The sequence below is a fragment of the Phyllobates terribilis genome, unplaced genomic scaffold (genome assembly GCF_046119375.1).
Source record: "Phyllobates terribilis strain yellow unplaced genomic scaffold, ASM4611937v1 Scaffold_11__3_contigs__length_659146591, whole genome shotgun sequence".
Lineage (NCBI taxonomy): Eukaryota > Metazoa > Chordata > Amphibia > Anura > Dendrobatidae > Phyllobates > Phyllobates terribilis.
In genome coordinates, this window is record NW_027362771.1 from 600,396,050 (window position 1) to 600,467,404 (window position 71,355).

General features: G+C 43.3%; 1 protein-coding gene and 2 non-coding genes across 7 annotated transcripts; 1 reads left to right on the plus strand and 2 right to left on the minus strand.

Moving 5' to 3' along the window:
- Positions 1 to 3,419: 3,419 nt before the first annotated feature.
- CTC1 (CST telomere replication complex component 1) lies at positions 3,420 to 33,432 on the minus strand. Of its 5 annotated transcripts, none has more exons than XM_073654460.1 (24): positions 33,301 to 33,432; positions 33,110 to 33,231; positions 28,309 to 28,567; positions 27,997 to 28,196; positions 25,863 to 25,998; positions 22,446 to 22,733; positions 22,148 to 22,276; positions 21,844 to 22,070; positions 21,592 to 21,766; positions 21,366 to 21,518; positions 21,060 to 21,168; positions 20,304 to 20,385; positions 19,946 to 20,228; positions 19,777 to 19,866; positions 19,601 to 19,702; positions 19,458 to 19,519; positions 19,289 to 19,380; positions 19,058 to 19,220; positions 10,426 to 10,497; positions 9,968 to 10,076; positions 9,834 to 9,895; positions 9,586 to 9,748; positions 9,386 to 9,512; positions 3,420 to 3,620 (listed from the first exon to the last, which is right to left on the minus strand). In XM_073654460.1, the coding sequence occupies exons 1-24, from the start codon at positions 33,319 to 33,321 to the stop codon at positions 3,466 to 3,468; spliced, it is 3,381 nt and encodes a 1,126-aa protein (XP_073510561.1). In that variant the 5' UTR covers positions 33,322 to 33,432; the 3' UTR covers positions 3,420 to 3,465. The 5 variants fall into 5 exon arrangements, with proteins under 5 accessions (XP_073510561.1, XP_073510560.1, XP_073510562.1 ...); XM_073654459.1 differs by having other exon boundaries at positions 9,968 to 10,112; XM_073654461.1 differs by lacking the exons at positions 27,997 to 28,196; positions 28,309 to 28,567 and having other exon boundaries at positions 9,968 to 10,112.
- A 596-nt stretch (positions 33,433 to 34,028) lies between these two features.
- TRNAL-AAG (transfer RNA leucine (anticodon AAG)) lies at positions 34,029 to 34,110 on the plus strand. Its single transcript has one exon. It is a non-coding gene; the product is annotated as a tRNA-Leu (tRNA).
- Positions 34,111 to 34,371: 261 nt separating this feature from the next.
- On the minus strand, positions 34,372 to 34,443 carry TRNAP-UGG (transfer RNA proline (anticodon UGG)). The gene has a single exon. It is a non-coding gene; the product is annotated as a tRNA-Pro (tRNA).
- Positions 34,444 to 71,355: the final 36,912 nt, after the last annotated feature.

Below are 71,355 nucleotides of genomic sequence, written 5' to 3' on the forward strand. Positions count from 1 at the left end.
CGGCCTTTAAACGACCGCTGGTCTGGTACATGAAGCTGATCAGCGGTTTATTAGGGTATAGACCGGTTCACCGCATTTTCATGTGCACAGAACGATCGGTAACATTGTCCTGTGCGCTTGCGATCAGGGACCTCGCTCCTAATGTAACTAGTTAAACTGTCTTACCTTGTATTGAATTTATTGTCTGTACATGTCCCCGCTTAATTGTAAAGTGATGCGGAATATGTTGGTGCTATATAAATAAAAATGATAGAAATGTTCTCAGCAGCACATGTGTACAGAGGACGATGAGCTGCCGAGAATGATATTTAAACGAGCTTTAAAAAAAAAAAAAAAAATCATTTCACCCGACTAACAAATGTTTTCTGCAGGTGATTGACAGCCAGTTTAGATGGTTCCGGTTATCAGCTGCAGTGTAAATACACCTAACCTTTTCTTAGGCCTAATTTTTGGGAGATATCATTTTTTTAGACCCATTACTTCTGAGAAGATCCGTGTGAGATCCGCACCAACTGGTCAAAAGAACTGTTAGATGCGCAAAGCTCAGGCGACAGGACTATGACTTAATACTGCAAAAGAAGAAGGTCCGGATTGGAAAGGACCAATCTTAATATGTAAGCATGGTGTCATTTTTCAATACTGTATATGGGACTGAGCTGACCTAATTAGTTGCTGTACTAAGCTTGATGCTGTATTCACATACTGATGATGGTTTAGGTGATGTATTCTTGTACTAATGATGGTTCTGGTGATATACTTGTACTGATGGAGGTTCTGTTGATTTATTTATATATTGATGGTAGTTCTGGTGATGTATTCATATACAGTTGTGCTCAAAAGTTTACATACCCCGGCAGAATTTTTCCTTCCTTGGTCTTGTTTCAAAGAATATGAATGATAAAACAACTTTTTCTCCACTCATAGTTATTGGTTGGGTGAAGCCATTTCTTGTCAAACTACTGTGTTTTCTCTTTTTAAATCTTAATGACAACCAAAAACATCCAAATGACCCTGATCAAAAGTTCACATACCCCAGTTCTTAATACCGTGTATTGCCCCCTCTAACATCAATGACAGCTTGAAGTCTTTTGTGGTAGTTGTGGATGAGGTTCTTTATTTTCTCAGATGGTAAAGCCGCCCATTCTTCTTGGCAAAATGCCTCCAGTTCCTGTAAATTCCTGGGCTGTCTAGCATGAACTGCGCGCTTGAGATCTCCCCAGAGTGGCTCAATGATATTGAGGTCAGGAGACTGAGATGGCCACTCCAGACCCTTCACTTTGTTCTGCTGTAGCCAATGACTGGTCGACTTGGCCTTGTATTTTGGATCGTTGTCATGTTGGAACGTCCAAGTATGTCGCATGCGCAGCTTCCGTGCTGATGAGTGCAAATTTGCCTCCAGTATTTGCTGATAACGTGCTGCATTCATCTTTCCTTCAACTTTTACCAAGTTTCCTGTGCCTTTGTAGCTCACACATCCCCAAAACATCAGCGATCCACCTCCGTGCTTTACTGTAGGAATGGTGTTCCTTTCATCATAGGCCTTGTTGACCTCTCTCCAAATGTAACGTTTATGGTTGTGGCCAAAAAGTTCAATTTTGGTCTCATCACTCCAAATTACCTTGTTCCAGAAGTTTTCAGGCTTGTCTCTGTGCTGTTTTGCACACTGTAGGCAAGATACTTCGTGGCATTTGCGCAGTAATGGCTTTCTTCTGGCGACTCAACCATGCAGCCCATTTTTCTTCAAGTCCCTCCTTATTGTGCATCTTGAAACAGCCACACCGCTAGTTTTCAGAGAGTCCTGAATTTCAGCTGATGTTATTTGTGGGCTTCTCTTTGTATCCCGAACAATTTTCCTGGCAATTGTGGCTGAAATTTTTGTTGGTCTACATGACCATGGTTTGGTTTTTACAGAGCCCCTGATTTTCCATTTGTTAATGCCAGGCAGCAGCGTTCAAACTGTGATTATCAATTCCTTGAATATTGTTTTCTATCCCTTTCCTGTGTTATACAGTTCAACTACCTTTTCCTGTAGATCCGTTGACAATTCTTTTGCTTTCCCCATGACTCACAATCCAGAAACGTCAGTGGCTGGATGAAAGATGCAAGAGTCTGTCTGGATCCCAGAAACTTACTCAGCTTTTATGCACACACACACACACTGATTACAAGCAAACAGGTCACAGGTGAGGATGTTACCTTTAGTAGCCATTCAAACTCATTTGTGTCAAATTCTGTGCAAGTTATCAGGCCAAAATCACCAGGGTATGTGAACTTTTGATCAGGGTCATTTAGATGTTTTTTGGTTGTTATTAAGATTTAAAAAGTGAAAACACAGTAGTTTGACAATAAATGGCTTCACCCAACCAATAGCCATGAGTGGAGAAAAAGTTCTTTTTTTTTTATCATTCATATTCTCTGAAACAAGACCAAGAAAGGAAAAATTCTGCCGGGGTATATAAACTTTTGAGCAGAACTGTAGATGTAATAATCTTTAAAGGGAAGACAGAATGACTTCAAGCCAAGTACAGGCGCTCGGTGCACCGTGGTCAGACGTTTAAGTGCACCTTCCCACCTGCTTGTGTTTCATCCATCTCTGTCCTTGTCTGCCTTTATGAAGCCAGAGTTGTCAAAAGCAGAGGGGGGGGGGATGTAGATAGAGGGAAAACAAGCAGATGACAAAGCGCACTTATATGTCCCTTTAATTTATTAGACGGTGATACTAGATCATAGTAGGGTCAGTGTGCTGGACTGAAAATACACCACATATCCCAGCTGAACAACATCCAATATAGACAGCTCTCCACTCATTCACCCGCCTCTCCCATACTCCAGGGAGCTCACTCTGCTGATGGCGCCTGCGTGCCCCGTGAAAAAGCCGCTGCCAGACATCTCTGGCGGTGGCTTATCACATAGAGAACAAAAGGATTCACAGTCCGAAATCGGACAATCCTGATCCTTATCTCCTCCGACAATCATCAGTCAGAGGCCCCATACACATTAGACTGTCAGCTGAATCTGTCGATATCAATGGGCAGATGTGTCTTACACGCCAGTGCACACACGTTTACGCGTTTTTTTGAGATCAGAAAGTGGTCAACCCCTTCAAAAATTAAATGATCAGATACGATGACATGAATTTCTTCTTCCAAAACCGCTCCCGACCACCATGATGCTTTTTCAACCGCTGAGACCCGAATCTGTCTCTGTAGCATGTCAGATAGACGTGGGTGGCAGCGGCGGGAAGGAGAGTGGTACGCGGCGGGCGTTGGCTGTCAGAAGTGGAGGTGGCCATGCTCTCTCTTTCTATGGGAGCTCTAAGAACTGGTGATCGAGCCTACGCGGGAATTTTTGGTGCCCTCATAGAAATTGTGAGAGCTGCGGATTTGCTGGAGTTCCCCTTTAATGACCACAAGGAAATGTTAGATATAAAAGGATTTAATTAGAAATAATTTGTTACAACTTAATTTACCTAACTGCTGATTGGCTGCGGTCTCTGATCATGTGACACAAGGTCCGAGGCTCCACCTCCTGGAGGTGAACACAGGTGACCATAGGGGTGGCCGGGACACGGGTGATGTATTCTCTCTCCATCCGTGTGAAGCGCGTCAGCTGCGATGATGCTGGGGATCAGTAGTAACAACATGAGTGCGGGACAAGAAGCTTTACATACAGAATAAGGCCGGCGCCGGTCACTTACCCCATGTACAGGGCATTGCAGCAGCTTATGTATCCATAGTTACGACCACTAACTATCACTACATAAGTGGTTGTAACCATGGATACCTAAGAACCTGCAATGCCCTGCATATGGGGTAAGTGACATAGCTAATCAGAAGAACTATACTACATTTCTAGTTGGGAGGTATTTGCTAATAATGTTAATATTACACCTAATATTGGGATAGGATCTTGGAGATGGAAATACCCCTTAAAAGCTTAGGATCATTTTCCACAGTTATTACCTGCACTAACACATTGTAACAAATTACAGCCACGGGTTCACCGATACATTTGGATTTTCTATTTTATTATTTTTACAGGTGGACACTGCGGCAACAGATACTACTACCCTCATCATTGTCCCTGCTGGTGCTGATCGCAGCGCCGGAAAGGAACCATGATGAGGGCAGCGTTCAGCACCCGGCGTTTGGGAACAGCGCTAACTGTACTGCTGATTCCCAAGTGACGGTATGTGTGATCCTGATGCGGGCACACATGCACGGATATTTCCGGTACCGGAAATATACGGACATGTGAAACCGGCCTAAAAGTATCAGAGGGGGTTGAATTTCTGTCACTTGATTATCTCCACTGGTAACATCAGTTGGGGACCTTCCAGATGGGTCGCCTGCGCTAGGGGAACATGTGACGCCCGTGCAGCGCTGATTCTAGAGCCCCATAATACGAGCACAGCCCTCCAATATAAGGCTCCTTTATAGCACTCATCACAGGTCATTAAGGGGTAAAATCTCTGAATGGAGAGGGGTGGGGGGGTGGGTTTCCTTTTAACCACTTTCTAATTTTCCATGGTTTTTCCTTCTCTTCTTCGCAGAGACATAACTGTTTTCATTTTTCCGCTGACCGGGCCTGTTTTTATGTAATGGACTGTCGTTTTTTTTTTTTTTTTTTTTTTTTTGCTGTTTTGTTCATTTTTTATTGCAGCGACCGAAGGACATTTCTTGAGTTCCGGTTATTTTTCTTCTCTACAGCATTTAATCGCTGGGGATAAATCGTTTTTTTTTTTTTTTTTTTTTATGAACAACAATCCACATTTATTCTTGACCAAAAAAAAAATCAACATTTATTAAAATATAATCATGTCAGCACATGCACACTGCACATACATACATGTGTAAACACACACACACTGCACATACATACACATGTATATACACATACACGGAGTGCTGACTCTCCCTCTCATTGGCCAATCACCACATTTAAGTGACTGCGCCTCCTGCCCTGACGCACTCCTTGATGAAGCTGGGCGAAACGAAACGCGCGTCGGGGCAGAGGGTCACGTAAAGCACCACGTTTTCTTCCCGGAAAATATGGCCAGGTATAAATCCTGTTTAAAATATTTGCAGCATTATGTTTTTAAATGTATGAGATTTTCATTTTGACCTTGAATAGTCAATCGTTTAACACAAACCTCAGCAATCAACTCCAACATCACACTATGATCAAATACTACTGACTAGGGTTTCTGTGTTTACATGGCAGTGTGCACGTTATAATGCAACTGATAGAAATAAATTATAATTTTGTATACATTTATTATAACTTTATTGTGATATGTCTGCATGTGCAATATAATAATATCTTATTGAGGTTTCATACTTCATAATAACGTCAAGGGCAGAGAGCATGTATTGCTTTGAATTTTATCAATTATTTATATTTAAGAATTATATTGAACAACAATCGAGTGGTCACAACTTTATAAGCAAATGCAGCCAATCACAATGCTTCAATAATCAGATTTCATTTAAATTAAATAGAAATAATTTATAACACTATAAAGACAATCTGCTATTTGAATCTTCAGTTTATTACCTATTCCTGTTATTAGTATACGCCAGCCTGGATCCCACAATTTCTTCACCACTTTTTTTTTCTGATTATATATATACACACATATACATATGTGTGTGTGTGTGTGTGTGTGTGTGTATATATATATATATATATATATATATATATATAGTACAGACCAAAAGTTTGGACACACCTTCTCATTTAAAGATTTTTCTGTATTTTCATGACTATGAAAATTGTACATTCACACTGAAGGCATCAAAACTATGAATTACCACATGTGGAATTATATACTTAACAACAAAGTGTGAAACAACTGAAATATGTCTTATATTCTAGGTTCTTCAAAGTAGCCACCTTTTGCTTTGATGACTGCTTTGCGCACTCTTCGCATTCTCTTGATGAGCTTCAAGAGGTAGTCACCGGAAATGGTCTTCCAACAATCTTGAAGGAGTTCCCAGAGATGCTTAGCACTTGTTGGCCCTTTTGCCTTCACTCTGCGGTCCAGCTCACCCCAAACCATCTCGATTGGGTTCAGGTCTGGTGACTGTGGAGGCCAGGTCATCTGGCGTAGCCCCCCATCACTCTCCCTCTTGGTCAAATAGCCCTTACACAGCCTGGAGGGGTGTTTGGGGTCATTGTCCTGTTGAAAAATAAATGATGGTCCAACTAAATGCAAACCGGATGGAATAGCATGCCGCTGCAAGATGCTGTGGTAGCCATGCTGGTTCAGTATGCCTTCAATTTTGAATAAATCCCCAACAGTGTCACCAGCAAAGCACCCCCACACCATCACACCTCCTCCTCCATGCTTCACGGTGGGAACCAGACATGTAGAGTCCATCCTTTCATCTTTTCTGCATTGCACAAAGACACGGTGGTTGGAACCAAAGATCTCAAATTTGGACTCATCAGACCAAAGCACAGATTTCCACTGGTCTAATGTCCATTCCTTGTGTTCTTTAGCCCAAACAAGTCTCTTCTGCTTGTTGCCTGTCCTTAGCAGTGGTTTCCTAGCAGCTATTTTACCATGAAGGCCTTCTGCACAAAGTCTCCTCTTAACAGTTGTTGTAGAGATGTGTCTGCTGCTAGAACTCTGTGTGGCATTGACCTGGTCTCTAATCTGAGCTGCTGTTAACCTGCGATTTCTGAGGCTGGTGACTCGGATAAACTTATCCTCAGAAGCAGAGGTGACTCTTGGTCTTCCTTTCCTGGGGCGGTCCTCATGTGAGCCAGTTTCATTGTAGCGCTTAATGGTTTTTGCAACTGCACTTGGGGACACTTTCAACATTTTCCCAATTTTTCGCACTGACTGACCTTCATTTCTTAAAGTAATGATGGCCACTCGTTTTTCTTTAGTTAGCTGCTTTTTTCTTGCCATAATACAAATTCTAACAGTCTATTCAGTAGGACTATCAGCTGTGTATCCACCAGACTTCTGCACAACACAACTGATGGTCCCAACCCCATTTATAAGGCAAGAAATCCCACTTATTAAACCTGACAGGGCACACCTGTGAAGTGAGAACCATTTCCGGTGACTACCTCTTGAAGCTCATCAAGAGAATGCCAAGAGTGTGCAAAGCAGTCATCAAAGCAAAAGGTGGCTACTTTGAAGAACCTAGAATATAAGACATATTTTCAGTTGTTTCACACTTTTTTGTTAAGTATATAATTCCACATGTGGTAATTCATAGTTTTGATGCCTTCAGTGTGAATGTACAATTTTCATAGTCATGAAAATACAGAAAAATCTTTAAATGAGAAGGTGTGTCCAAACTTTTGGTCTGTACTGTATATATACACACACACATATACAGTTAGGTCCATATATATATTTGGACAGAGACAACATTTTTCTAATTTTGGTTCTAGACATTACCACAATGAATTTTAAACAAAACAAAAAAAGCAGGGTGGCACATGGAGCTGAAACTCCTAAACCCTTCATCCAGTTTTAATGTGGATACCCACAAATGAAAGCTGAAAGTCTGAACTTCAACTGCATCTGAATTGTTTTGTTTAAAATTCATTGTGGTAATGTCTAGAACCAAAATTAGAAAAATGTTGTCTCTGTCCAAATATATATGGACCTAACTGTAACTACTGATATACATCATATGTGGTTTGGGGGAATACAGCGAGCCCTAACATGCGCTGCTGAGAGGAGATATTCAGACAATTCTGGGCTTTTTAAATGATTTTAATTGGGTGATTTTTTCATTGCTCAAATTAAACTTTGTATATAATAATTATAATAAATATTTGGTGATCCTGATCTACATTGTACACTACTTCTTCTTAAAACACTGTAGATAATGCTTAAGAGTGTAATCAGTGATCCCACACACTCATTGGCAGTGCCCGCCGTTTTGTCTTTGACACAAACATGTATACACACACACACACACACACACACGTATAGGCACACACACACACACACAATGTATAGGCACACACATGTATAAACACTGTGCACACACACGCACATGTATACACAGTGCACACACACACACACACACAGTGCACACACACACACACACCGTGCACACACACACACACACAGTGCACACACACACACACACAGTGCACACACACACACACACGCACATGTATACACAGTGCACACACACACACACACACATGTATACACAGTGCACACACACATGGGTACACACATGTATACACAGTGCACACACACACACATGTATACACAGTGCACACACACACACACATGTATACACAGTGCACACACACACACACACACATGTATACACAGTGCACACACACACACACACATGTATACACAGTGCACACACACACACACACACATGTATACACAGTGCACACACACACATGTATACACAGTGCACACACACACACACACACATGTATACACAGTGCACACACACACATGTATACACAGTGCACACACACACACACACATGTATACACAGTGCACACACACACACACACACACATGTATACACAGTGCACACACACACACGTTTAGACACAGTGCACACACGCACATATTCATCAGCTGATGAACTGGTGTGACCTCTCACCGCAATACACTGACAGGAACGCCATCAATCCCGCAGTGTATCGCCGGTTGCGGTCACATCTCCGGATGTGGCTCTTCTATCAATGATCTGATCGCCGTGGGACAGTCGGGATTACAGGGGATAGGTGAGGATTATGGTGGTTTGTTATTTCTTCTTTATTACAGGTGAGTATATGGTGTTTTTATTTTCACAGGGTAAAGGGCATTAGGTGTCGGTGATATAATGTGGTTTTATTTGTATTTAAATATTTATTCATTTAAACAGTTTTTTTGGTTTACTTTCAGCACAGGCGCCAGGATGAAGAGAGACTACTCCTCTCATCAGCGGCGCCTGTGATCAGCAGTAAGCTTTTCACCGCAGGTCACTGTCACAGCTGCGAGATCACACGGTGCTGTGATCCGGAAGTAACACCTATTTCCCGCGCTGTCACGCAGATGAGTGTGGAAAACTACTGATGTTCGGGGGCCCTGTACGGGTTTGTGTTCGGGCTCGGGCGCCCAAACACGATCCTTTTTTTTTTGATGTTCGGGTTCAGTCGACGAACCCCAAAAAATCAAAACGTTTGCTCATCTCTACCCGCAAGCGCTTGTCACAGCTAATGGTTGCAGAACCTAACCCATACACCACACAAAAATATACATCGCAAGTCATTAAGAGATTAATTACAGCCAGCAGAGACCCTATACTTCAGGATGGTGGCCCCCACCCTAAAAAAATAAGGGAATAGGAAGAGACTAGAACAAGTGACATGGAGGGCACCATTAGTGCCGGGGTCTCACCTGGGGTCATGGCTCCTACAGATTCCACACGTTGCCTGAAGGTGAGAATCAAAGGCCGGGAGATGGCCGGCCGGGTCATCAGGAAGGTCAGGTGGTCTACCAGAGGGTCTCTGCTGTCCTCCTCACCCTGCAGGAGAGGATGGCTGTAAGTCCTCTGGTCACCATCTACAATCGCGCACTACGTGGGTCTCTACACGCACCGGCATCTCGCTCCTTCCCCGGCTCTTCACCGTCACTTTCCCTCTTGATAAGACTCGACCCTGCAGAGCCTCCCAGAGCTGACGAGAGACCCCCAGCATTACCGAGACCGCCTTGTCCTGCAGGAAGAGCTGCGCCTCTCCAGATCCGTCCTCCGCTTTCACCCTGAGAAGGACAACAACAAGGTGACCATAGCTGTGCTCTTCCTCTATGTAAGAGGAGATCGGGGGGGGGGTCGCAGTCTGCTCACCAGGCTTTAGCTCTGAAGACCCCGGACTGGGAGGTGCAGGAGGGCGAGCGCTCACAGGCTCCCTGCAGTGTAAGGAGTGTAGGGTGAGTGACGTCAGGGGCCACGAGTACCAGGAGGGTGCACAGGGCAATTACCTGCACGAATGTGCCACCACACAGCGAGCAGTCCCAGTGCAGCGTCACGCTGAGGACACAGGTCAGGGAGCACAGCGCACGCTCAGGGGTGGAGGTCCCCGTCAGAGGCCTGAACAGGACAAGAGGGGGCGCAGCCACATCATCACTGGAAGCAGAGGACGGGATCCCTCAGCACCGCTGTAATCTCTTCACACTTTTTACAATATCTGATTGCTGTCAGTGATTCATTGAAATAATATCTTAAAAGTTTTTTTTTCTTTTTTTTTTTTTTTTTACAGCTGAGGGGCTGTTACAATGCATCAGTGCAGGCAAAAAGTAACATCTGAGTGAACAACAACAACAACAACAACAACAACATTCCCATTCACCGACAACAAGTAGAGATCTGGGAAGAGAAAGCAGAAGAGGACACAAAAGAGGGAAACCGCAGAAACTACTGTCACAGCTATAGGACTCACACATTCTCCGATGGTGGGCTCACGATGCTCACATGGGTGGTGGGCACGCTGCGGAGGTAGACCCTGCCGGACCTAGAGAGAAGCAAACGTCAGCATCTGCAGCCACCCATCATATACAGGTTATACTCACAGTGGCCACCTCTGGATGAGGAAACTAACCTGAGGAGCGCAGCTCTGGAGTATAATACAGGATATATCTCAGGATCAGTAATGTAATGTATGTACACAGTGACTGCACCAGCAGAATAGTGAGTGCAGCTCTGGAGTATAATACAGGATGTAACTCAGGATCAGTAATGTATGTACACAGTGACTGCACCAGCAGAATAGTGAGTGCAGCTCTGGAGTATAATACAGGATGTAACTCAGGATCAGTAATGTAATGTATGTACACAGTGACTGCACCAGCAGAATAGTGAGTGCAGCTCTGGAGTATAATACAGGATGTAACTCAGGATCAGTAATGTAATGTATGTACACAGTGACTGCACCAGCAGAATAGTGAGTGCAGCTCTGGAGTATAATACAGGATATATCTCAGGATCAGTAATGTAATGTATGTACACAGTGACTGCACCAGCAGAATAGTGAGTGCAGCTCTGGAGTATAATACAGGATGTAACTCAGGATCAGTAATGTAATGTGTGTACACAGTGACTCCACCAGCAGAATAGTGAGTGCAGCTCTGGAGTATAATACAGGATGTAACTCAGGATCAGTAATGTAATGTATGTATACAGTGACTCCACCAGCAGAATAGTGAGTGCAGCTCTGGAGGATAATACAGGATGTAACTCAGGATCAGTAATGTAATGTATGTACACAGTGACTCCACCAGCAGAATAGTGAGTGCAGCTCTGGAGTATAATACAGGAGGTAACTCAGGATCAGTAATGTAATGTATGTACACAGTGACTGCACCAGCAGAATAGTGAGTGCAGCTCTGGGGTATAATACAAGAGGTAACTCAGGATCAGTAATGTAATGTATGTACACAGTGACTGCACCAGCAGAATAGTGAGTGCAGCTCTGGGGTATAATACAAGAGGTAACTCAGGATCAGTAATGTAATGTATGTACACAGTGACTGCACCAGCAGAATAGTGAGTGCAGCTCTGGAGTATAATACAGGAGGTAACTCAGGATCAGTAATGTAATGTATGTACACAGTGACTGCACAAGCAGAATAGTGAGTGCAGCTCTGGAGTATAATACAGGATGTAACTCAGGATCAGTAATGTAATGTATGTACACAGTGACTCCACCAGCCGAATAGTGAGTGCAGCTCTGGAGTATAATACAGGAGGTAACTCAGGATCAGTAATGTAATGTATGTACACAGTGACTGCACCAGCAGAATAGAGAGTGCAGCTGTGGAGTATAATACAGGATGTAACTCAGGATCAGTAATGTAATGTATGTACACAGTGACTGCACCAGCAGAATAGTGAGTGCAGCTCTGGAGTATAATACAGGATGTAACTCAGGATCAGTAATGTAATGTAATGTACACAGTGACTGCACCAGCAGAATAGTGAGTGCAGCTCTGGAGTATAATACAGGATGTAACTCAGGATCAGTAATGTAATGTATGTACACAGTGACTGCACCAGCAGAATAGTGAGTGCAGCTCTGGAGTATAATACAGGATGTAACTCAGGATCAGTAATGTAATGTATGTACACAGTGACTGCACCAGCAGAATAGTGAGCGCAGCTCTGGAGAATAATACAGGATATAACTCAGGATCAGTAATGTAATGTACAGTGGGTACGGAAAGTATTCAGACCCCTTTACATTTTTCACTCTTTGTTTCATTGCAGCCATTTGGTAAATTCTAAAAAGTTCATTTTTTTTCTCATTAAAGTAGACTCTCCACCCCATCTTGACTGAAAAAAAAACAGAAATGTAGAAATTTTTGCAAATTTATTAAAAAAGAAAAACTGAAATATCACACGGGCATAAGTATTCAGCCCCTTTGCTCAGACACTCATATTTAAGTCACATGCTGTCCATTTCCTTGTGATCCTCCTTGAGATGGTTCTACTCCTTCATTGGAGTCCAACTGTGTTAATTAAACTGATAGGACTTGATTTGGAAAGGCACACACCTGTCTATACAGTGGTGGCCAAAAGTATTGGCACCCCTGCAGTTCTGTCGGATAATACTCAGTTTCTTCCTGAAAATGATTGCAATCACAAATTCTTTGGTCTTATTATCTTCATTTAATTTGCTTGCAAGGAAAAAACACAAAAGAGAATGAAGCAAAAATCAAATCATTGATCATTTCACACAAAACTCCAAAAATGGGCCAGACAAAAGTATTGGCACCCTCAGCCTAATACTTGGTTGCACAACCTTTAGCCAAAATAACTGCGAACAACCGCTTCCGGTAACCATCAATGAGTTTCTTACAATGCTCTGCTGGAATTGTAGACCATTCTTCTTTGGTAAACTGCTCCAGGTCCCTGATATTTGAAGGGTGCCTTCTCCAAACTCCCATTTTGAGATCTCTCCACAGGTGTTCTATGGGATTCAGGTCTGGACTCATTGCTGGCCACCTTAGAAGTCTCCAGTGCTTTCTCTCAAACCATTTTATAGTGCTTTTGGAAGTGTGTTTTGGGTCATTGTCCTGCTGGAAGACCCATGACCTCTGAGGGAGACCCAGCTTTCTCACACTGGGCCCTACATTATGCTGCAAAATTTGTTAGTAGTCTTCAGACTTCATAATGCCATGCACACGGTCAAGCGGTCCAGTGCCAGAGGCAGCAAAGCAACCCCAAAACATCAGGGAACCTCCGCCATGTTTGACTGTAGGGACTGTGTTCTTTTCTTTGAATGCCTCTTTTTTTTTCCTGTACACTCTATGTTGATGCTTTTTCCCAAAAAGCTCTACTTTTGTCTCATCTGACCAGAGAACATTCTTCCAAAACGTTTTAGGCTTTCTCAGGGAAGTTTTGGCAAACTTCAGCCTGGCTTTTTTATGTCTCGGGGTAAGAAGTGGGGTCTTCCTGGGTATCCTACCATACAGTCCCTTTTCATTCAGACGTCGACGGATAGTACGGGTTGACACTGTTGTACCCTCGGACTGCAGGGCAGCTTGAACTTGTTTGGATGTTAGTCGAGGTTCTTTATCCACCCTCCGCACAATCTTGCGTTGAAATCTCTCGTCAATTTTTCTTTTCCGTCCACATCTAGGGAGGTTAGCCACAGTGCCATGGGCTTTACACTTCTTGATGACACTGCGCACGGAAGACACAGGAACATTCAGGTCTTTGGAGATGGACTTGTAGCTTTGAGATTGCTCATGCTTCCTCACAATTTGGTTTCTCAAGTCCTCAGACAGTTCTTTGGTCTTCTTTCTTTTCTCCATGCTCAATGTGGTACACACAAGGACACAGGACAGAGGTTGAGGCAACTTTAATCCATGTTAACTGGCTGCAAGTGTGATTTAGTTAAAGCCAACACCTGTTAGGTGCCACAGGTAAGTTACAGGTGCTGTTAATTACACCAATTAGAGAAGCATCACATGATTTTTCAAACAGTGCCAATACTTTTGTCCACCCCCTTTTTTAGGTTTGGTGTGGAATTATATCCAATTTGGCTTTAGGACAATTCTTTTTGTGTTTTTTCATTGAAGACAAATTAAATGAAGATAATAATACCAAAGAATTTGTGATTGCAATCATTTTCAGGAAGAAACTGAGTATTATCTGACTGAATTGCAGGGGTGCCAATACTTTTGGCCAGCACTGTATAAGACCTCACAGCTCACAGTGCATGTCAGACCAAATGAGAATCATGAACTCAAAGGAACTTCCCAAGGAGCTCAGAGACAGAATTGTGGCAAGGCACAGATCTGGCCAAGGTTACAAAAGAATTTCTGCATTACTCAAGGTTCCTAAGAGCACAGTGGCCTCCATAATCCTTAAATGGAAGAAGTTTGAGACCACCAGAAGTCTTCTTAGACCTGGCTGTCCAGATAAACTGAGCAATCGTGGGAGAAGAGAGGTAAAGAAGAACCCCAAGATCACTGTGGCTGAGCTCCAGAGATGCAGTAGGGAGATGGGATAAAGTTCCACAAAGTCAACTATCACTGCAGTCCTCCACCGGTCGGGCCTTTATGATAGAGTGGCACGAAGAAGCCTCTCCTCAGTGCAAGACACATGAAAGCCCGCATAGAGTTTGCTCAAAAACACATAAAGGACTCCCAGACTATGAGAAATAAGATTCTCTAGTCTGAAGAGACGAAGATAGAACTTTTTGGTGATAATTCTAAGCGGTATGTGTGGAGAAAACCAGGCACTGCTCATCACCTGCCCAACACAATCCCAACAGTGAAACATGGTGGTGGCAGCATCATGCTATGGGGGTGTTTTTCAGCTGCAGGGACAGGACGACTGGTTGCAATTGAATCAAACATGAATGCGGCCAAGTACAGAGATATACAATGCTTTGTGAAAGTATTTGGCCCCCTTGAACTTTTCTACCTTTTGCCACATTTCTGGCTTCAAACATAAAGATATAAAATTCTAATTTTTGGGGGAAGAATCAACAACAAGTGGGACACAATCGTGAAGTGGAACAAAATTAATTGGATATTTTAAACTTTTTTAACAAATTAAAAACTGAAAAGTGGGGCGTGCAATATTATTCGGCCCCTTTACTTTCAGTGCAGAAGTTCAGTGCGGATCTCTGAATGAACCAATGTTGTCCTACATGACTGGTAATAATAAGTAGAATCCACCTGTGTGTAATCAGGTCTCGGTATAAATGCACCTGCTCTGTGATAGTCTCAGGGTTCTGTTTCAAGAGCAGAGAACATCATGAAGACCAAGGAACACACCAGGCAGATCCGAGATACTGTTGTGGCGAATTTTAATGCCGGATTTGGATACAAAAAGATTTCCCAAGTTTTAAACATCTCAAGGAGCATTGTGCAAGCGATCATATTGAAATGGAAGGAGTATCAGACCACTGCAAATCTACCAAGACCCGGCCGTCCCTCTAAACTTTCACCTCGAACAAGGAGAAGATTGATCAGAGATGCAGCCAAAAAGCCCATGATCACTCTGGATGAACTGCAGAGATCTACAGCTGAGGTGGGAGAGTCTGTCCATAGGACAATAATCAGTCGTACACTGCACAAATCTGGCCTTTATGGAAGAGTGGCAAGAAGAAAGCCATTTGTCAAAGATATCCATAAAAAGTCTCGTTTAAAGTTTGCCACAAGCCAACAGAGAGACACAAACATGTGGAATAAGGTGCTCTGATCAGATGAAATCAAAATCGAACTTTTTGGCCACAATGCAAAACGATATGTTTGGCGTAAAAGCAACACAGCTCATCACCCTCAAAACACCATCCCCACTGTCAAACATGGTGGTGGCAGCATCATGGTTTGGGCCTGCTTTTCTTCAGCAGGGACAGGGAAGATGGTTAAAATTGTTGGGAAGATGGACGGAGCCAAACACAGGACCATTCTGGAAGAAAACCTGTTGGACTCTGCAAAAGACCTGAGACTGGGACGGAGATTTATCTTCCAACAAGACAATGATCCCAAACATAAAGCAAAATCTACAATGGAATGGTTATAAAATAAATGTATCCAGGTGCTAGAATGGCCAAGTCAAAGTCCAGACCTGAATCCAATCGAGAATCTGTGGAAAGAGCTGAAAACTGCTGTTCACAAACGCCCTCCATCCAACCTCAATGAGCTCGAGCTGTTTTGCAAGAAAGAATGGGCAAGAATTTCAGCATCTCGATGTGCAAAACTGATAGAGACATACCCCAAGAGACTTACAGCTGTAATCGCAGCAAAAGGTGGCGCTACAAAGTATTAACTCAAGGGGGCCGAATAATATTGCACGCCCCACTTTTCAGTTTTTAATTTGTTAAAAAAGTTTAAAATATCCAATAAATTTCGTTCCACTTCACGATTGTGTCCCACTTGTTGTTGATTCTTCCCAAAAAAATTACAATTTTATATCTTTATGTTTGAAGCCAGAAATGTGGCAAAAGGTAGAAAAGTTCAAGGGGGGCCAAATACTTTCACAATGCACTGTACTGGATGAAAACCTCTTGGACTGCTCTGGACCTCAGACTTGGCTGAAGGTTCACCTTCCAACAAGACAATGACCCTAAGCACACAGCTAAAATAACAAAGGAGTGGCTTCAGAACAACTCTGTGACCATTCTTGACTGGCCCAGCCAGAGCCCTGACCTAAACCCAATTGAGCATCTCTGGAGAGACCTGAAAATGGCTGTCCAGCAACATTCACCATCCAACCTGACGGAACTGGAGAGGATCTGCAAGGAAGAATGGCAGAGGATCCCCAAATCCAGGGGTGAAAAACTTGTTGCATCATTCCCAAGAAGACTCATGGCTGTACTAGCTCAAAAGGGGGCTTCTACTCAATACTGAGCAAAGGGTCTGAATACTTATCACCATGTGATATTTCAGCTTTTTTTAATAAATTTGCAAAAATTTCTACATTTCTGTTTTTCTTCAGTCAAGATGGGGTGCAGAGTGGACTGTAAGGAGAAAAAAATGAACTTTTAAGAATTTACCGAATGGCTGCAATGAAACAAAGAGTGAAAAATTTAAAGGGGTCTGAATACTTTCCGTACTTACTGTAAATACACAGTGACTGCACCAGCAGAATAGCGAGTGCAGCTCTGGAGTATAATACAGGATGTAACTGAGGATCAGTACAGGATCAGTAATGTAATGTATATACAGTACAGACCAAAAGTTTGGACACATCTTCTCATTTAAAGATTTTTCTGTATTTTCATGACTATGAAAATTGTACATTCACACTGAAGGCATCAAAACTATGAATTAACACATGTGGAATTATATACTTAACAAAAAAGTGTGAAACATCTGAAAATATGTCTTATATTCTAGGTTCTTCACAGTAGCCACCTTTTGCTTTGATGACTGCTTTGCACACTCTTGGCATTCTCTTGATGAGCTTCAAGAGGTAGTCACCGGAAATGGTCTTCCAACAATCTTGAAGGAGTTCCCAGAGATTCTTAGCACTTGTTGGCCCTTTTGCCTTCACTCTGCGGTCCAGCTCACCCCAAACCATCTCGATTGGGTTCAGGTCTGGTGACTGTGGAGGCCAGGTCATCTGGCATAGCACCCCATCACTCTCCCTCTTGGTCAAATAGCCCTTACACAGCCTGGAGGTGTGTTTGGGGTCATTGTCCTGTTGAAAAATAAATGATGGTCCAACTAAACGCAAACCGGATGGAATAGCATGCCGCTGCAAGATGCTGTGGTAGCCATGCTGGTTCAGTATGCCTTCAATTTTGAATAAATCCCCAACAGAGTCACCAGCAAAGCACCCCCACACCATCACACCTCCTCCTCCATGCTTCACGGTGGGAACCAGGCATGTAGAGTCCATCCGTTCACCTTTTCTGGGTCGCACAAAGACACGGTGGTTGGAACCAAAGATCTCAAATTTGGACTCATCAGACCAAAGCACAGATTTCCACTGGTCTAATGTCCATTCCTTGTGTTCTTTAGCCCAAACAAGTCTCTTCTGCTTGTTGCCTGTCCTTAGCAGTGGTTTCCTAGCAGCTATTTTACCATGAAGGCCTGCTGCACAAAGTCTCCTCTTAACAGTTGTTGAAGAGATGTGTCTGCTGCTAGAACTCTGTGTAGCATTGACCTGGTCTCTAATCTGAGCTGCTATTAACCTGCGATTTCTGAGGCTGGTGACTCGGATAAACTTATCCTCAGAAGCAGAGGTGACTCTTGGTCTTCCTTTCCTGGGGCGGTCCTCATGTGAGCCAGTTTCTTTGTAGCGCTTGATGGTTTTTGCAACTGCACTTGGGGACACTTTCAAAGTTTGCCCAATTTTTCGCACTGACTGACCTTCATTTCTTAAAGTAATGATGGCCACTCGTTTTTCTTTACTTTGTATTATGGCAAGAAAAAAGCAGCAAATTCTAACAGTCTATTCAGTAGGACTATCAGCTGTGTATCCACCAGACTTCTGCACAACACAACTGATAGTCCCAACCCCATTTATAAGGCAAGAAATCCCACTTATCAAACCTGACAGGGCACACCTGTGAAGTGAAAACCATTTCCGGTGACTACCTCTTGAAGCTCATCAAGAGAATGCCAAGAGTGTGCAAAGCAGTCATCAAAGCAAAAGGTGGCTACTGTGAAGAACCTAGAATATAAGACATATTTTCAGTTGTTTCACACTTTTTTGTTAAGTATATAATTCCACATGTGTTAATTCATAGTTTTGATGCCTTCAGTGTGAATGTACAATTTTCATAGTCTTGAAAATACAGAAAAATCTTTAAATGAGAAGGTGTGTCCAAACTTTTGGTCTGTACTGTACACAGTGACTGCAGCAGCAGAATAGTGAGTGCAGCTCTGGAGTATAATACAAGATGTAACTCATGATCAGTACAGGATCAGTAATGTAATGTACAGTATGTACACAGTGACTGCACCAGCAGAATAGTGAGTGCAGCTCTGGAGTATAATACAAGATATTACTCAGTATTTATCATATATACTGTATAGTCCTAGATATTGTGTTGAATAATAGGATCCTCACTTTACAATGTTAAACAGTAAGAGGAGATTGGACAATACCTGGACAGTTTCCTCTCCAGTCCTTGTATCATAACCGTGGCCCCCGGGAGAAGCCCCAGAGGGTAGGGGCCACCTGAGACATCCAGATACACAGCGGCAGATGAATGGCTCGGGGGTTGCGTTAGGATCACTTTGATGGAGGTTCCAGGATGCAGGAAGCCGTCTGTGGTGGAGGACAGGAGGTCAGCACCATACGGCACCATGTGGCAGTAGTTGGGCCGCCATGCTTACCATGGTTAGGCGGCACTGCCCTCATCATCTGTGTATCGCACATGGCTCGGCTGGACACCACGCCAGTCAGTGTCAGCAGAGAACCGCTGGAGCTGGAAGAGACAGCACAAATGTATGAGGATCAAACATGGCGGCTCAAACACAAGGCCATGTCTGAGGAGCAACTTACTGGTCCCTCAGCACTTGTTCTATAGACAGCCCGTCAGCTGGACCTGGTGAGACTGCGGTGCCCTAAATACACAGACAGGACATATGAGCGGGTGTACGTGGAGAAGACCCAGCACAAAGAGGAAAAACCAGCGCATAAGTCACCTCTACATCTTCTAGTGTCCAGTCCGCGGGGACCTGGAGACATCGAGGAGCACGGACGATAGTCCCCGGAGGAGCAGAGACACCGTCAAATATCCCCGAGTCCTAAGTAAATGAGCAGAAAGTGAGATGTGATCATCGCTAGGGAGGAAAGTACAGGAAAAGATGGCGGCGCTCACCATTACTCCTATTGCAGTCAGAAGATACAAGCGGTTGGGTCGGAGGAAATGGAACCAGCGGACTGACGAGGAGGAGAAGAGGAGCGTCACCTGCACATGTAGAATCAGTTACTCCAGGTCACTGACAGATAACAGAGAATCACAGCACAGCAGCGCCCCCTACTCTTACCTTGGAGTCACCTTTATCCGATCTTCTCGCCGCTTTCTCCAGAGACATCTCTGTGATGTCCACCCATGACACTGTAGCCCGGAACTGAAGCCCCTTATCATGGCCGTGTCTCATGTGTCTCCCCTCCAGGCTATCCACCACCAGGTAGCGCTGAGGCCAGGAGGTCTCCAGTCTCGGTATTTTACCCGGAGGTCGACCTCCGGACCCCAGAACTGGGCAGGAAGATGAGGAATGGGAGGTGTGCAGGACCGTCACGTCTTTTGCGAGGAACACGGCGTAAGTCCTGAGAGAGAAGACCGGGAGGTGAGAAGAAGGACCTTCACGCGTACGTGGCATGTAGACGTGGGGAGACTCTTACTTGCTCCATGGATCCTCGTCATCGTCTTTAACCCTTAAGTTTTCGGTCACTAATTGATAGTGACGAACCGCGAGGACACAACCTAGAAAAGCCCACAACTATGATGGCAACCTATACCTAACTGTGCAGGGAGCTTAAAGGGGATCTATCACTCGCCATAAATATGTAATTATTTTACTGGGTGTAAATGCCGCTGTTCTCCTGAATCCGGCGATGTCTTTCTTTTGTTCCTGCTCCTCTCCTTTCCTGAGATATGGCCGTCTATTTGCGGGATGTAAATCTAGTTGTGTAACTAAGTGGGTGTGACCTTAAGAAAGCACCCACAAAGAGTTTAGAACTCCGCCCAGTTGGATATCAACACTAGATTTATATCCAGGGAAGATGGGGCAATATCTCAGGAATGGAGAGGCACAGGAAGAAAAGAAAGACATCACTGGATTCAGGAGAACAGCGGCATTTACACCAGATAAACATAATTACATATTTATGCCAAGTTACAAGTCTTCTTTAAAGTGGGGATCGAGTAAAAGTGATCGTCTGTTATGTGACTCCAACAGGTGGAATCTGTGATCTTGGATCACCGCCAATTTCTAAAAGGAAAGGGGGGAGTATTAAGACATAAACCCTTTTAGCACTGCACAGAGATTTCTCTTCTGGTCTCAACACCGTGTCCAAGGGGTTTATTTCCCCATGCATAACTTTCGTTCCAGACCGATGGAGAGGGAATAACTCAGTGAACGCCGGGAGAAGACGTACCGATCCAGGCGATCGGAGGAGCCGGCAGAACCAGGCAGGTAAGAGAAGACGACTGATCCTTTAATAGCAGAGATCCTGAGGAAGGAGCCTGAAGAACACCAAGGAGAACCTGAAGAGACAGACGAGAGGGAGGTGAGAGGCCTGGCAGGGCACAGATGTGCAGCCGTCACCCCTTAAAGGGAAAGTCGCCTGAATTCTCCAAAAGTGTTTGATTAGGTAGATGCCCGGTCTCACATCACCCCCCCCTACTAAAAGGGACACTCCGCTAACTTGTATATTCCTTCAGGTAAACACTCTCATGCTCACGTGAGGTGGGGACAGATCTCCGGATCGCAGCGAGTACCAGGACCAGTGAAGATGCCGATTAGACTCCTCTTCTCGCAGGTTCTGAGCAGAGCAGATGAAAGAGGGGACGAGAGAGAGAGGCGGGAGGCACCACGGTGGCGGCAGCGGAGAGTACTGAAGGGAAGGAGGACATGAGACCCTCAGATCAGGGCTGCTCACCGTGATACCCTGATTAACCCTTCCCTACCTGCCGCAGTGGACAGTCGTGTGGATCTGCCACCATCTCTTCCTGTAAATCCCTCTCTCGCAGGCCGCCGCGCCACGCAGACATGGTGGGGAACAGAAGCTTTTCTACCGGACCTTGTGCCCCGTCACTGATGGGTCGGGTAACGCAGTTCTGTCTGACCAATCGCGGACACAATCTGAAAGCCAAAAAAAAACCCATGGCGTTACTCCTACCCGATCCCCCGAGGTCGCCAGGCCCCGCTCCCCTGCTCACTTCTCCTGCAGCTTGTCGATGACATCACACGTCCACAGGAACTCCGGCAGCCGCAGGCGATAGCGGAACAGCAAGTGGAGGTACAGGTTCCCGGATCCGGAGAGCGGGGTGCACGGGGCTTCAAGACGGGAGAAGTCACAGATTCGGACCCGGCTCCTGAGACAGCAGGAGAGGACAAGCGAGGGGAAGAGAGGGCTGGGCGACTGCTGCAGGTGGGCGTCACAGACCTAAACACCGGGGCAGAAGCAATGAGCGGGGGCAGCAGGACGGCCACTTACATTCCCCCTCCGTGCCGTCACCTCACCTCCACCCTGGCGCCAACTCTCAGCCCTCGCCCTCCGTTCTGCAGCTGGGTGTACGCCGTGCAGAGGAGCAGCGCCCTGTCCAGCTCATACAAGCCCGCGGGGGCATTCAGCACCCGTGTGACAACCCCCTGAGAGAGAGAACAGGAGTCACCACGGAGGAGGAGCAGCTGCCGGGTACCGCTAATCTGTGCAATACGACTGGAGAGCTCATCAGCGCTCACTAGAGACCGAAGACATGTACTACATCAAGTGCGCCATGGACAACAACTCCCAGCAAGTCCCACCCTCGCTCCTCACCTTGTAGGTTAACGTCTTGGATTCTTTACTTCGCTTTCCCGTCCCTCGTTCATGGGGGCCACGATCAGGCGCTTTTGTCTCACTTGGTTCTGTCAGTTCTTCTGAATTCTCCATAACGGGAGTAGAGGAACAAGATGGAGAAAGTGGGGGGCGCGGGGTGACAAGGGAAGAGGAGGTCACAGAGAACACCCGCCGAGGTGACCCGCGGAGCGACGACAAGGAAAGCGAGGTGACTTCATACGTCTCGCCGACCTCCAATACCTGAAACCAAAAGAGCTTGGCGGGAACCTGCAAAACAGAGACATAAGGAAATGGAGGTGACAGGAGACTCCGCCTCCTGCAGGGTGATACAGACAGGAGGAGCTATGAGTCTCCTCCCCCTGTAGGGTGATACAGACAGGAGGAGCTATGAGTCTCCTCCCCCTGTAGGGTGATACAGACAGGAGGAGCTATGAGTCTCCTCCCCCTGTAGGGTGATACAGACAGGAGGAGCTATGAGTCTCCTCCCCCTGCAGGGTGATACAGACAGGAGGAGCTATGAGTCTCCTCCCTCTGCAGGGTGATACAGACAGCAGGAGCTATGAGTCTCCTCCCCCTGCAGGGTGATACAGACAGGAGGAGCTATGAGTCTCCTCCCCCTGCAGGGTGGTACAGACAGGAGGAGCTATGAGTCTCCGCCCCCTGCAGGGTGGTACAGACAGGAGGAGCTATGAGTCTCCTCCCCCTGCAGGGTGGTACAGACAGGAGGAGCTATGAGTCTCCTCCCCCTGCAGGGTGGTACAGACAGGAGGAGCTATGAGTCTCCTCCCCCTGTAGGGTGATACAGACAGGAGGAGCTATGAGTCTCCTCCCCCTGCAGGGTGGTACAGACAGGAGGAGCTATGAGTCTCCTCCCCCTGCAGGGTGATACAGACAGGAGGAGCTATGAGTCTCCTCCCTCTGCAGGGTGATACAGACAGCAGGAGCTATGAGTCTCCTCCCCCTGCAGGGTGATACAGACAGGAGGAGCTATGAGTCTCCTCCCCCTGCAGGGTGGTACAGACAGGAGGAGCTATGAGTCTCCGCCCCCTGCAGGGTGGTACAGACAGGAGGAGCTATGAGTCTCCTCCCCCTGCAGGGTGGTACAGACAGGAGGAGCTATGAGTCTCCTCCCCCTGCAGGGTGGTACAGACAGGAGGAGCTATGAGTCTCCTCCCCCTGTAGGGTGATACAGACAGGAGGAGCTATGAGTCTCCTCCCCCTGCAGGGTGGTACAGACAGGAGGAGCTATGAGTCTCCTCCCCCTGCAGGGTGATACAGACAGGAGGAGTTATGAGTCTCCTCCCCCTGCAGGGTGATACAGACAGGAGGAGCTATGAGTCTCCTCCCCCTGCAGGGTGATACAGACAGGAGGAGCTATGAGTCTCCTCCCCCTGCAGGGTGGTACAGACAGGAGGAGCTATGAGTCTCCTCCCCCTGCAGGGTGGTACAGACAGGAGGAGCTATGAGTCTCCTCCCCCTGTAGGGTGATACAGACAGGAGGAGCTATGAGTCTCCTCACCCTGTAGGGTGATACAGACAGGAGGAGCTATGAGTCTCCTCCCCCTGTAGGGTGATACAGACAGGAGGAGCTATGAGTCTCCTCCCCCTGCAGGGTGATACAGACAGGAGGAGCTATGAGTCTCCTCCCTCTGCAGGGTGATACAGACAGCAGGAACTATGAGTCTCCTCCCCCTGCAGGGTGATACAGACAGGAGGAGCTATGAGTCTCCTCCCCCTGCAGGGTGGTACAGACAGGAGGAGCTATGAGTCTCCGCCCCCTGCAGGGTGGTACAGACAGGAGGAGCTATGAGTCTCCTCCCCCTGCAGGGTGATACAGACAGGAGGAGCTATGAGTCTCCTCCCCCTGCAGGGTGGTACAGACAGGAGGAGCTATGAGTCTCCTCCCCCTGCAGGGTGGTACAGACAGGAGGAGCTATGAGTCTCCTCCCCCTGTAGGGTGATACAGACAGGAGGAGCTATGAGTCTCCTCCCCCTGCAGGGTGGTACAGACAGGAGGAGCTATGAGTCTCCTCCCCCTGCAGGGTGATACAGACAGGAGGAGTTATGAGTCTCCTCCCCCTGCAGGGTGATACAGACAGGAGGAGCTATGAGTCTCCTCCCCCTGTAGGGTGATACAGACAGGAGGAGCTATGAGTCTCCTCCCCCTGTAGGGTGATACAGACAGGAGGAGCTATGAGTCTCCTCCCCCTGTAGGGTGATACAGACAGGAGGAGCTATGAGTCTCTGCCCCCTGCAGGGTGATACAGATAGGAGGGGCTATGAGTCTCCGCCCCCTGCAGGGTGATACAGATAGGAGGGGCTATGAGTCTCCTCCCCCTGCAGGGTGGTACAGACAGGAGGAGCTATGAGTCTCCTCCCCCTGTAGGGTGGTACAGACAGGAGGAGCTATGAGTCTCCTCCCCCTGCAGGGTGGTACAGACAGGAGGAGCTATGAGTCTCCTCCCCCTGCAGGGTGATACAGACAGGAGGAGCTAGGAGTCTCCTTCCCCTGCAGGGTGATACAGATAGGAGGAGCTGTGAGTCTCCTCCCCCTGCAGGGTGATACAGACAGGAGGAGCTATGAGTCTCCTCCCCCTGTAGGGTGATACAGATAGGAGGAGTTATGAGTCTCCTCCCTCTGCAGGGTGGTACAGATAGGAGGAGCTATGAGTCTCTGCCCCCTGCAGGGTGATACAGATAGGAGGGGCTATGAGTCTCCTCCCCCTGCAGGGTGATACAGACAGGAGGAGCTATGAGTCTCCTCCCCCTGCAGGGTGGTACAGATAGGAGGAGCTATGAGTTTCCTCCCCCTGTAGGGTGATACAGATAGGAGGAGCTATGAGTCTCCTCCCTCTGCAGGGTGGTACAGATAGGAGGAGCTATGAGTCTCTGCCCCCTGCAGGGTGATACAGATAGGAGGGGCTATGAGTCTCCTCCCCCTGCAGGGTGGTACAGATAGGAGGAGCTATGAGTCTCCTCCCCCTGCAGGGTGATACAGACAGGAGGAGCTATGAGTCTCCTCCCCCTGCAGGGTGATACAGACAGGAGGAGCTATGAGTCTCCTCAGCCTGTAGGGTGATACAGATAGGAGGAGCTATGAGTCTCCTCCCTCTGCAGGGTGATACAGACAGGAGGAGCTATGAGTCTCCGCCCCCTGCAGGGTGGTACAGATAGGAGGGGCTATGAGTCTCCTCCCCCTGCAGGGTGGTACAGATAGGAGGAGCTATGAGTCTCCTCCCTCTGCAGGGTGATACAGACAGGAGGAGCTATGAGTCTCCTCCCCCTGCAGGGTGATACAGACAGGAGGAGCTATGAGTCTCCTCCCCCTGCAGGGTGATACAGACAGGAGGAGCTATGAGTCTCCTCCCCCTGCAGGGTGGTACAGCTATCACTCACATGTACGATCACAGGTATGGACTGTTTTGAATCTTGAAGGAAGAAGAAGAAAAAGGTTTTGCTCCGGATGGTGACCAGTGATGTGACCGACGACAGGTGACCGGTTACTGACACTCGGGCTCCACGATTATGATGGCTGCAGAAGAAGAGAGAAGTCATATGAGCCATGGGGATACGGAGGATGGATACAGGAAATATAATGGGGAGAGAAGCTGCAGGAGGGCAGGAGGAGAAGAGGAGACAAGCTGCAGGAGGAGAAGAGGAGACAAGCTGCAGGAGGAGAAGAGGAGACAAGCTGCAGGAGGAGAAGAGGAGACAAGCTGCAGGAGGAGAAGAGGAGACAAGCTGCAGGAGGAGAAGAAGAGGAGACAAGCTGCAGGAGGAGGAGAAGAGGAGACAAGCTGCAGGAGGAGGAGAAGAGGAGACAAGCTGCAGGAGGAGGAGAAGAGGAGACAAGCTGCAGGAGGAGAAGAGGAGACAAGCTGCAGGAGGAGAAGAGGAGACAAGCTGCAGGAGGAGAAGAGGAGACAAGCTGCAGGAGGAGAAGAGGAGACAAGCTGCAGGAGGAGAAGAGGAGACAAGCTGCAGGAGGAGAAGAGGAGACAAGCTGCAGGAGGAGAAGAAGAGGAGACAAGCTGCAGGAGGAGAAGAAGAGGAGACAAGCTGCAGGAGGAGAAGAGACAAGCTGCAGGAGGAGAAGAGGAGAAAAGCTGCAGGAGGAGAAGAGGAGACAAGCTGCAGGAGGAGAAGAGGAGACAAGCTGCAGGAGGAGAAGAGGAGACAAGCTGCAGGAGGAGAAGAGGAGACAAGCTGCAGGAGGAGAAGAGGAGACAAGCTGCAGGAGGAGAAGAGGAGACAAGCTGCAGGAGGAGAAGAGGAGACAAGCTGCAGGAGGAGAAGAGGAGACAAGCTGCAGGAGGAGAAGAGGAGACAAGCTGCAGGAGGAGAAGAGGAGACAAGCTGCAGGAGGAGAAGAGGAGACAAGCTGCAGGAGGAGAAGAGGAGACAAGCTGCAGGAGGAGAAGAGGAGACAAACTGCAGGAGAAGAAGAGGAGACAAACTGCAGGAGAAGAAGAGGAGACAAGCTGCAGGAGGAGAAGAGGAGACAAGCTGCAGGAGGAGAAGAGGAGACAAGCTGCAGGAGGAGAAGAGGAGACAAGCTGCAGGAGGAGAAGAGGAGACAAGCTGAAGGAGAAGAGGAGACAAGCTGCAGGAGGAGAAGAGGAGACAAGCTGCAGGAGGAGAAGAGGAGAGAAGCTGCAGGAGGAGAAGAGGAGACAAGCTGCAGGAGGAGAAGAGGAGAGAAGCTGCAGGAGGAGAAGAGGAGAGAAGCTGCAGGAGGAGAAGAGGAGACAAGCTGCAGGAGGAGAAGAGGAGACAAGCTGCAGGAGGAGAAGAGGAGAAAAGCTGCAGGAGGAGAAAAGCTGCAGGAGGAGAAGAGGAGAAAAGCTGCAGGAGGAGAAGAGGAGAAAAGCTGCAGGAGGAGAAGAGGAGAGAAGCTGCAGGAGGAGAAGAGGAGAGAAGCTGCAGGAGGAGAAGAGGAGACAAGCTGCAGGAGGAGAAGAGGAGACAAGCTGCAGGAGGAGAAGAGGAGACAAGCTGCAGGAGGAGAAGAGGAGACAAGCTGCAGGAGGAGAAGAGGAGACAAGCTGCAGGAGGAGAAGAGGAGACAAGCTGCAGGAGGAGAAAAGCTGCAGGAGGAGAAGAGGAGAAAAGCTGCAGGAGGAGAAGAGGAGAGAAGCTGCAGGAGGAGAAGAGGAGAGAAGCTGCAGGAGGAGAAGAGGAGAGAAGCTGCAGGAGGAGAAGAGGAGACAAGCTGCAGGAGGAGAAGAGCTGCAGGAGGAGAAGAGGAGAGAAGCTGCAGGAGGAGAAGAGGAGAGAAGCTGCAGGAGGAGAAGAGGAGAGAAGCTGCAGGAGAAGAGGAGAGAAGCTGCAGGAGGAGAAGAGGAGACAAGCTGCAGGAGGAGAAGAGCTGCAGGAGGAGAAGAGGAGAGAAGCTGCAGGAGGAGAAGAGGAGAGAAGCTGCAGGAGGAGAAGAGGAGAGAAGCTGCAAGAGGAGAAGAGGAGAGAAGCTGCAGGATGTGAGGAGAAGAGGAAAGAGGTGGCAGGACTGTCAGAAGAAGAGGTTCATTACCCGTCACCTAGAAGCAGAAATGCAGACTCAGGAGTGATAGATGAGGAATCTACTGGGACTTCTGTTGGGACCTTGGGCCGGATAACAGGGATCGGGGGGGACAGGACCTCCACATAGCCTCCTGTCTGATGAGTTGGGATAAAAGTCCAGCAGGGGAAGAAGTGCAGTGAGCCCAGACAGGAGCAATCAAACCGAGATATCTGTAGAGAAACAATGATTGCAAATGTATCACTGCTGAGGAGCGGCGCCCTCTCATGGTATTCTCAGATACCGCAGGGTTATGGGTCGTCAGTGACGTCTGTGGCATTTCACCTCACATGGCACACAGCCGCCGGCATCTCGGATGTAAAGGTTCCCATCGTGCTCCCTGCTCCCATCAGTGGACTGGTCTGTGATGTACCCAACCAGGAGGAGACGTGCCCGAGGAAGTATGGTGGGGGGCGCACCACCCGATCCTGTCCCGTGCCTCAACCCCTCGCGGCTCCACTGCTGGAACTGCTCAGTGTCCCAACCCAGGAGGGAGACGCAGGGGGAGTGCTGAAGGGCGAGAAGCTGCGAGATAGGGGTGAAACTGCAAGAAAAGAGAAAGTCACACAGGCAAAACACAATCACTACACACTGTCCCCTACAGGACAGACAGAGCACTGCAACACAAAAAGCACCCCCGGGGACCGTTGCTGGGAACTTCGCCACCCCCGGCGTGGCAGCAGTCGGGGGCTCCGCGCCTCTAGGGCCATACCTCCGGCTGAGCGGCAGTCGGGGGCTCCGCGCCTCTAGGGCCGTACGTCCAGCTGAGCGCCAGTCGGGGGCTCCGCGCCTCTAGGGCCGTACGTCCAGCTGAGCGCCAGTCGGGGGCTCCGCGCCTCTAGGGCCGTACGTCCAGCTGAGCGCCAGTCGGGGGCTCCGCGCCTCTAGGGCCATACCTCCGGCTGAGCGGCAGTCGGGGGCTCCGCGCCTCTAGGGACGTACCTCAGGCTGAGCGGCAGTCAATGGCTCCGCGCCTCTAGGGACGTACCTCCGGCTGAGCGGCAGTCAAGGACTCCGCGCCTCTAGGGAAGTACCTCCGGCTGAGCGGCAGTCGGGGGCTCCGCACCTCTAGGCTCGTACCTGTACCTGAGCGGCAGTCGGGGGCTCCGCGTCTCTAGGGTCGTACCTGTACCTGAGCGGCAGTCGGGGGCTCCGCGTCTCTAGGGTCGTACCTGTAGCTGAGCGGCAGTCGGGGGCTCCGCGCCTCTAGGGTCGTACCTGTAGCTGTGCGGCAGTCGGAGGCTCCGCGCCTCTAGGCCCGTACCTGTAGCTGAGCAGCAGTCGGGGGCTCCGCGCCTCTAGCCCCGTACCTGTACCTGAGTGGCAGTCGGGGGCTCCGCGCCTCTAGGCCCGTACCTGTAGCTGAGTGGCAGTCGGGGGCTCCACGCCTCTAGGGTCGTACCTGTACCTGAGTGGCAGTCGGGGGCTCCGCTCCTCTAGGCCCGTACCTGTACCTGAGTGGCAGTCGGGGGCTCCGCTCCTCTAGGGCCGTACCTGTAGCTGAGTGGCAGTCGGGGGCTCCGCTCCTCTAGGCCCGTACCTGTACCTGAGTAGCAGTCAGGGGCTCCGCTCCTCTAGGGCCGTACCTGTAGCTAAGTGGCACTAAGGGGGCTCTGCGCCTCTAGGGCCGTACCTGTAGCTGAGTGGCAGTCGGGGGCTCCGCGCCTCTGGGGCCGTACCTGTAGCTGAGTGGCAGTCGGGGGCTCCGCGCCTCTAGGGCCGTACCTGTAGCTGAGTGGCAGTCGGGGGCTCCGCTCCTCTAGGGCCGTACCTGTAGCTGAGCGGCAGTCAGGGGCTCCGCGCCTCTAGGTCCATACCTGTAGCTGAGCGGCAGTCGGGGGCTCCGCGCCTCTAGGGCCGTACCTGTAGCTGAGTGGCAGTCGGGGGCTCCGCGCCTCTAGGGCCGTACCTGTAGCTGAGCGGCAGTCGGGGGCTCCGCGCCTCTAGGGCCGTACCTGTAGCTGAGCGGCAGTCGGGGGCTCCGCGCCTCTAGGGCCGTACCTGTAGCTGAGCGGCAGTCGGGGGCTCCGCGCCTCTAGGGCCGTACCTGTAGCTGAGCGGCAGTCGGGGGCTCTGCTCCTCTAGGGCCGTACCTGTAGCTGAGTGGCAGTCGGGGGCTCCGCACCTCTAGGGCTGTACCTGTAGCTGAGTGGCAGTAAGGGGGCTCTGCGCCTCTAGGGTCGTACCTGTAGCTGTGCGGCAGTTGGAGGCTCCGCGCCTCTAGGCCCGTACCTGTAGCTGAGCAGCAGTCGGGGGCTCCGCGCCTCTAGCCCCGTACCTGTACCTGAGTGGCAGTCGGGGGCTCCGCGCCTCTAGGCCCGTACCTGTAGCTGAGCGGCAGTCGGGGGCTCCGCGCCTCTAGGCCCGTACCTGTAGCTGAGCGGCAGTCGGGGGCTCCGCGCCTCTAGGGCCGTACCTGTAGCTGAGCGGCAGTCGGGGGCTCCGCGCCTCTAGGGCCGTACCTGTAGCTGAGCGGCAGTCGGGGGCTCTGCTCCTCTAGGGCCGTACCTGTAGCTGAGTGGCAGTCGGGGGCTCCGCACCTCTAGGGCCGTACCTGTAGCTGAGTGGCAGTAAGGGGGCTCTGCGCCTCTAGGGTCGTACCTGTAGCTGTGCGGCAGTTGGAGGCTCCGCGCCTCTAGGCCCGTACCTGTAGCTGAGCAGCAGTCGGGGGCTCCGCGCCTCTAGCCCCGTACCTGTACCTGAGTGGCAGTCGGGGGCTCCGCGCCTCTAGGGCCGTACCTGTAGCTGAGCGGCAGTCGGGGGCTCCGCGCCTCTAGGGCCGTACCTGTAGCTGAGCGGCAGTCGGGGGCTCTGCTCCTCTAGGGCCGTACCTGTAGCTGAGTGGCAGTCGGGGGCTCCGCACCTCTAGGGCCGTACCTGTAGCTGAGTGGCAGTAAGGGGGCTCTGCGCCTCTAGGGTCGTACCTGTAGCTGTGCGGCAGTTGGAGGCTCCGCGCCTCTAGGCCCGTACCTGTAGCTGAGTGGCAGTAAGGGGGCTCTGCTCCTCTAGGGCCGTACCTGTAGCTGAGTGGCAGTAAGGGGGCTCTGCTCCTCTAGGGCCGTACCTGTAGCTGATTGGCAGTCGGGGGCTCCGCGCCTCTAAGGCCGTACCTGTAGCTGAGTGGCAGTCGGAGGCTCTGCTCCTCTAGGGCCGTACCTGTAGCTGAGTGGCAGTCGGGGGCTCTGCTCCTCTAGGGTAGTACCTGTAGCTGAGTGGCAGTAAGGGGGCTCTGCGCCTCTAGGGCCGTACCTGTAGCTGAGTGGCAGTCGGGGCTCCGCGCCTCTAGGGCCGTACCTGTAGCTGAGTGGCAGTCGGAGGCTCTGCTCCTCTAGGGCCGTACCTGTAGCTGAGTGGCAGTAAGGGGGCTCTGCTCCTCTAGGGTAGTACCTGTAGCTGAGTGGCAGTAAGGGGGCTCTGCGCCTCTAGGGCCGTACCTGTAGCTGAGTGGCAGTCGGGGGCTCCGCTCCTCTAGGGCTGTACCTGTAGCTGAGTGGCAGTCGGGGGCTCCGCTCCTCTAGGGCCGTACCTGTAGCTGAGTGGCAGTCGGGGGCTCCGCTCCTCTAGGGCCGTACCTGTAGCTGAGTGGCAGTCGGGGGCTCCGCTCCTCTAGGGCCGTACCTGTAGCTGAGTGGCAGTCGGGGGCTCCGCTCCTCTAGGGCCGTACCTGTAGCTGAGTGGCAGTCGGGGGCTCCGCTCCTCTAGGGCCGTACCTGTAGCTGAGTGGCAGTCGGGGGCTCCGCTCCTCTAGGGCCGTACCTGTAGCTGAGTGGCAGTCGGGGGCTCCGCTCCTCTAGGGCCGTACCTGTAGCTGAGTGGCAGTCGTGGGCTCCGCTCCTCTAGGGCCGTACCTGTAGCTGAGTGGCAGTCGTGGGCTCCGCTCCTCTAGGGCCGTACCTGTAGCTGAGTGGCAGTCGGGGGCTCCGCTCCTCTAGGGCCGTACCTGTAGCTGAGTGGCAGTCGGGGGCTCCGCTCCTCTAGGGCCGTACCTGTAGCTGAGTGGCAGTCGGGGGCTCCGCTCCTCTAGGGCCGTACCTGTAGCTGAGTGGCAGTCGGGGGCTCCGCTCCTCTAGGGCCGTACCTGTAGCTGAGTGGCAGTCGTGGGCTCCGCTCCTCTAGGGCCGTACCTGTAGCTGAGTGGCAGTCGTGGGCTCCGCTCCTCTAGGGCCGTACCTGTAGCTGAGTGGCAGTCGGGGGCTCCGCTCCTCTAGGGCCGTACCTGTAGCTGAGTGGCAGTCGGGGGCTCCGCTCTCTAGGGCCGTACCTGTAGCTGAGTGGCAGTCGGGGGCTCTGCTCCTCTAGGGCCGTACCTGTAGCTGAGTGGCAGTCGGGGGCTCCGCTCCTCTAGGGCCGTACCTGTAGCTGAGTGGCAGTCGGGGGCTCCGCTCTCTAGGGCCGTACCTGTAGCTGAGTGGCAGTCGGGGGCTCTGCTCCTCTAGGGCCGTACCTGTAGCTGAGTGGCAGTCGGGGGCTCCGCTCCTCTAGGGCCGTACCTGTAGCTGAGTGGCAGTCGGGGGCTCCGCTCCTCTAGGGCCGTACCTGTAGCTGAGTGGCAGTCGGGGGCTCTGCTCCTCTAGGGCCGTACCTGTAGCTGAGTGGCAGTCGGGGGCTCCGCTCCTCTAGGGCCGTACCTGTAGCTGAGTGGCAGTCGGGGGCTCCGCTCTCTAGGGCCGTACCTGTAGCTGAGTGGCAGTCGGGGGCTCTGCTCCTCTAGGGCCGTACCTGTAGCTGAGTGGCAGTCGGGGGCTCCGCTCCTCTAGGGCCGTACCTGTAGCTGAGTGGCAGTCGGGGGCTCCGCTCTCTAGGGCCGTACCTGTAGCTGAGTGGCAGTCGGGGGCTCTGCTCCTCTAGGGCCGTACCTGTAGCTGAGTGGCAGTCGGGGGCTCCGCTCCTCTAGGGCCGTACCTGTAGCTGAGTGGCAGTCGGGGGCTCCGCTCCTCTAGGGCCGTACCTGTAGCTGAGTGGCAGTCGGGGGCTCTGCTCCTCTAGGGCTGTACCTGTAGCTGAGTGGCAGTCGGGGGCTCCGCTCCTCTAGGGCCGTACCTGTAGCTGAGTGGCAGTCGGGGGCTCCGCTCCTCTAGGGCCGTACCTGTAGCTGAGTGGCAGTCGGGGGCTCCGTGTCCGCACACAGGGGATCAGCTCCTTCGCTTCGTCCCCTGCTCTCAGCTGCTCCTCGATATGTTTTTCCGCCGCCTGCAGCCAGGAGGTTTCCTGCAACCAGAAAAAGAGTCAGGATCTGCTGACAACCAGCATCTCCTCCCATCACAGCCTGAAGCCCACCTGAGACCCCTGAATCTCCATGGCAACCAGGCACTTCACTGCCCCAACTTCACTCCATGCTTTACAAATCTCAGGAAGTCCTGGCAACAAACCCCGGAAATGACGACTTCATCAGGCATCATTTACTGGCGGAAGTGCTCTTCTGTAGTAACGTCGCCATCAAGCGGTAGAAAATATGAACTGCATTCTCTGCTGCGTCAGTAGAGCAGTAACTTGGGAACGCTCGCCACCTGGTGTCCGGATATATAAACTACAACTATTTTACTGTGCCCTGAAAAAGAGGAAATGCTCGCCACCTTGTGTTCATAGGTATGAATTACAGTTATCTCACAATTACAATGAAACCTAATCGCCACCTGGTGTTAAAACTATGCAATTACACCCACGAAGACATCTACTCTACTGCCACCTGGTGACCAAGATATGAAGTGCATCCAGTTCACAGTACCTCGAAAACATTAAAGAGCAGGAGAAATGGTGCTGAGAATAGGCAAAGAATGAAATTTTGGGGAATTACAGCAGCTCAGACCCAGCAGATCTGCTTCCTATCACCTTCATGGTGCGACTGCACGGGTTCACATGGTACAACCCGAGATAAACCGAGAACCTGCGGCTCCTTCTGCGTTTATTATAAGGTAGAATAAAATAATAACAATAAAATCCCCCAGAACTGTCATCACTGTCTGCCTCCCACCATGACACCGGTCTGAGTCTCCTCTGAACACCAGGGTAGCGTGGCCGAGCGGTCTAAGGCGCTGGATTAAGGCTCCAGTCTCTTCGGGGGCGTGGGTTCGAATCCCACCGCTGCCAGGACATTTTTTTTTTTTGTTCTTTTATTCTCCTAAATTTCCTTTTTATTATGTATTTCCTCTGTGCACAGTCACATTCAGACTCTGCAACATCCGCGCCATTTATAATGTTTTTGCATTCATTTTTATTACATTTTTATAAATAAGAAAATGCTTAAGTTTCTCCCTAAAAATTGATGTTATACTATCACGGAGTAATTACTATTTAATTATTTTAACTATCACTTTATAGAGAAGAAAAAAAAAAAATAAAAAATATATAGGGCTCGTCCGGGATTTGAACCCGGGACCTCTCGCACCCAAAGCGAGAATCATACCCCTAGACCAACGAGCCAGCTGAACAGTTCTCTGCCGTGGTGATTTCTAACGCGCCTTTTCAGCCTCGGTCTATTACCATTTCCTTTGCTTATAGGTCAGTGAATAAATGGCCGCAGTCCCCTCAGTCTGGAGACCTGGATCACATCTGACCCCTCCGGTACAGGCAGAGGCGCAGCTGGGGGTTCAGTTCATTGGGGGCACTTCTGAGTGGCATCCCTGATCAGGGTCAGGACGAGGGGTAGGCAATCTAGGCACCTGCCTAGGGTACTGCCTCCTGCCTACCCGAGGGGGGCACATTTGGGAGAGAAAAAAAAAAGTCCCTGACATTGCTGAATGCCTGCGGCTGCCCGTCATCTTCCTCTGGCCGCAGGCATTCAGCACGGTGACAGACAGGACACATGCACACAGCGGTGTCAGTCACAGATGCCACTCACCCCTCTCTCTACCTGGGCTGCGGCCATTGCTCCCTCCCTGCACTCAATTGTATTTGCATCTGTAAGACACAATTGGTGTCGCCACTGCCCAGGACAGGAGTAGAGGAGCTTCTCCTGAGGATGCAGTGATGTCATTACACTGTCCAGCGCCCACTGCTGCACCAGATGGAAGAGGAGCCGGTGCTGCACCAGATGGAAGAGGAGCCGGTGCTGCACCAGATGGAAGAGGAGCCGGTGCTGCACCAGATGGAAGAGGAGCCGGTGCTGCACCAGATGGAAGAGGAGCCGGTGCTGCACCAGAAGGAAGAGGAGCCGGTGCTGCACCAGATGGAAGAGGAGCCGGTGCTGCACCAGATGGAAGAGGAGCCGGTGCTGCACCAGATGGAAGAGGAGCCGGTGCTGCACCAGATGGAAGAGGAGCCGGTGCTGCACCAGATGGAAGAGGAGCCGGTGCTGCGCAGAAGCCTGGATTAGGTGAGTATAAGCTTTTTTTTTCATTTTTTTTTATTATTTTCCTAACGAATGGAGGCTATTAGACCTAGAGCCTGTGGGGACATTCCAAGAGAGGCTGGCTATGGGGACATAAGGGGCTGGCTATGGGGACATTATAAGAGGGGCTGGCTATGGGGACATAAGGGGCTGGCTATGGGGATATTATAAGAGGGGCTGGCTATGGGGACATAAGGGACTGGCTATGGGGACATTATAAGAGGGGCTGGTTATGGGGACATTATAAGACGGGCTGGTTATGGGGACATTATAAGAGGGGCTGGTTATGTAGACATTATAAGAGGGGCTGGTTATGGGGACATTATAAGACAGGCTGGTTATGGGGACATTATAAGAGGGGCTGGCTATGGAGACATTATAAGAGGGGCTGGTTATGGGGACATTATAAGACGGGCTGGTTATGGGGACATTATAAGAGGGGCTGGTTATGGAGACATTATAAGAGGGGCTGGTTATGGGGACATTATAAGACGGGATGGTTATGGGGACATTATAAGAGGGGCTGGTTATGGGGACATTATAAGAGGGGCTGGTTATGGAGACATTATAAGAGGGGCTGGCTATGGGGACATTATAAGATGGGCTGGTTATGGAGACATTATAAGAGGGGCTGGTTATGGGGACATTATAAAACGGGATGGTTATGGGGACATTATAAGAGGGGCTGGTTATGGGGACATTATAAGAGGGGCTGGTTATGGAGACATTATAAGAGGGGCTGGCCATGGGGACATTATAAGAGGGGCTGGCTATGGGGACATTATAAGAGGGGCTGGCTATGGGGACATTACAAGTGGGGCTGGCTATGGAGACATAAGGGGCTGGCTATGGGAATATAACGGGCTAGCTATGGGGACATAAGGGGCTAACTATGGGGACATAACAAGGGCTGGCTATGGGGTCATAAGAGGTGCATGCTTGGGGGACATTACAAAAGGGGCTCGATGTGGGGACATTACAAGAGGGGGCTGGCTGTGGCGACATTAAAAGAGGGGGCTGGCTATGGGGACATTACAAGAGAGGCTGTGGGGACAATAACAGGAGGGTGACCATACTGTATTGGGTGCTGTTGGGGTCCTTATAATGGGGGGCTGTGGTGAACATCTTACTGTGTAGGAGGACAGTGTGAGGAGGGGGTATAGTTTGGAGAGGACAACGTGGTGGGCAGGATGACGACATTGTGAAAAAGGGGCACAGTATGAATATGGAGAGGGGGCAGCATGAAATGGGGGCACTGTATGGAGAGAGGTTAGCATGGGGGGGCAGTGTAGAGCTAAAGAGAGTGTAAGGGAAAACTAGAGAGGGGACGGCCGTGGTATAGGCCGTGGTTCATACTAGCAGATGGAGTGGCGGTTATAGCTGATAATGGCAGACAGTGGGGCGGTTATAGCTAATTTAGGCAGACAGTGTGGTGGGTGTAGCTCATAAGGGCAGACAGTGTGGTGGGTGTAGCTAATAAGGGAAGACGGTGTTGAGGCCATATGCCGTAGGAGGCTTATTTAGGTCATACTATGGACACTGGACAGATATTTTTATGCAGAGGAAATTTTAATAACACTCTTATTTTTAAGGTCACCATGTGGGGTTGTGCTGCCGAAGATCGGAGGAGAGGGAAGTCTGTGGAGACGAGCTGTGGATGTGAAAAGTCATTATGGCGACTGGACAAGATGGAGACGAAAGGAAAGAAAAGACTCAATCAGAGAAGATGTTACCTATAAGGTACCTGGATGTAGATGTTTATTTGGTGATACTGACTATGTCTCATCAGTAGTGTGGTTCCTATATAATCCAAAATCTGATAACAACAACTCCCAGTATCTCCTTACTATTGTTAAGGATATCCTAGCAGTTGTAGGTTCATGCGATGCAAATGTACATGGGCCTGACTTGACATTACAATTGACTGCTGTACTAAGCTTGGTGATGTATTCATGTACTGATGGTGATTCTGGTGATGCATGCATGTACTGATGATGGTACTGGTGTATTTATTTACTGACAGTGGTTCTTGTGATGTATTCATGTACTGATGGAGGTTCTGGTGATGCATTTATCTACTGATAGTGGTTCTAGTGGCCTATTCATTTACTGATTATGGTTCTGGTGCTGTTTTTATGTACTGTTGATGGCTCTGGTGATGTATTTATGTACATGCCCCCACATGGTTCCCCTTCTGCTTCCATGCGGGGACGCCAATGTACTCACTTCTCCAGCCGCGGCAGAATCCCTGCGCTTCTCTTCCTCCTTTCTTAGTGCACACTGCATGCATACGGTAAATGCCCCCAGCTACCAAATAGCTGGGAGGCATCTTATATGAAAGGGACCCTCCCCAGTAGGGAGGTGCCTGAGCAACCCCTATAGTTTAGTGTTACTGGTGTTGGTGTGTGCAACTGTATGTTGAAAATTCCCCCTCGTTAGTCCATTATAGTTATACCCTATCCTGTACTGTCCCTGTAGTCCTGTGTAGGTTATAAGTTACCCTGAAGCCGCGTTTGCATATCACATCGGTCACATCGGCAGTACCTGAACCATTTCCTGAGACCTGTGTGTCTGCACCTGTCTGCTATCCAGAAACTGCACAGTCTGAACCTGTCCCAGTGGCAGTTCTGTCTTCTATCCCTAAACTGCACAGTCTGACCATGGACCTACAGGCCTTCCTAGTGGCCTTTCGAAAGGTCTTCGATGAACCCGGTCATGCTTCCTCCACTGCATCCTCCCTGCTCAGACTACGTCAGGGAGAATTGTCTGTCAGCCAGTATGCCGTCCAGTACTGCACCTTGTCTTCCAAACTTGGATGGAATGACGAAGCTTTGGTAGCCGCCTTCTGGGATGGATTATCCGGAAGGATCAAGGACGAGTTGGCTGGACGTGACATCCCGGCCTCTTTAGACGAATTAATCTCCCTGGCAATCCGAATCGACCTCAGGTTTCAAGAGCGAGCCAAAGAGGTGACGCATGAAAGGAAACTGGCTCTCCTGGCTCCATATTTCCAAAGACCGCTCTTTCCTCAGCCTCCAGAAACAGCCATACTCGCAGAACAAATGCAGGTCAATCGTGTTAGGCTGGCAGAGCGGCAGCCTGAGGATGGTCATGCCAAGGGATTGAGCTTCGGCTGCAGTAGCACGGAGCACTTTTTTCATGACTGTCCTAAGAGGTCTAAACTCCTAAACCTAGGGCCTGTGGGTGAAGCTTCCCTAGGTGAGAGAGGAGATTCTTCACCTCTGACTTTGAATGTATCCGTGTCCTGTGGAGATATTCGGTTCAACGAAACAACCATTCTTGACTCCGGTTCGGCGGGAAATTTCTTACACCAAGCAGTGATGGACCGGTATCATATTGCTGTTTGACGCCTTCAGAACCCGCTGAGAGTGTCATCCATTGAAGGGAAGGACCTACCTGAAGTCATTCAAGTCCTCACTGAACTTGTAGAGCTTCAGATAGGAGCACTCCTTTCGGAGAAAATTGCTTTCTATGTGTTGGCTGACCTTTTTCACCCCCTTCTCTTAGGTCTTCCATGGCTGAGAGCCCATGAGCCTGTGCTAGATTGGAAGTCCGGTGAGATGCTTTGATGGGAAACGTCATGCCACGAGGGGTGTCTGGTTCCTGTGCTTCCAGCTGGGTTGCCACTGTTGCCATCCTCTCCGACAGGTGATGATTCCAATGGGCGGTTTCTTAAAAACCTCCCGCCTGAAGGACGTATCCAGGCTGAGACCAATGTGAAGATCTACCCTGAGAAGGTATCTTCTAGTTTCAGGTGGTCGCAAGATGAATGTGGGGCCCCCATACTCTATGATGCCCCCACAGTTACACCACACATTTTAATTAAATTAAAAAAACATCGTATACTGCACGCACTTGACATCAGAGTCCCGGCGCGGCTTGATGACATCACCGCCCTGGGACTCTGACGCCCTGTGCATGCGCTGGATCATCTGTCCCTGCATCCACCTGCCATTCTGTAGACCACAGGCGTAAAGTGATCTGTGCTCTACAGAAAGTAGAGTGGTAGGACGGAGAGAACATGTCTCCTTGCCCTACCACAGATACTGTGCACTCCGATACAGTTAAGGATAGCGATAGCTCCTGATAGGCCCCTTTGAGCAGGGGGCCCAGGGAAACTGTCCCCTCTGCATCCCCCAGTAGCTTGGCTACTGCCACGAGTAGCCGCATTTCTGTCTATTCACCTTAGATGTCTGACAAGTGCGGGATCGGTCAGCCGAATGCTGTTTCTCTCAGGCCCACCACATACACGCACACTCCGCTTCACCCAGAGATCATGTGTTCTTAGCAGGAAAATTGATGTAACTGTCTGGCCTTAATCCTTCTCCTAAAATGTAATCTGGAGAGACGCGGGAGCCCCCCACCGGTTTCACTGCAATCAATAGGTTATTCCTTTATGGATGATACAATAATCTACAGGAGAAGAAAAAGAAAAAGAAAAAAAAGAAGAACTGTCCCTTTAAGAAAAATGTTACTATGTAGCAGAATCTTGATACTTGATCTTCATGCCTCCGTCTACATAGTTACCATCTGCCCTCCGTCTACATAGTTACCATCTGCCGCTCCCATGACGTTTTTTCCCCACTGATGGGACTTTCTAGTCTTGTGACACCACTTTACTGTCATTGTTCCTCAGAGTAGAAAGGCGTCCAGGAGCCGACACACCAATATACCAGAAATGTCTGTATACGGGGAGAGCGCGTCTATAGACCCTGCCCTAGAAAACAGAACTGTGCTGAAGGCTTAGGCTGTGTGCCCACGATGCAGATTTAATGCGTTTCCCAAGCTGCATTTCCGCCGCGAAAACGCATTAAAAACGCTTGCTAAGTTGTCTGCCATGTTCCCCAATGATAATCCGCATGTGCTGGGCGAAAAAATCCGCAGCACAACCATTTCTTGTGTGTAATCGCGGCAAAATCGCTGCCATTGACTTGTATTGAACCGCATAACATCCGCATGTATACATGTGCACATGCGGATGTTATGCGGTTCAATGCGCGGATGGTACCCGGGTCTGGAGAAGAGGAGACTCTCAGCCGACTCAGGTACCATTAGTGAAAAAAGAATTAAAACGTAAAAAATAAAAAAAAACATTATACTTACCTCTCCGGCGGCCCCTGGTCTCCTCTCCGGTGGGGTCCTCTATCCTCGGAGTCCTGCGGTGTTCTGAAAGGACCTGCGGTGACGTCATTTAGGCATGTGATGGTCACGCGACCGCCGACGTCAGCGGTCACGTAACCTGTCAGCTGATTAAATTATGTTACCGCAGGTCCTTTCAGAACACCGCAGGACTCCGAGGATAGAGGACTCCACCGGAGAGGAGACCAGGGGCCGCCGGAGAGGTAAGTATAATGTTTTTTTTTTATTTTTTACGTTTTAATTCTTTTTTTTTTTTACTATTGATGCTGCATTTAAAGCATCTAAGTTGGTCACACAATATAGATCCATGCCGGTTGCATGGATTTATATTGTGTGACCAGCTTGTCAAGCACTTTTCCAAGTGATGCTCAAAATCGCTTGGAAAACCGCTTGAAAAAAACGCATGTGGAAATGTATGCAAAAACGCTAAAAAATGCTTCTCCCTGGCAGAAAAAAATGCATGTAAAATCCACATGCATTTTTTCTGCCAGGGAGAGACAGAAACGCTCAGGAAAAATCTGCATCAATTCAGCATCGTGGGCACATAGCCTTAGGCAGGAAAAATGCTGCAAAGTCAGAAAGTTATAAAACTAGAAGCGTTAAAGGGAGTCTGTCACTCCCTGGGACTTATCAGACCTCTAATATTGGCATACAGGTGATAGAAATGTGAATCTATACTTACCTGAATGACCCATATTAGAGATCTGATTGCTTTGAAAATGCTTTTTATAAAATCATTTTAGCTATGCTTGGCATACATTGATTAATGTACTAAGCTTGAAGTATCATGTACTGATGGTGGTTCTGGTGATGTATTTAAGTAGTGACATAGTTCTGGTGCTACATTCATGTACTGAACTTTGCTCTGGTGAAGTATTCATGTAATAACGGTGGTTCTAGTACTGAATTCATTTACTGACAGTGGTTCTTTTTATATTTTCATGTACTAATAGTGGTTATGGTGATGTATTCCTGTACTGCTGATGGTTCTGGTGATGTTTACAAGTACTGATGGAGGTTCTGGTGATATTTCATACATAAAGACTGAAATAGGGAACAACAGATGTGAAACTACCAATATTCTCTAAGTCTATTGCTTATTATTTGCAGTGCAGTTAGAGCTTCATAAACTGTGGAAATCCATAAGTAATGTATACAATAGTAAAATATATTGGCTATAAACTTTATATGATCATAGACAGTCCCTACAGAGTGTATATCTTTTATGATTACACTTTTCCTAGCTTCGCGTATACTTTGGCCTTTGTGAAGACTAATTGTCTCAAGTAGGATTTTATCTCTATCCCTTTTATTTCATTTGTTTTTCTCAAAGTTTATATTTCTTTCAAGCGCTAAAATATCAAACTGGCCATAAGTAACTGAGTGGCATGGCCTCGAGGAGCAAAGATGCCAGAAGGGAGCTCTTAAAGGGGTACACCGTGGAGATACATTTTTTTTGTATTCATACACTATAAAGAGGAGATGGTCAGTGATCTTTTTAACCCTTGTAATTCCGTGTGACAGGATCTACTCTTTCACTGCTCCCCCCTCCCGTCTGGGTCATTATATCATACACTAAGTGCTGCTCCCCCTGTAAGGAACAGCCGGCCTGAGGAGAGGGGGCATGGGCACTTCCCTGTACTCTGCAGAGAAACAGCTATTAGACTGGCTGATAACAGCGAGGAGCTGCACACTGCTGCAATGTCCAAGACAGAGGGTTGAGCAATGCAGTGAGACTAGATCAGTGTTAGTGTGTATAGATCAGTGTTAGTGCGTATAGATCAGTGTTAGTGTGTATAGATCAGTGTTAGTGTGTATAGATCAGTGTTAGTGTGTATAGATCAGTGTTAGTGTGTATAGATCAGTGTTAGTGCGTATAGATCAGTGTTAGTGTGTATAGATCAGTGTTAGCGTGTATAGATCAGTGTTAGTGTGTATAGATCAGTGTTAGTGTGTATAGATCAGTGTTAGTGTGTATAGATCAGTGTTAATGTGTATAGATCAGTGTTAGTGCGTATAGATCAGTGTTAGTGTGTATAGATCAGTGTTAGTGTGTATAGATCAGTGTTAATGTGTATAGATCAGTGTTAGTGCGTATAGATCAGTGTTAGTGTGTATAGATCAGTGTTAGTGTGTATAGATCAGTGTTAGTGTGTATAGATCACTGTTAGTGTGTATAGATCAGTGTTAGTGTGTATAGATAAGTGTTAGTGTGTATAGATCAGTGTTAGTGTGTATAGATCAGTGTTAGTGTGTATAGATCAGTGTTAGTGTGTTTAGATGAGTGTTAGTGCGTATAGATCAGTGTTAGTGTGTATAGATAAGTGTTAGTGTGTATAGATCAGTGTTAGTGTGTATAGATCAGTGTTAGTGTGTATAGATCAGTGTTAGTGTGTATAGATCAGTGTTAGTGTGTATAGATCAGTGTTAGTGTGTATAGATCAGTGTTAGTGTGTATAGATCAGTGTTAGTGTGTATAGATAAGTGTTAGTGTGTATAGATCAGTGTTAGTGTGTATAGATCAGTGTTAGTGTGTATAGATCAGTGTTAGTGTGTATAGATCAGTGTTAGTGTGTATAGATCAGTGTTAGTGTGTATAGATAAGTGTTAGTGTGTATAGATCAGTGTTAGTGTGTATAGATGAGTGTTAGTGTGTATAGATCAGTGTTAGTGTGTATAGATAAGTGTTAGTGTGTATAGATCAGTGCTAGTGTGTATAGATCAGTGTTAATGTGTATAGATCAGTGTTAGTGTGTATAGATCAGTGTTAATGTGTATAGATCAGTGTTAGTGTGTATAGATCAGTGTTAGTGTGTATAGATCAGTGTTAGTGTGTATAGATCAGTGTTAGTGTGTATAGATCAGTGTTAGTGTGTATAGATCAGTGTTAATGTGTATAGATCAGTGTTAATGTGTATAGATCAGTGTTAGTGTGTATAGATCAGTGTTAGTGTGTATAGATCAGTGTTAGTGCGTATAGATCAGTGTTAGCGTGTATAGATCAGTGTTAGTGTGTATAGATCAGTGTTAGTGTGTATAGATCAGTGTTAGTGTGTATAGATCAGTGTTAGTGTGTATAGATCAGTGTTAGTGTGTATAGATCAGTGTTAATGTGTATAGATCAGTGTTAGTGTGTATAGATCAGTGTTAGTGTGTATAGATCAGTGTTACTGCGTATAGATCAGTGTTAGTGTGTATAGATCAGTGTTAGTGCGTATAGATCAGTGTTAATGTGTATAGATCAGTGTTAGTGTGTATAGATCAGTGTTAGTGTGTATAGATCAGTGTTACTGCGTATAGATCAGTGTTAGTGTGTATAGATCAGTGTTACTGCGTATAGATGAGTGTTAGTGTGTATAGATCAGTGTTAGTGTGTATAGATCAGTGTTACTGCGTATAGATCAGTGTTAGTGTGTATAGATAAGTGTTAGCGTGTATAGATCAGTGTTAATGTGTATAGATCAGTGTTAGTGTGTATAGATCAGTGTTACTGCGTATAGATCAGTGTTAGTGTGTATAGATAAGTGTTAGCGTGTATAGATCAGTGTTAATGTGTATAGATCAGTGTTAGTGTGTATAGATCAGTGTTAGTGTGTATAGATCAGTGTTAGTGTGTATAGATCAGTGTTACTGCGTATAGATGAGTGTTAGTGTGTATAGATCAGTGTTAGTGTGTATAGATAAGTGTTAGTGTGTATAGATCAGTGTTAGTGTGTATAGATCAGTGTTAGTGTGTATAGATCAGTGTTAATGTGTATAGATCAGTGTTAGTGTGTATAGATCAGTGTTAGTGTGTTTAGATGAGTGTTAGTGTGTATAGATGAGTGTTAGTGTGTATAGATCAGTGTTAGTGTGTATAGATAAGTGTTAGTGTGTATAGATCAGTGTTAGTGTGTATAGATCAGTGTTAGTGTGTATAGATCAGTGTTAGTGTGTATAGATCAGTGTTAATGTGTATAGATCAGTGTTAGTGTGTATAGATCAGTGTTAGTGTGTATAGATCAGTGTTAGTGTGTATAGATCAGTGTTAGTGTGTATAGATCAGTGTTAGTGTGTATAGATCAGTGTTAGTGTGTATAGATCAGTGTTAATGTGTATAGATCAGTGTTAGTGTGTTTAGATGAGTGTTAGTGTGTATAGATGAGTGTTAGTGTGTATAGATCAGTGTTAGTGTGTATAGATAAGTGTTAGCGTGTATAGATCAGTGTTAGTGTGTATAGATCAGTGTTAATGTGTATAGATCACTGTTAGTGCGTATAGATCAGTGTTAGTGTGTATAGATCAGTGTTAGTGTGTATAGATCAGTGTTAGTGTGTATAGATCAGTGTTAGTGTGTATAGATCAGTGTTAGTGTGTATAGATCAGTGTTAGTGTGTTTAGATAAGTGTTAGTGTGTATAGATCAGTGTTAGTGTGTATAGATGAGTGTTAGTGTGTATAGATCAGTGTTAGTGTGTATAGATCAGTGTTAGTGTGTATAGATCACTGTTAGTGTGTATAGATCAGTGTTAGTGTGTATAGATCAGTGTTAATGTGTATAGATCACTGTTAGTGTGTATAGATCAGTGTTAATGTGTATAGATCAGTGTTAGTGTGTATAGATCACTGTTAGTGTGTATAGATCAGTGTTAGTGTGTATAGATCACTGTTAGTGTGTATAGATCAGTGTTAGTGTGTATAGATCACTGTTAGTGTGTATAGATCAGTGTTAGTGTGTATAGATCACTGTTAGTGTGTATAGATCAGTGTTAGTGTGTATAGATCAGTGTTAGTGTGTATAGATCACTGTTAGTGTGTATAGATCAGTGTTAGTGTGTATAGATCACTGTTAGTGTGTATAGATCAGTGTTAATGTGTATAGATCAGTGTTAATGTGTATAGATCAGTGTTAGTGTGTATAGATCACTGTTAGTGTGTATAGATCAGTGTTAGTGTGTATAGATCAGTGTTAGTGTGTATAGATTACTGTTAGTGTGTATAGATCAGTGTTAGTGTGTATAGATCAGTGTTAGTGTGTATAGATCACTGTTAGTGTGTATAGATCAGTGTTAGTGTGTATAGATCAGTGTTAATGTGTATAGATCAGTGTTAATGTGTATAGATCAGTGTTAATGTGTATAGATCAGTGTTAATGTGTATAGATGAGTGTTAGTGTGTATAGATCAGTGTTAGTGTGTATAGATCAGTGTTAATGTGTATAGATCAGTGTTAGTGTGTATAGATCAGTGTTAGTGTGTATAGATCAGTGTTACTGCGTATAGATGAGTGTTAGTGTGTATAGATCAGTGTTAATGTGTATAGATCAGTGTTAGTGTGTATAGATCAGTGTTAGTGTGTATAGATCAGTGTTAGTGTGTATAGATCAGTGTTACTGCGTATAGATGAGTGTTAGTGTGTATAGATCAGTGTTAGTGTGTATAGATAAGTGTTAGTGTGTATAGATCAGTGTTAGTGTGTATAGATCAGTGTTAGTGTGTATAGATCAGTGTTAGTGTGTATAGATCAGTGTTAATGTGTATAGATCACTGTTAGTGCGTATAGATCAGTGTTAGTGTGTATAGATCAGTGTTAGTGCGTATAGATCAGTGTTAGTGTGTATAGATCAGTGTTAGTGTGTATAGATCAGTGTTAATGTGTATAGATCAGTGTTAGTGTGTATAGATCAGTGTTAGTGTGTTTAGATGAGTTTTAGTGTGTATAGATGAGTGTTAGTGTGTATAGATCAGTGTTAGTGTGTATAGATCAGTGTTAGTGTGTATAGATCAGTGTTAGTGTGTATAGATCAGTGTTAATGTGTATAGATCAGTGTTAGTGTGTATAGATCAGTGTTAGTGTGTTTAGATGAGTGTTAGTGTGTATAGATGAGTGTTAGTGTGTATAGATCAGTGTTAGTGTGTATAGATAAGTGTTAGCGTGTATAGATCAGTGTTAGTGTGTATAGATCAGTGTTAATGTGTATAGATCACTGTTAGTGTGTATAGATCAGTGTTAGTGTGTATAGATCAGTGTTAGTGTGTATAGATCAGTGTTAGTGTGTATAGATCAGTGTTAGTGTGTATAGATCAGTGTTAGTGTGTATAGATCAGTGTTAGTGTGTTTAGATGAGTGTTAGTGTGTATAGATGAGTGTTAGTGTGTATAGATCAGTGTTAGTGTGTATAGATCACTGTTAGTGTGTATAGATCAGTGTTAGTGTGTATAGATCACTGTTAGTGTGTATAGATCAGTGTTAGTGTGTATAGATCAGTGTTAATGTGTATAGATCACTGTTAGTGTGTATAGATCAGTGTTAATGTGTATAGATCAGTGTTAGTGTGTATAGATCACTGTTAGTGTGTATAGATCAGTGTTAGTGTGTATAGATCACTGTTAGTGTGTATAGATCAGTGTTAGTGTGTATAGATCACTGTTAGTGTGTATAGATCAGTGTTAGTGTGTATAGATCACTGTTAGTGTGTATAGATCAGTGTTAGTGTGTATAGATCAGTGTTAGTGTGTATAGATCAGTGTTAGTGTGTATAGATCAGTGTTAGTGTGTATAGATCAGTGTTAATGTGTATAGATCAGTGTTAGTGTGTATAGATCAGTGTTAGTGTGTATAGATCAGTGTTAATGTGTATAGATCAGTGTTAATGTGTATAGATCAGTGTTAATGTGTATAGATCAGTGTTAGTGTGTATAGATCAGTGTTAGTGCGTATAGATCAGTGTTAGTGTATAGATCAGTGTTAGTGTGTATAGATCAGTGTTAGTGTGTATAGATCAGTGTTAGTGTGTATAGATCAGTGTTAGTGTGTATAGATCAGTGTTAATGTGTATAGATCAGTGTTAGTGTGTATAGATCAGTGTTAGTGTGTATAGATAAGTGTTAGCGTGTATAGATCAGTGTTAATGTGTATAGATCAGTGTTAGTGTGTATAGATCAGTGTTAGTGTGTATAGATCAGTGTTAGTGTGTATAGATCAGTGTTAGTGTGTATAGATCAGTGTTACTGCGTATAGATGAGTGTTAGTGTGTATAGATGAGTGTTAGTGTGTATAGATAAGTGTTAGTGTGTATAGATCAGTGTTAGTGTGTATAGATCAGTGTTAATGTGTATAGATCAGTGTTAGTGTGTATAGATCAGTGTTAGTGTGTTTAGATGAGTGTTAGTGTGTATAGATGAGTGTTAGTGTGTATAGATCAGTGTTAGTGTGTATAGATAAGTGTTAGTGTGTATAGATCAGTGTTAGTGTGTATAGATCAGTGTTAGTGTGTATAGATCAGTGTTACTGCGTATAGATGAGTGTTAGTGTGTATAGATCAGTGTTAGTGTGTATAGATAAGTGTTAGTGTGTATAGATCAGTGTTAGTGTGTATAGATCAGTGTTAGTGTGTATAGATCAGTGTTAGTGTGTATAGATCAGTGTTAATGTGTATAGATCACTGTTAGTGCGTATAGATCAGTGTTAGTGTGTATAGATCAGTGTTAGTGCGTATAGATCAGTGTTAGTGTGTATAGATCAGTGTTAGTGTGTATAGATCAGTGTTAATGTGTATAGATCAGTGTTAGTGTGTATAGATCAGTGTTAGTGTGTTTAGATGAGTTTTAGTGTGTATAGATGAGTGTTAGTGTGTATAGATCAGTGTTAGTGTGTATAGATCAGTGTTAGTGTGTATAGATCAGTGTTAGTGTGTATAGATCAGTGTTAATGTGTATAGATCAGTGTTAGTGTGTATAGATCAGTGTTAGTGTGTTTAGATGAGTGTTAGTGTGTATAGATGAGTGTTAGTGTGTATAGATCAGTGTTAGTGTGTATAGATAAGTGTTAGCGTGTATAGATCAGTGTTAGTGTGTATAGATCAGTGTTAATGTGTATAGATCACTGTTAGTGTGTATAGATCAGTGTTAGTGTGTATAGATCAGTGTTAGTGTGTATAGATCAGTGTTAGTGTGTATAGATCAGTGTTAGTGTGTATAGATCAGTGTTAGTGTGTTTAGATGAGTGTTAGTGTGTATAGATGAGTGTTAGTGTGTATAGATCAGTGTTAGTGTGTATAGATCACTGTTAGTGTGTATAGATCAGTGTTAGTGTGTATAGATCACTGTTAGTGTGTATAGATCAGTGTTAGTGTGTATAGATCAGTGTTAATGTGTATAGATCACTGTTAGTGTGTATAGATCAGTGTTAATGTGTATAGATCAGTGTTAGTGTGTATAGATCACTGTTAGTGTGTATAGATCAGTGTTAGTGTGTATAGATCACTGTTAGTGTGTATAGATCAGTGTTAGTGTGTATAGATCACTGTTAGTGTGTATAGATCAGTGTTAGTGTGTATAGATCACTGTTAGTGTGTATAGATCAGTGTTAGTGTGTATAGATCAGTGTTAGTGTGTATAGATCAGTGTTAGTGTGTATAGATCAGTGTTAGTGTGTATAGATCAGTGTTAATGTGTATAGATCAGTGTTAGTGTGTATAGATCAGTGTTAGTGTGTATAGATCAGTGTTAATGTGTATAGATCAGTGTTAATGTGTATAGATCAGTGTTAATGTGTATAGATCAGTGTTAGTGTGTATAGATCAGTGTTAGTGCGTATAGATCAGTGTTAGTGTATAGATCAGTGTTAGTGTGTATAGATCAGTGTTAGTGTGTATAGATCAGTGTTAGTGTGTATAGATCAGTGTTAGTGTGTATAGATCAGTGTTAATGTGTATAGATCAGTGTTAGTGTGTATAGATCAGTGTTAGTGTGTATAGATAAGTGTTAGCGTGTATAGATCAGTGTTAATGTGTATAGATCAGTGTTAGTGTGTATAGATCAGTGTTAGTGTGTATAGATCAGTGTTAGTGTGTATAGATCAGTGTTAGTGTGTATAGATCAGTGTTACTGCGTATAGATGAGTGTTAGTGTGTATAGATGAGTGTTAGTGTGTATAGATAAGTGTTAGTGTGTATAGATCAGTGTTAGTGTGTATAGATCAGTGTTAATGTGTATAGATCAGTGTTAGTGTGTATAGATCAGTGTTAGTGTGTTTAGATGAGTGTTAGTGTGTATAGATGAGTGTTAGTGTGTATAGATCAGTGTTAGTGTGTATAGATAAGTGTTAGTGTGTATAGATCAGTGTTAGTGTGTATAGATCAGTGTTAGTGTGTATAGATCAGTGTTAGTGTGTATAGATCAGTGTTAATGTGTATAGATCAGTGTTAGTGTGTATAGATCAGTGTTAGTGTGTATAGATCAGTGTTAGTGTGTATAGATCAGTGTTAGTGTGTATAGATCAGTGTTAGTGTGTATAGATCAGTGTTAGTGTGTATAGATCAGTGTTAGTGTGTATAGATCAGTGTTAATGTGTATAGATCAGTGTTAGTGTGTTTAGATGAGTGTTAGTGTGTATAGATGACTGTTAGTGTGTATAGATCAGTGTTAGTGTGTATAGATAAGTGTTAGCGTGTATAGATCAGTGTTAGTGTGTATAGATCAGTGTTAATGTGTATAGATCACTGTTAGTGCGTATAGATCAGTGTTAGTGTGTATAGATCAGTGTTAGTGTGTATAGATCAGTGTTAGTGTGTATAGATCAGTGTTAGTGTGTTTAGATGAGTGTTAGTGTGTATAGATAAGTGTTAGCGTGTATAGATCAGTGTTAGTGTGTATAGATCAGTGTTAATGTGTATAGATCACTGTTAGTGCGTATAGATCAGTGTTAGTGTGTATAGATCAGTGTTAGTGTGTATAGATCAGTGTTAGTGTGTATAGATCAGTGTTAGTGTGTATAGATCAGTGTTAGTGTGTATAGATCAGTGTTAGTGTGTTTAGATGAGTGTTAGTGTGTATAGATGACTGTTAGTGTGTATAGATCAGTGTTAGTGTGTATAGATAAGTGTTAGCGTGTATAGATCAGTGTTAGTGTGTATAGATCAGTGTTAATGTGTATAGATCACTGTTAGTGTGTATAGATCAGTGTTAGTGTGTATAGATCAGTGTTAGTGTGTATAGATCAGTGTTAGTGTGTATAGATCAGTGTTAGTGTGTATAGATCACTGTTAGTGTGTATAGATCAGTGTTAATGTGTATAGATCAGTGTTAGTGTGTATAGATCACTGTTAGTGTGTATAGATCAGTGTTAATGTGTATAGATCAGTGTTAGTGTGTATAGATCACTGTTAGTGTGTATAGATCAGTGTTAGTGTGTATAGATCACTGTTAGTGTGTATAGATCAGTCTTAGTGTGTATAGATCACTGTTAGTGTGTATAGATCAGTGTTAGTGTGTATAGATCACTGTTAGTGTGTATAGATCAGTGTTAGTGTGTATAGATCAGTGTTAGTGTGTATAGATCACTGTTAGTGTGTATAGATCAGTGTTAGTGTGTATAGATCACTGTTAGTGTGTATAGATCAGTGTTAATGTGTATAGATCAGTGTTAATGTGTATAGATCAGTGTTAGTGTGTATAGATCAGTGTTAGTGTGTATAGATCAGTGTTAATGTGTATAGATCAGTGTTAATGTGTATAGATCAGTGTTAATGTGTATAGATCAGTGTTAATGTGTATAGATGAGTGTTAGTGTGTATAGATCAGTGTTAGTGTGTATAGATCAGTGTTAATGTGTATAGATCAGTGTTAGTGTGTATAGATCAGTGTTAGTGTGTATAGATCAGTGTTACTGCGTATAGATGAGTGTTAGTGTGTATAGATCAGTGTTAGTGCGTATAGATCAGTGTTAGCGTGTATAGATCAGTGTTAGTGTGTATAGATAAGTGTTAGCGTGTATAGATCAGTGTTAATGTGTATAGATCAGTGTTAGTGTGTATAGATCAGTGTTAGTGTGTATAGATCAGTGTTAGTGTGTATAGATCAGTGTTAGTGTGTATAGATCAGTGTTACTGCGTTTAGATGAGTGTTAGTGTGTATAGATCAGTGTTAGTGTGTATAGATCAGTGTTAGTGTGTATAGATAAGTGTTAGTGTGTATAGATCAGTGTTAGTGTGTATAGATCAGTGTTAATGTGTATAGATCAGTGTTAGTGTGTATAGATCAGTGTTAGTGTGTTTAGATGAGTGTTAGTGTGTATAGATGAGTGTTAGTGTGTATAGATCAGTGTTAGTGTGTATAGATAAGTGTTAGTGTGTATAGATCAGTGTTAGTGTGTATAGATCAGTGTTAGTGTGTATAGATCAGTGTTAGTGTGTATAGATCAGTGTTAATGTGTATAGATCAGTGTTAGTGTGCATAGATCAGTGTTAGTGTGTATAGATCAGTGTTAGTGTGTATAGATCAGTGTTAGTGTGTATAGATCAGTGTTAGTGTGTATAGATCAGTGTTAGTGTGTATAGATCAGTGTTAGTGTGTATAGATCAGTGTTAATGTGTATAGATCAGTGTTAGTGTGTATAGATCAGTGTTAGTGTGTTTAGATGAGTGTTAGTGTGTATAGATGAGTGTTAGTGTGTATAGATCAGTGTTAGTGTGTATAGATAAGTGTTAGCGTGTATAGATCAGTGTTAGTGTGTATAGATCAGTGTTAATGTGTATAGATCACTGTTAGTGCGTATAGATCAGTGTTAGTGTGTATAGATCAGTGTTAGTGTGTATAGATCAGTGTTAGTGTGTATAGATCAGTGTTAGTGTGTATAGATCAGTGTTAGTGTGTTTAGATGAGTGTTAGTGTGTATAGATGAGTGTTAGTGTGTATAGATCAGTGTTAGTGTGTATAGATCAGTGTTAGTGTGTATAGATCACTGTTAGTGTGTATAGATCAGTGTTAGTGTGTATAGATCAGTGTTAATGTGTATAGATCACTGTTAGTGTGTATAGATCAGTGTTAATGTGTATAGATCAGTGTTAGTGTGTATAGATCACTGTTAGTGTGTATAGATCAGTGTTAGTGTGTATAGATCACTGTTAGTGTGTATAGATCAGTGTTAGTGTGTATAGATCAGTGTTAGTGTGTATAGATCACTGTTAGTGTGTATAGATCAGTGTTAGTGTGTATAGATCACTGTTAGTGTGTATAGATCAGTGTTAATGTGTATAGATCAGTGTTAATGTGTATAGATCAGTGTTTGTGTGTATAGATCAGTGTTAGTGTGTATAGATCAGTGTTAATGTGTATAGATCAGTGTTAATGTGTATAGATCAGTGTTAATGTGTATAGATCAGTGTTAATGTGTATAGATCAGTGTTAATGTGTATAGATGAGTGTTAGTGTGTATAGATCAGTGTTAGTGTGTATAGATCAGTGTTAATGTGTATAGATCAGTGTTAGTGTGTATAGATCAGTGTTAGTGTGTATAGATCAGTGTTAGTGCGTATAGATCAGTGTTAGTGTGTATAGATCAGTGTTAGCGCGTATAGATCAGTGTCAGCGTGTATAGATCAGTGTTAGTGTGTATAGATAAGTGTTAGCGTGTATAGATCAGTGTTAATGTGTATAGATCAGTGTTAGTGTGTATAGATCAGTGTTAGTGTGTATAGATCACTGTTAGTGTGTATAGATCACTGTTAGTGTGTATAGATCAGTGTTAGTGTGTATAGATCAGTGTTAATGTGTATAGATCACTGTTAGTGTGTATAGATCACTGTTAGTGTGTATAGATCAGTGTTAGTGTGTATAGATCAGTGTTAATGTGTATAGATCAGTGTTAGTGTGTATAGATCACTGTTAGTGTGTATAGATCAGTGTTAGTGTGTATAGATCACTGTTAGTGTGTATAGATCAGTGTTAGTGTGTATAGATCACTGTTAGTGTGTATAGATCAGTGTTAGTGTGTATAGATCACTGTTAGTGTGTATAGATCAGTGTTAGTGTGTATAGATCAGTGTTAGTGTGTATAGATCAGTGTTAGTGTGTATAGATCAGTGTTAGTGTGTATAGATCAGTGTTAATGTGTATAGATCAGTGTTAGTGTGTATAGATCAGTGTTAGTGTGTATAGATCAGTGTTAGTGTGTATAGATCAGTGTTAATGTGTATAGATCAGTGTTAATGTGTATAGATCAGTGTTAATGTGTATAGATCAGTGTTAGTGTGTATAGATCAGTGTTAGTGTGTATAGATCAGTGTTAGTGCGTATAGATCAGTGTTAGCGTGTATAGATCAGTGTTAGTGTGTATAGATCAGTGTTAGTGTGTATAGATCAGTGTTAGTGTGTATAGATCAGTGTTAGTGTGTATAGATCAGTGTTAATGTGTATAGATCAGTGTTAGTGTGTATAGATCAGTGTTAGTGTGTATAGATAAGTGTTAGCGTGTATAGATCAGTGTTAATGTGTATAGATCAGTGTTAGTGTGTATAGATCAGTGTTAGTGTGTATAGATCAGTGTTAGTGTGTATAGATCAGTGTTAGTGTGTATAGATCAGTGTTACTGCGTATAGATCAGTGTTAGTGTGTATAGATGAGTGTTAGTGTGTATAGATCAGTGTTAGTGTGTATAGATCAGTGTTAATGTGTATAGATCAGTGTTAGTGTGTATAGATCAGTGTTAGTGTGTTTAGATGAGTGTTAGTGTGTATAGATGAGTGTTAGTGTGTATAGATCAGTGTTAGTGTGTATAGATAAGTGTTAGTGTGTATAGATCAGTGTTAGTGTGTATAGATCAGTGTTAGTGTGTATAGATCAGTGTTAGTGTGTATAGATCAGTGTTAATGTGTATAGATCAGTGTTAGTGTGTATAGATCAGTGTTAGTGTGTATAGATCAGTGTTAGTGTGTATAGATCAGTGTTAGTGTGTATAGATCAGTGTTAGTGTGTATAGATCAGTGTTAATGTGTATAGATCAGTGTTAGTGTGTATAGATGACTGTTAGTGTGTATAGATCAGTGTTAGTGTGTATAGATAAGTGTTAGCGTGTATAGATCAGTGTTAGTGTGTATAGATCAGTGTTAATGCGTATAGATCACTGTTAGTGCGTATAGATCAGTGTTAGTGTGTATAGATCAGTGTTAGTGTGTATAGATCAGTGTTAGTGTGTATAGATCAGTGTTAGTGTGTTTAGATGAGTGTTAGTGTGTATAGATAAGTGTTAGCGTGTATAGATCAGTGTTAGTGTGTATAGATCAGTGTTAATGTGTATAGATCACTGTTAGTGCGTATAGATCAGTGTTAGTGTGTATAGATCAGTGTTAGTGTGTATAGATCAGTGTTAGTGTGTATAGATCAGTGTTAGTGTGTATAGATCAGTGTTAGTGTGTTTAGATGAGTGTTAGTGTGTATAGATGACTGTTAGTGTGTATAGATCAGTGTTAGTGTGTATAGATAAGTGTTAGCGTGTATAGATCAGTGTTAGTGTGTATAGATCAGTGTTAATGTGTATAGATCACTGTTAGTGTGTATAGATCAGTGTTAGTGTGTATAGATCAGTGTTAGTGTGTATAGATCAGTGTTAGTGTGTATAGATCAGTGTTAGTGTGTATAGATCACTGTTAGTGTGTATAGATCAGTGTTAATATGTATAGATCAGTGTTAGTGTGTATAGATCACTGTTAGTGTGTATAGATCAGTGTTAATGTGTATAGATCAGTGTTAGTGTGTATAGATCACTGTTAGTGTGTATAGATCAGTGTTAGTGTGTATAGATCACTGTTAGTGTGTATAGATCAGTCTTAGTGTGTATAGATCACTGTTAGTGTGTATAGATCAGTGTTAGTGTGTATAGATCACTGTTAGTGTGTATAGATCAGTGTTAGTGTGTATAGATCACTGTTAGTGTGTATAGATCACTGTTAGTGTGTATAGATCAGTGTTAGTGTGTATAGATCACTGTTAGTGTGTATAGATCAGTGTTAATGTGTATAGATCAGTGTTAATGTGTATAGATCAGTGTTAGTGTGTATAGATCAGTGTTAGTGTGTATAGATCAGTGTTAATGTGTATAGATCAGTGTTAATGTGTATAGATCAGTGTTAATGTGTATAGATCAGTGTTAATGTGTATAGATGAGTGTTAGTGTGTATAGATCAGTGTTAGTGTGTATAGATCAGTGTTAATGTGTATAGATCAGTGTTAGTGTGTATAGATCAGTGTTAGTGTGTATAGATCAGTGTTACTGCGTATAGATGAGTGTTAGTGTGTATAGATCAGTGTTAGTGCGTATAGATCAGTGTTAGCGTGTATAGATCAGTGTTAGTGTGTATAGATAAGTGTTAGCGTGTATAGATCAGTGTTAATGTGTATAGATCAGTGTTAGTGTGTATAGATCAGTGTTAGTGTGTATAGATCAGTGTTAGTGTGTATAGATCAGTGTTACTGCGTATAGATGAGTGTTAGTGTGTATAGATCAGTGTTAGTGTGTATAGATCAGTGTTAGTGTGTATAGATAAGTGTTAGTGTGTATAGATCAGTGTTAGTGTGTATAGATCAGTGTTAATGTGTATAGATCAGTGTTAGTGTGTATAGATCAGTGTTAGTGTGTTTAGATGAGTGTTAGTGTGTATAGATGAGTGTTAGTGTGTATAGATCAGTGTTAGTGTGTATAGATAAGTGTTAGTGTGTATAGATCAGTGTTAGTGTGTATAGATCAGTGTTAGTGTGTATAGATCAGTGTTAGTGTGTATAGATCAGTGTTAATGTGTATAGATCAGTGTTAGTGTGCATAGATCAGTGTTAGTGTGTATAGATCAGTGTTAGTGTGTATAGATCAGTGTTAGTGTGTATAGATCAGTGTTAGTGTGTATAGATCAGTGTTAGTGTGTATAGATCAGTGTTAGTGTGTATAGATCAGTGTTAATGTGTATAGATCAGTGTTAGTGTGTATAGATCAGTGTTAGTGTGTTTAGATGAGTGTTAGTGTGTATAGATGAGTGTTAGTGTGTATAGATCAGTGTTAGTGTGTATAGATAAGTGTTAGCGTGTATAGATCAGTGTTAGTGTGTATAGATCAGTGTTAATGTGTATAGATCACTGTTAGTGCGTATAGATCAGTGTTAGTGTGTATAGATCAGTGTTAGTGTGTATAGATCAGTGTTAGTGTGTATAGATCAGTGTTAGTGTGTATAGATCAGTGTTAGTGTGTATAGATCAGTGTTAGTGTGTTTAGATGAGTGTTAGTGTGTATAGATGAGTGTTAGTGTGTATAGATCAGTGTTAATGTGTATAGATCACTGTTAGTGTGTATAGATCAGTGTTAATGTGTATAGATCAGTGTTAGTGTGTATAGATCAGTGTTAGTGTGTATAGATCACTGTTAGTGTGTATAGATCACTGTTAGTGTGTATAGATCAGTGTTAGTGTGTATAGATCACTGTTAGTGTGTATAGATCAGTGTTAGTGTGTATAGATCACTGTTAGTGTGTATAGATCAGTGTTAGTGTGTATAGATCAGTGTTAATGTGTATAGATCACTGTTAGTGTGTATAGATCAGTGTTAGTGTGTATAGATCAGTGTTAATGTGTATAGATCAGTGTTAATGTGTATAGATCAGTGTTAATGTGTATAGATCAGTGTTAATGTGTATAGATGAGTGTTAGTGTGTATAGATCAGTGTTAGTGTGCATAGATCAGTGTTAATGTGTATAGATCAGTGTTAGTGTGTATAGATCAGTGTTAGTGTGTATAGATCAGTGTTACTGCGTATAGATGAGTGTTAGTGCGTATAGATCAGTGTTAGTGCGTATAGATCAGTGTTAGCGTGTATAGATCAGTGTTAGTGTGTATAGATAAGTGTTAGCGTGTATAGATCAGTGTTAATGTGTATAGATCAGTGTTAGTGTGTTTAGATGAGTGTTAGTGTGTATAGATGAGTGTTAGTGTGTATAGATAAGTGTTAGTGTGTATAGATCAGTGTTAGTGTGTATAGATCAGTGTTAGTGTGTATAGATCAGTGTTAGTGTGTATAGATCAGTGTTAATGTGTATAGATCAGTGTTAGTGTGCATAGATCAGTGTTAGTGTGTATAGATCAGTGTTAGTTTGTATAGATCAGTGTTAGTGTGTATAGATCAGTGTTAGTGTGTATAGATCAGTGTTAGTGTGTATAGATCAGTGTTAGTGTGTATAGATCAGTGTTAATGTGTATAGATCAGTGTTAGTGTGTATAGATCAGTGTTAGTGTGTTTAGATGAGTGTTAGTGTGTATAGATGAGTGTTAGTGTGTATAGATCAGTGTTAGTGTGTATAGATAAGTGTTAGCGTGTATAGATCAGTGTTAGTGTGTATAGATCAGTGTTAATGTGTATAGATCACTGTTAGTGCGTATAGATCAGTGTTAGTGTGTATAGATCAGTGTTAGTGTGTATAGATCAGTGTTAGTGTGTATAGATCAGTGTTAGTGTGTATAGATCAGTGTTAGTGTGTATAGATCAGTGTTAGTGTGTTTAGATGAGTGTTAGTGTGTATAGATGAGTGTTAGTGTGTATAGATCAGTGTTAGTGTGTATAGATCACTGTTAGTGTGTATAGATCAGTGTTAGTGTGTATAGATCACTGTTAGTGTGTATAGATCAGTGTTAGTGTGTATAGATCAGTGTTAATGTGTATAGATCAGTGTTAGTGTGTATAGATCAGTGTTAGTGTGTATAGATCAGTGTTAGTGCGTATAGATCAGTGTTAGCGTGTATAGATCAGTGTTAGTGTGTATAGATCAGTGTTAGTGTGTATAGATCAGTGTTAGTGTGTATAGATCAGTGTTAGTGTGTATAGATCAGTGTTAATGTGTATAGATCAGTGTTAGTGTGTATAGATCAGTGTTAGTGTGTATAGATAAGTGTTAGCGTGTATAGATCAGTGTTAATGTGTATAGATCAGTGTTAGTGTGTATAGATCAGTGTTAGTGTGTATAGATCAGTGTTAGTGTGTATAGATCAGTGTTAGTGTGTATAGATCAGTGTTACTGCGTATAGATCAGTGTTAGTGTGTATAGATGAGTGTTAGTGTGTATAGATCAGTGTTAGTGTGTATAGATCAGTGTTAATGTGTATAGATCAGTGTTAGTGTGTATAGATCAGTGTTAGTGTGTTTAGATGAGTGTTAGTGTGTATAGATGAGTGTTAGTGTGTATAGATCAGTGTTAGTGTGTATAGATCAGTGTTAGTGTGTATAGATCAGTGTTAGTGTGTATAGATCAGTGTTAGTGTGTATAGATCAGTGTTAATGTGTATAGATCAGTGTTAGTGTGTATAGATCAGTGTTAGTGTGTATAGATCAGTGTTAGTGTGTATAGATCAGTGTTAGTGTGTATAGATCAGTGTTAGTGTGTATAGATCAGTGTTAATGTGTATAGATCAGTGTTAGTGTGTATAGATGACTGTTAGTATGTATAGATCAGTGTTAGTGTGTATAGATAAGTGTTAGCGTGTATAGATCAGTGTTAGTGTGTATAGATCAGTGTTAATGTGTATAGATCACTGTTAGTGCGTATAGATCAGTGTTAGTGTGTATAGATCAGTGTTAGTGTGTATAGATCAGTGTTAGTGTGTATAGATCAGTGTTAGTGTGTTTAGATGAGTGTTAGTGTGTATAGATAAGTGTTAGCGTGTATAGATCAGTGTTAGTGTGTATAGATCAGTGTTAATGTGTATAGATCACTGTTAGTGCGTATAGATCAGTGTTAGTGTGTATAGATCAGTGTTAGTGTGTATAGATCAGTGTTAGTGTGTATAGATCAGTGTTAGTGTGTATAGATCAGTGTTAGTGTGTATAGATCAGTGTTAGTGTGTTTAGATGAGTGTTAGTGTGTATAGATGACTGTTAGTGTGTATAGATCAGTGTTAGTGTGTATAGATAAGTGTTAGCGTGTATAGATCAGTGTTAGTGTGTATAGATCAGTGTTAATGTGTATAGATCACTGTTAGTGTGTATAGATCAGTGTTAGTGTGTATAGATCAGTGTTAGTGTGTATAGATCAGTGTTAGTGTGTATAGATCAGTGTTAGTGTGTATAGATCACTGTTAGTGTGTATAGATCAGTGTTAATATGTATAGATCAGTGTTAGTGTGTATAGATCACTGTTAGTGTGTATAGATCAGTGTTAATGTGTATAGATCAGTGTTAGTGTGTATAGATCACTGTTAGTGTGTATAGATCAGTGTTAGTGTGTATAGATCACTGTTAGTGTGTATAGATCAGTCTTAGTGTGTATAGATCACTGTTAGTGTGTATAGATCAGTGTTAGTGTGTATAGATCACTGTTAGTGTGTATAGATCAGTGTTAGTGTGTATAGATCACTGTTAGTGTGTATAGATCACTGTTAGTGTGTATAGATCAGTGTTAGTGTGTATAGATCACTGTTAGTGTGTATAGATCAGTGTTAATGTGTATAGATCAGTGTTAATGTGTATAGATCAGTGTTAGTGTGTATAGATCAGTGTTAGTGTGTATAGATCAGTGTTAATGTGTATAGATCAGTGTTCGTGTGCATAGATCAGTGTTAGTGTGTATAGATCAGTGTTAGTTTGTATAGATCAGTGTTAGTGTGTATAGATCAGTGTTAGTGTGTATAGATCAGTGTTAGTGTGTATAGATCAGTGTTAGTGTGTATAGATCAGTGTTAATGTGTATAGATCAGTGTTAGTGTGTATAGATCAGTGTTAGTGTGTTTAGATGAGTGTTAGTGTGTATAGATGAGTGTTAGTGTGTATAGATCAGTGTTAGTGTGTATAGATAAGTGTTAGCGTGTATAGATCAGTGTTAGTGTGTATAGATCAGTGTTAATGTGTATAGATCACTGTTAGTGCGTATAGATCAGTGTTAGTGTGTATAGATCAGTGTTAGTGTGTATAGATCAGTGTTAGTGTGTATAGATCAGTGTTAGTGTGTATAGATCAGTGTTAGTGTGTATAGATAAGTGTTAGTGTGTATAGATCAGTGTTAGTGTGTATAGATCAGTGTTAATGTGTATAGATCAGTGTTAGTGTGTATAGATCAGTGTTAGTGTGTTTAGATGAGTGTTAGTGTGTATAGATGAGTGTTAGTGTGTATAGATCAGTGTTAGTGTGTATAGATAAGTGTTAGTGTGTATAGATCAGTGTTAGTGTGTATAGATCAGTGTTAATGTGTATAGATCAGTGTTAGTGTGTATAGATCAGTGTTAGTGTGTTTAGATGAGTGTTAGTGTGTATAGATGAGTGTTAGTGTGTATAGATCAGTGTTAGTGTGTATAGATAAGTGTTAGTGTGTATAGATCAGTGTTAGTGTGTATAGATCAGTGTTAGTGTGTATAGATCAGTGTTAGTGTGTATAGATCAGTGTTAATGTGTATAGATCAGTGTTAGTGTGCATAGATCAGTGTTAGTGTGTATAGATCAGTGTTAGTGTGTATAGATCAGTGTTAGTGTGTATAGATCAGTGTTAGTGTGTATAGATCAGTGTTAGTGTGTATAGATCAGTGTTAGTGTGTATAGATCAGTGTTAATGTGTATAGATCAGTGTTAGTGTGTATAGATCAGTGTTAGTGTGTTTAGATGAGTGTTAGTGTGTATAGATGAGTGTTAGTGTGTATAGATAAGTGTTAGCGTGTATAGATCAGTGTTAGTGTGTATAGATCAGTGTTAGTGTGTATAGATCACTGTTAGTGCGTATAGATCAGTGTTAGTGTGTATAGATCAGTGTTAGTGTGTATAGATCAGTGTTAGTGTGTATAGATCAGTGTTAGTGTGTATAGATCAGTGTTAGTGTGTATAGATCAGTGTTAGTGTGTTTAGATGAGTGTTAGTGTGTATAGATGAGTGTTAGTGTGTATAGATCAGTGTTAATGTGTATAGATCACTGTTAGTGTGTATAGATCAGTGTTAATGTGTATAGATCAGTGTTAGTGTGTATAGATCAGTGTTAGTGTGTATAGATCACTGTTAGTGTGTATAGATCACTGTTAGTGTGTATAGATCAGTGTTAGTGTGTATAGATCACTGTTAGTGCGTATAGATCAGTGTTAGTGTGTATAGATCAGTGTTAATGTGTATAGATCAGTGTTAGTGTGTATAGATCAGTGTTAGTGTGTATAGATCAGTGTTAGTGTGTATAGATGAGTGTTAGTGTGTATAGATCAGTGTTAGTGCGTATAGATCAGTGTTAGCGTGTATAGATCAGTGTTAGTGTGTATAGATAAGTGTTAGCGTGTATAGATCAGTGTTAATGTGTATAGATCAGTGTTAGTGTGTATAGATCAGTGTTAGTGTGTATAGATCAGTGTTAGTGTGTATAGATCAGTGTTAGTGTGTATAGATCAGTGTTACTGCGTATAGATGAGTGTTAATGTGTATAGATCAGTGTTAGTGTGTATAGATAAGTGTTAGTGTGTATAGATAAGTGTTAGTGTGTATAGATCAGTGTTAGTGTGTATAGATCAGTGTTAGTGTGTATAGATCAGTGTTAGTGTGTATAGATCAGTGTTAATGTGTATAGATCAGTGTTAGTGTGCATAGATCAGTGTTAGTGTGTATAGATCAGTGTTAGTGTGTATAGATCAGTGTTAGTGTGTATAGATCAGTGTTAGTGTGTATAGATCAGTGTTAGTGTGTATAGATCAGTGTTAGTGTGTATAGATCAGTGTTAATGTGTATAGATCAGTGTTAGTGTGTATAGATCAGTGTTAGTGTGTATAGATCAGTGTTAGCGTGTATAGATAAGTGTTAGCGTGTATAGATCAGTGTTAGTGTGTATAGATCAGTGTTAATGTGTATAGATCACTGTTAGTGCGTATAGATCAGTGTTAGTGTGTATAGATCAGTGTTAGTGTGTATAGATCAGAGTTAGTGTGTATAGATCAGTGTTAGTGTGTATAGATCAGTGTTAGTGTGTATAGATCAGTGTTAATGTGTATAGATCACTGTTAGTGTGTATAGATCAGTGTTAATGTGTATAGATCAGTGTTAGTGTGTATAGATCACTGTTAGTGTGTATAGATCAGTGTTAGTGTGTATAGATCACTGTTAGTGTGTATAGATCAGTGTTAGTGTGTATAGATCACTGTTAGTGTGTATAGATCAGTGTTAGTGTGTATAGATCACTGGTAGTGTGTATAGATCAGTGTTAGTGTGTATAGATCAGTGTTAGTGTGTATAGATCAGTGTTAGTGTGTATAGATCAGTGTTAATGTGTATAGATCTCTGTTAGTGTGTATAGATCAGTGTTAATGTGTATAGATCACTGTTAGTGTGTATAGATCAGTGTTAGTGTGTATAGATCACTGATAGTGTGTATAGATCAGTGTTAGTGTGTATAGATCAGTGTTAGTGTGTATAGATCAGTGTTAATGTGTATAGATCACTGTTAGTGTGTATAGATCAGTGTTAGTGTGTATAGATCACTGTTAGTGTGTATAGATCAGTGTTAGTGTGTATAGATCACTGTTAGTGTGTATAGATCAGTGTTAGTGTGTATAGATCACTGTTAGTGTGTATAGATCAGTGTTAGTGTGTATAGATCAGTGTTAATGTGTATAGATCACTGTTAGTGTGTATAGATCAGTGTTAATGTGTATAGATCAGTGTTAGTGTGTATAGATCACTGTTAGTGTGTATAGATCACTGTTAGTGTGTATAGATCACTGTTAGTGTGTATAGATCAGTGTTAGTGTGTATAGATCACTGTTAGTGTGTATAGATCAGTGTTAGTGTGTATAGATCACTGTTAGTGTGTATAGATCAGTGTTAGTGTGTATAGATCAGTGTTAATGTGTATAGATCAGTGTTAGTGCGTATAGATCACTGTTAGTGCGTATAGATCAGTGTTAGTGTGTATAGATCACTGTTAGTGTGTATAGATCAGTGTTAGTGTGTATAGATCACTGTTAGTGTGTATAGATCAGTGTTAGTGTGTATAGATCACTGTTAGTGTGTATAGATCAGTGTTAGTGTGTATAGATCAGTGTTAATGTGTATAGATCACTGTTAGTGTGTATAGATCAGTGTTAGTGTGTATAGATCAGTGTTAATGTGTATAGATCAGTGTTAATGTGTATAGATCAGTGTTAATGTGTATAGATCAGTGTTAATGTGTATAGATGAGTGTTAGTGTGTATAGATCAGTGTTAGTGTGCATAGATCAGTGTTAATGTGTATAGATCAGTGTTAGTGTGTATAGATCAGTGTTAGTGTGTATAGATCAGTGTTACTGCGTATAGATGAGTGTTAGTGCGTATAGATCAGTGTTAGTGCGTATAGATCAGTGTTAGCGTGTATAGATCAGTGTTAGCGTGTATAGATAAGTGTTAGCGTGTATAGATCAGTGTTAATGTGTATAGATCAGTGTTAGTGTGTATAGATCAGTGTTAGTGTGTTTAGATGAGTGTTAGTGTGTATAGATGAGTGTTAGTGTGTATAGATAAGTGTTAGTGTGTATAGATCAGTGTTAGTGTGTATAGATCAGTGTTAGTGTGTATAGATCAGTGTTAGTGTGTATAGATCAGTGTTAATGTGTATAGATCAGTGTTAGTGTGCATAGATCAGTGTTAGTGTGTATAGATCAGTGTTAGTTTGTATAGATCAGTGTTAGTGTGTATAGATCAGTGTTAGTGTGTATAGATCAGTGTTAGTGTGTATAGATCAGTGTTAGTGTGTATAGATCAGTGTTAATGTGTATAGATCAGTGTTAGTGTGTATAGATCAGTGTTAGTGTGTTTAGATGAGTGTTAGTGTGTATAGATGAGTGTTAGTGTGTATAGATCAGTGTTAGTGTGTATAGATAAGTGTTAGCGTGTATAGATCAGTGTTAGTGTGTATAGATCAGTGTTAATGCGTATAGATCACTGTTAGTGCGTATAGATCAGTGTTAGTGTGTATAGATCAGTGTTAGTGTGTATAGATCAGTGTTAGTGTGTATAGATCAGTGTTAGTGTGTATAGATCAGTGTTAGTGTGTATAGATCAGTGTTAGTGTGTTTAGATGAGTGTTAGTGTGTATAGATGAGTGTTAGTGTGTATAGATCAGTGTTAGTGTGTATAGATCACTGTTAGTGTGTATAGATCAGTGTTAGTGTGTATAGATCACTGTTAGTGTGTATAGATCAGTGTTAGTGTGTATAGATCAGTGTTAATGTGTATAGATCAGTGTTAGTGTGTATAGATCAGTGTTAGTGTGTATAGATCAGTGTTAGTGCGTATAGATCAGTGTTAGCGTGTATAGATCAGTGTTAGTGTGTATAGATCAGTGTTAGTGTGTATAGATCAGTGTTAGTGTGTATAGATCAGTGTTAGTGTGTATAGATCAGTGTTAATGTGTATAGATCAGTGTTAGCGTGTATAGATCAGTGTTAGCGTGTATAGATAAGTGTTAGCGTGTATAGATCAGTGTTAATGTGTATAGATCAGTGTTAGTGTGTATAGATCAGTGTTAGTGTGTATAGATCAGTGTTAGTGTGTATAGATCAGTGTTAGTGCGTATAGATCAGTGTTACTGCGTATAGATCAGTGTTAGTGTGTATAGATGAGTGTTAGTGTGTATAGATCAGTGTTAGTGTGTATAGATCAGTGTTAATGTGTATAGATCAGTGTTAGTGTGTATAGATCAGTGTTAGTGTGTTTAGATGAGTGTTAGTGTGTATAGATGAGTGTTAGTGTGTATAGATCAGTGTTAGTGTGTATAGATAAGTGTTAGTGTGTATAGATCAGTGTTAGTGTGTATAGATCAGTGTTAGTGTGTATAGATCAGTGTTAGTGTGTATAGATCAGTGTTAATGTGTATAGATCAGTGTTAGTGTGTATAGATCAGTGTTAGTGTGTATAGATCAGTGTTAGTGTGTATAGATCAGTGTTAGTGTGTATAGATCAGTGTTAGTGTGTATAGATCAGTGTTAATGTGTATAGATCAGTGTTAGTGTGTATAGATGACTGTTAGTGTGTATAGATCAGTGTTAGTGTGTATAGATAAGTGTTAGCGTGTATAGATCAGTGTTAGTGTGTATAGATCAGTGTTAATGTGTATAGATCACTGTTAGTGCGTATAGATCAGTGTTAGTGTGTATAGATCAGTGTTAGTGTGTATAGATCAGTGTTAGTGTGTTTAGATGAGTGTTAGTGTGTATAGATAAGTGTTAGCGTGTATAGATCAGTGTTAGTGTGTATAGATCAGTGTTAATGCGTATAGATCACTGTTAGTGCGTATAGATCAGTGTTAGTGTGTATAGATCAGTGTTAGTGTGTATAGATCAGTGTTAGTGTGTATAGATCAGTGTTAGTGTGTATAGATCAGTGTTAGTGTGTATAGATCAGTGTTAGTGTGTTTAGATGAGTGTTAGTGTGTATAGATGACTGTTAGTGTGTATAGATCAGTGTTAGTGTGTATAGATAAGTGTTAGCGTGTATAGATCAGTGTTAGTGTGTATAGATCAGTGTTAATGTGTATAGATCACTGTTAGTGTGTATAGATCAGTGTTAGTGTGTATAGATCAGTGTTAGTGTGTATAGATCAGTGTTAGTGTGTATAGATCAGTGTTAGTGTGTATAGATCACTGTTAGTGTGTATAGATCAGTGTTAATATGTATAGATCAGTGTTAGTGTGTATAGATCACTGTTAGTGTGTATAGATCAGTGTTAATGTGTATAGATCAGTGTTAGTGTGTATAGATCACTGTTAGTGTGTATAGATCAGTGTTAGTGTGTATAGATCACTGTTAGTGTGTATAGATCAGTCTTAGTGTGTATAGATCACTGTTAGTGTGTATAGATCAGTGTTAGTGTGTATAGATCACTGTTAGTGTGTATAGATCAGTGTTAGTGTGTATAGATCACTGTTAGTGTGTATAGATCACTGTTAGTGTGTATAGATCAGTGTTAGTGTGTATAGATCACTGTTAGTGTGTATAGATCAGTGTTAATGTGTATAGATCAGTGTTAATGTGTATAGATCAGTGTTAGTGTGTATAGATCAGTGTTAGTGTGTATAGATCAGTGTTAATGTGTATAGATCAGTGTTAATGTGTATAGATCAGTGTTAATGTGTATAGATCAGTGTTAATGTGTATAGATGAGTGTTAGTGTGTATAGATCAGTGTTAGTGTGTATAGATCAGTGTTAATGTGTATAGATCAGTGTTAGTGTGTATAGATCAGTGTTAGTGTGTATAGATCAGTGTTACTGCGTATAGATGAGTGTTAGTGTGTATAGATCAGTGTTAGTGCGTATAGATCAGTGTTAGCGTGTATAGATCAGTGTTAGTGTGTATAGATAAGTGTTAGCGTGTATAGATCAGTGTTAATGTGTATAGATCAGTGTTAGTGTGTATAGATCAGTGTTAGTGTGTATAGATCAGTGTTAGTGTGTATAGATCAGTGTTACTGCGTATAGATGAGTGTTAGTGTGTATAGATCAGTGTTAGTGTGTATAGATCAGTGTTAGTGTGTATAGATAAGTGTTAGTGTGTATAGATCAGTGTTAGTGTGTATAGATCAGTGTTAATGTGTATAGATCAGTGTTAGTGTGTATAGATCAGTGTTAGTGTGTTTAGATGAGTGTTAGTGTGTATAGATGAGTGTTAGTGTGTATAGATCAGTGTTAGTGTGTATAGATAAGTGTTAGTGTGTATAGATCAGTGTTAGTGTGTATAGATCAGTGTTAGTGTGTATAGATCAGTGTTAGTGTGTATAGATCAGTGTTAATGTGTATAGATCAGTGTTAGTGTGCATAGATCAGTGTTAGTGTGTATAGATCAGTGTTAGTGTGTATAGATCAGTGTTAGTGTGTATAGATCAGTGTTAGTGTGTATAGATCAGTGTTAGTGTGTATAGATCAGTGTTAGTGTGTATAGATCAGTGTTAATGTGTATAGATCAGTGTTAGTGTGTATAGATCAGTGTTAGTGTGTTTAGATGAGTGTTAGTGTGTATAGATGAGTGTTAGTGTGTATAGATCAGTGTTAGTGTGTATAGATAAGTGTTAGCGTGTATAGATCAGTGTTAGTGTGTATAGATCAGTGTTAATGTGTATAGATCACTGTTAGTGCGTATAGATCAGTGTTAGTGTGTATAGATCAGTGTTAGTGTGTATAGATCAGTGTTAGTGTGTATAGATCAGTGTTAGTGTGTATAGATCAGTGTTAGTGTGTATAGATCAGTGTTAGTGTGTTTAGATGAGTGTTAGTGTGTATAGATGAGTGTTAGTGTGTATAGATCAGTGTTAATGTGTATAGATCACTGTTAGTGTGTATAGATCAGTGTTAATGTGTATAGATCAGTGTTAGTGTGTATAGATCAGTGTTAGTGTGTATAGATCACTGTTAGTGTGTATAGATCACTGTTAGTGTGTATAGATCAGTGTTAGTGTGTATAGATCACTGTTAGTGCGTATAGATCAGTGTTAGTGTGTATAGATCAGTGTTAATGTGTATAGATCAGTGTTAGTGTGTATAGATCAGTGTTAGTGTGTATAGATCAGTGTTAGTGTGTATAGATGAGTGTTAGTGCGTATAGATCAGTGTTAGTGCGTATAGATCAGTGTTAGCGTGTATAGATCAGTGTTAGCGTGTATAGATAAGTGTTAGCGTGTATAGATCAGTGTTAATGTGTATAGATCAGTGTTAGTGTGTATAGATCAGTGTTAGTGTGTATAGATCAGTGTTAGTGTGTATAGATCAGTGTTAGTGCGTATAGATCAGTGTTACTGCGTATAGATGAGTGTTAATGTGTATAGATCAGTGTTAGTGTGTATAGATAAGTGTTAGTGTGTATAGATAAGTGTTAGTGTGTATAGATCAGTGTTAGTGTGTATAGATCAGTGTTAGTGTGTATAGATCAGTGTTAGTGTGTATAGATCAGTGTTAATGTGCATAGATCAGTGTTAGTGTGTATAGATCAGTGTTAGTGTGTATAGATCAGTGTTAGTGTGTATAGATCAGTGTTAGTGTGTATAGATCAGTGTTAGTGTGTATAGATCAGTGTTAATGTGTATAGATCAGTGTTAGTGTGTATAGATCAGTGTTAGTGTGTATAGATCAGTGTTAGCGTGTATAGATAAGTGTTAGCGTGTATAGATCAGTGTTAGTGTGTATAGATCAGTGTTAATGTGTATAGATCACTGTTAGTGCGTATAGATCAGTGTTAGTGTGTATAGATCAGTGTTAGTGTGTATAGATCAGAGTTAGTGTGTATAGATCAGTGTTAGTGTGTATAGATCAGTGTTAGTGTGTATAGATCAGTGTTAATGTGTATAGATCACTGTTAGTGTGTATAGATCAGTGTTAATGTGTATAGATCAGTGTTAGTGTGTATAGATCACTGTTAGTGTGTATAGATCAGTGTTAGTGTGTATAGATCACTGTTAGTGTGTATAGATCAGTGTTAGTGTGTATAGATCACTGTTAGTGTGTATAGATCAGTGTTAGTGTGTATAGATCACTGGTAGTGTGTATAGATCAGTGTTAGTGTGTATAGATCAGTGTTAGTGTGTATAGATCAGTGTTAGTGTGTATAGATCAGTGTTAATGTGTATAGATCTCTGTTAGTGTGTATAGATCAGTGTTAATGTGTATAGATCACTGTTAGTGTGTATAGATCAGTGTTAGTGTGTATAGATCACTGATAGTGTGTATAGATCAGTGTTAGTGTGTATAGATCAGTGTTAGTGTGTATAGATCAGTGTTAATGTGTATAGATCACTGTTAGTGTGTATAGATCAGTGTTAGTGTGTATAGATCACTGTTAGTGTGTATAGATCAGTGTTAGTGTGTATAGATCACTGTTAGTGTGTATAGATCAGTGTTAGTGTGTATAGATCACTGTTAGTGTGTATAGATCAGTGTTAGTGTGTATAGATCAGTGTTAATGTGTATAGATCACTGTTAGTGTGTATAGATCAGTGTTAATGTGTATAGATCAGTGTTAGTGTGTATAGATCACTGTTAGTGTGTATAGATCACTGTTAGTGTGTATAGATCAGTGTTAGTGTGTATAGATCACTGTTAGTGTGTATAGATCAGTGTTAGTGTGTATAGATCACTGTTAGTGTGTATAGATCAGTGTTAGTGTGTATAGATCAGTGTTAATGTGTATAGATCAGTGTTAGTGTGTATAGATCACTGTTAGTGCGTATAGATCAGTGTTAGTGTGTATAGATCACTGTTAGTGTGTATAGATCAGTGTTAGTGTGTATAGATCAGTGTTAATGTGTATAGATCAGTGTTAGTGTGTATAGATCAGTGTTAATGTGTATAGATCAGTGTTAGTGTGTATATATCAGTGTTAGTTTGTATAGATCAGTGTTAGTGTGTATAGATCACTGTTAGTGTGTATAGATCAGTGTTAGTGTGTATAGATCACTGTTAGTGTGTATAGACCAGTGTTAGTGTGTATAGATCACTGTTAATGTGTATAGATCAGTGTTAGTGTGTATAGATCAGTGTTAGTGTGTATAGATCAGTGTTAGCGTGTATAGATCAGTGTTAGTGTGTATAGATCACTGTTAATGTGTATAGATCAGTGTTAGTGTGTATAGGTCAGTGTTAGCGTGTATAGATCAGTGTTAGTGCGTATAGATCAGTGTTAGTGTGTATAGATCACTGTTAGTGCGTATAGATCAGTGTTAATGTGTATATATCAGTGTTAATGTGTATAGATCAGTGTTAGTGTGTATAGATCAGTGTTAATGTGTATAGTGTTAGTGTGTATAGATCAGTGTTAGTGTGTATAGATCAGTGTTAGTGTGTATAGATCAGTGTTAGTGTGTATAGATCAGTGTTAGTGCGTATAGATCAGTGTTAATGTGTATAGATCAGTGTTAGTGTGTATAGATCAGTGTTAGTGCGTATAGATCACTGTTAGTGCGTATAGATCAGTGTTAGTGCGTATAGATCACTGTTAGTGCGTATAGATCAGTGTTAGTGTGTATAGATCAGTGTTAATGTGTATAGATCAGTGTTAATGTGTATAGATGAGTGTTAGTGTGTATAGATCAGTGTTAGTGTGTATAGATCAGTGTTAGTGTGTATAGATCAGTGTTAGTGTGTATAGATCAGTGTTAGTGCGTATAGATCACTGTTAGTGCGTATAGATCAGTGTTAGTGTGTATAGATCACTGTTAGTGCGTATAGATCAGTGTTAGTGTGTATAGATCAGTGTTAATGTGTATAGATCAGTGTTAATGTGTATAGATGAGTGTTAGTGTGTATAGATCAGTGTTAGTGTGTATAGATCAGTGTTAGTGTGTATAGATCACTGTTAGTGCGTATAGATCAGTGTTAGTGTGTATAGATCAGTGTTAATGTGTATAGATCAGTGTTAGTGTGTATAGATCAGTGTTAATGTGTATAGATCAGTGTTAGTGTGTATAGATCACTGTTAGTGCGTATAGATCAGTGTTAGTGTGTATAGATCAGTGTTAGTGTGTATAGATCAGTGTTAGTGTGTATAGATCACTGTTAGTGCGTATAGATCAGTGTTAGTGTGTATAGATCAGTGTTAGTGTGTATAGATCAGTGTTAGTGTGTATAGATCAGTGTTAATGTGTATAGATCAGTGTTAATGTGTATAGATCAGTGTTAATGTGTATAGATGAGTGTTAGTGTGTATAGATCAGTGTTAGTGTGTATAGATCAGTGTTAATGTGTATAGATCAGTGTTAATGTGTATAGATCAGTGTTAATGTGTATAGATCAGTGTTAATGTGTATAGATGAGTGTTAGTGTGTATAGATCAGTGTTAGTGTGTATAGATCAGTGTTAGTGTGTATAGATCAGTGTTAGTGTGTATAGATCACTGTTAGTGTGTATAGATCAGTGTTAATGTGTATAGATCAGTGTTAGTGCGTATAGATCAGTGTTAGTGTGTATAGATCAGTGTTAATGTGTATAGATCAGTGTTAGTGCGTATAGATCAGTGTTAATGTGTATAGATCAGTGTTAGTGCGTATAGATCAGTGTTAGTGCGTATAGATCAGTGTTAGTGCGTATAGATCACTGTTAGTGTGTATAGATCAGTGTTAATGTGTATAGATCAGTGTTAATGT

Coding starts and splice junctions, on each gene's coding strand:
- CTC1 (XM_073654459.1), bottom strand. CDS start 33,321: ATGGAGATTCAGGGGTCTCAG. Junction 22,071..22,147: donor GAGTTGGCGCCAGGGTGGAG/GTGAGGTGACGG, acceptor CCCGGTGTTTAG/GTCTGTGACGCCCACCTGCA. Junction 19,703..19,776: donor TGACTGCAATAGGAGTAATG/GTGAGCGCCGCC, acceptor TCATTTACTTAG/GACTCGGGGATATTTGACGG.